This window comes from Hibiscus syriacus, unplaced genomic scaffold (genome assembly GCF_006381635.1).
Source record: "Hibiscus syriacus cultivar Baekdansim isolate YM2019G1 unplaced genomic scaffold, ASM638163v2 tig00002840_pilon, whole genome shotgun sequence".
Taxonomy (NCBI): domain Eukaryota; kingdom Viridiplantae; phylum Streptophyta; class Magnoliopsida; order Malvales; family Malvaceae; genus Hibiscus; species Hibiscus syriacus.
Window position 1 is genome coordinate 400,622 of NW_024061947.1, and position 72,089 is coordinate 472,710.

A 72,089-nucleotide genomic window follows, 5' to 3' on the forward strand; every position below is an offset into this window, starting at 1 on the left:
TTATTTGGGCCTATATATCCCTTTCTTTCACAACCATGAGCCATAGCCTACGTTACGTGCCTGAAAAATCCCTTCTAATCATATATAGATTTCTAAGTGGAGAGACTATCTTTATATTTCATTCCTCCCCTTAGGGTTAATTTTATTTCAAAAAATAGTTTTCTAAAATCTTTAATGCATGATAGGGAAAAATAATAAAAGGAGGGTTCAAGACATAAAATTTTAAATGACGTCTTGAAACCAAAGGAGAATTCGAGTTAAAAACCTAAAAAGACAGCTCGAACATGAAGATTGTCAACCACTGCACAGAAGGAAAATCTTATATATCTCTTAATAAAGCATTACACAGTCTAAAGGCGCTCAGGAGGGCTGAGAACCAGTGAACATTTCTAGAAGAGAAGCATGACAGTTGCTTCATCAGATCAATGAACGCCATAATCAAGAACACAAAAAGCCAACCTGAAACACATTACCTCCCCAAATTAACCTGAGCCTTTTATCATCATTAATCTTTACACTTTTCAAATGTATATAATTTTTTAATGATTAAAAGAAATTTGATTTATTTGATATTCAATGAACTCTTGTTTTACAATTTGTTTTGATTGTGAGCCAGAAGAAAATGAAGACATATTTGAATTTTATTCAACATTTTTTCACATTTCCAAAATAAAAGAAAATAGAAACATTTTCAAACAGGACAATCTCAAGTGAAAAAGGTCCTTGAAGTTGACGAGGCTCATTCTGCCTCTAGCAAAGAAAAGAGCAAACGATGCCAGAACAATGAAGCATTTCTTGAAAGAATATAGTCTGAGAGATCATAAGGACTAGATGATGAAACTTCTAGCACTTCATCGTGACATTATCAGAAGCAGATGATCGCCTTAGTTGGAGATGACACATATCCCAACTCATAGAAAAATGAAAGACAATTATGATCACTTCTTAAGTGTCCATATGGTTGTGGCATTGTGAAGAGAAGCCCTCAAGCTATTCGATAACATTGTTGATTAGTGACATTAGAGTGAAAGATATGGTTAAGATGTCATTAATAGTTATGATTTTGGCATAAAAAGAGCCACGAGTACCCGCATTGGGGCATTACCTAAACAAGATGTCGTTAAGATCACAAGATTCAAACCAAACAGACATGGTGAATGACCCTCATCGCTTGGAGTGTCAGGGTCGAAAGATGAACACATGCAGAGCTTACCCGGAGAAATGAATCATTCACGCTACAGTTAGCCAAGAACTCTAGAGAAACAATTCTGATTAAAAGGTCAAGTCAAAGACGTGTAAGGTGCCCAATCATCTACCTGATCACAATGAGAATTCAAATGAGGAAGCACTTCTTCTAGAATAATGTTGAAGAAACAAGACAAAATATAGAAGATGAGAGGGACATGATTGTTTCAGAGGATTAGTTTGACCATGCTGATGTTAGGGGTAAACTCCATACAAGAGTAAAGGAAAACCGAAATCTCTATTTTGAAGTCAAAAAGATGATTATTGATAGATATTTCTGCACATAAGAAAGTCATGCATTACATTTAGATACATGTTGCATTCACATTTCATGCATCAAAGCATATTTTTACATATTTTCCAAGAAAAGAAGAGAAGAAAAAGACATAATTCAAGCCTTGAATGAAGGGAATTATATTCCGATTAGCAGAACCTCAAGAATTGAGGAGCTCAATCCAAGAATAATCATTACTTTGATGTGGGGGCACGTTACCCAAACAACATGATATTTTCAAAAGATTTTTTAAAGAAACTAAACTGGATTTTCAGGGGTTTCTTGATGACGATTTTTAATGAATTTTTATAAGTAGCTTGAGGAACCAACGTGATATGTAGGGGTTCCTTGATGAGAAGCTTGAGAGACCAACGTGATATGTAGGGGTTCCTTGATGAGAAGCTTGAGGGACCAATATGATATGTAGGGGTTCCTTGATGAGAAGCTTGAGGGACTAACGTGATATGTAGGGGTTCCTTGATGAGACATTCGAGGGACCAACGTGATATGTAGGGGTTCCTTGATGAAAACTAAGAAACTGAGCTTGATTTTCAAGGGTTTCTTGATGAGTTTGAAAATCTTCAAAGAGAAGATAAACCAATCAACATTGCCAGTAGAGAATTCATAATGAAGATATTGTTCAATTTTTTGCTTGATTCTATCACAGAATAAGGTAGATCAACACTAACATTTCAAATCCATCATAGAAGGAGGTGGATCAACATTTCAAATCCATCACAGAAGGAGATGGATCGACATTTTAATCCAGCACAGAAGGAGTTGGATCAACATCAATTTTTTGCTTGATTCTATCACAGAAGGAGGTTTTCTATCACAGAAGGAGGTAGATCAGCACTGGTATCTCGTTTGATTCCATCACAGAATGAGGTGGATCGACATTTTTATTTCGCTCAAATCCATTGCAGAAGGAGTTGGATCAGCGTCAACTTTTTGCTCGATTCTATCACAGAATGAGATAGATCAGCACCGACATCTCATTCGATTTCATCACAGAATGAGGTGAATCAACATTTTTTCACTCGATTCCATCACATACTGAGCTGGAACAACACCAATACTTAGCTCATCCATCACATACATAGTTGGATCAACATCCTCAACATTGTCATTCTTGCTCGATTAATCACATATGGAGTTGAACCAGCAACACCTCGCTTGAGGGATCAATATTTCCAGAAAAATATCACAATGAGAAAAAACATGCGACTTGAAGAACTGAAGATGAAGACTCAAGAAAGAGAACGAAACAAAGATGACATCATTTGCAGTAAAGACTCGAAGATTTCACAGAAGAAGAAGAATTGACATTCCCTAGTGAAGAGTTCACATCTTGACAAGAAGAGACCGAGATGAAAAATGGTGTTTTATTATCTTTGCTTCATTTCCGTTCCACAACAATGAGTAAAGAGGGGCAACTGTAATCACCATTTTTCAAAAATTAATATTTACAACAAAAGCCCAATACCGACCCAAGGCCCAACCGACTCGACCCTAGTCACCTAACCCTAGGCAACTTGTTACCTCAACTTGCTGTCGCCTAGCATGTCTACCACCACCGCCCCTGCCAGCTACTCCTGCAAAAGAACAAAAACATCATCACACACACAGCAAGTGGTATTTTTATATATGTAAAATTCAATGTAAAATGGCTATAAAAGTCGAATCATAATGTAAGGAAAGAGGGAACTTTTCCTATTAATAAGAACCAAAATATTCAAGTTCTCAGCAATAAACCATTTTATCAGCAATCAAAAGACGTTTCTCCAGTAACAAGGTATTACTGAGTTGTGTTTTATTTTCATGGTTGATGAATCCTTAGACGACAATGAAAATAAATTTTAATTTCTAAGTATGTTCTTGGTTCAATGCTAAAACAATGATAAGTTAAGGGGTGTAGTTTACCTTGCTACCGTGGGTTTGTCGGGGTAGCAGTGTCATCAGAGAGGGTAGAATAATTGGTGGTGGCTTGTGATCGAAGGACCACCGTGTATGGTGGTCGGTCCTCGGGTTGGTTCTCGCTTGAGGAGAGACATGACGTGGGTCGTGATGCTATCCTCGTGTGTTCCATACGCTTTGTATGTCACCTATTGGAGGAGAATGACCGCCTATATAGGGTGGCCGGGGCGCTGTCGGCTCCGGCTAGTCGGAGGGTCGGCTACCGCGGGGTGGTGAGCAAGGAGAAAAAGGACGAGGAAGCTAGGGATTTTAGAGGATCGCGCGAATTGAAAATCATGGAGAGGGATTATCTTTTATTTTGGTATTTGAGGCAAATCACGCAAAGGTCTTCATACCTCCAGCGTGTTTTGTGTTAAAGTCACTGAGTCATGGGTTAATTATCCATAAGTCCTTAAACTTTAGGAATCTATTTATATTATGGTCACCAATTTATGGGTAAACTCTTGTTTGGTCCTTGTCCATAGCAGATGTAGCGTTTTAGTCAAACTTTCGTGGGTAAATACCTTATAGGTCCCTGTTATTTTTGTCATGTTTTATTTAGATCACTAGGTTGGCCGTTTGTTTGTTTATTTCAATTCGGGCTGCATGTTTTGTTTTGTTTTATTTTAGTCATTTTGATATTTATTTTATTTTATTTATGACACTCTGTTTGCATTTATTTTAATTTAACCACTATTTCCTCATCTATTTTATTATTTGATTATGATATTCTGTTTTTTACATTAGTTTCAATTTAGTAACTTTTTAATTTTTTATTTAAATAATAAATTTTATTTTCTTGTATTTTAGTAATTTTACATATTTTAATTATATTTAATATTTATATTCTTTTAACTTAATCATTGATAGATCATTTTTCAAATTTAGTCCATAACCTTTTAATTATTCGAATCTTAAAATTAATTTAGGTTAATAATAGAGCCTCCGTTTTAGCTTAGATTTCAACTAGTCTTTTAATTTAGGAGATAATTCGAGTCGGCCCTCGCGTGAACGCTCGAGGGACTACTTTGGTTATTCGATTCAATAATTAATTAAAATCAAATAGGATTAATATTAGAGCCTACATTCTTAGGCTTGACCCCTAGGTTCTTTAATTTTCACAATTTAACACTGCATGTTAGAAAAATCCTTAATTTATTTTTAGTATAATTAAAATTAGATAAAATTTTGCTTGATTGCATTGTTTTTAAAACTTAAGGCACTGTTCACTTATTAAGGAGTTAATAGTATATCCTCCGCGATCGTGCTCAGGGGGTGACTACTGGTAATTCCCTAAATAAGTCGACATCCTTTTCAAAATCGCATAATGTTTTTCTAAAAACGAGACAATGTTCGGTTATTAGGCACAATAGCTGATTTTTCACATTTACGCTCGGGAGTGAATGCTATCGGCCTTAATAAACGAATAACATTTTAAAATTTGCATTCATAATGATTTTCAAATTAAATAAAGATCAAACTCAAAATTTTCACTTTTAAATATAGGTTAACCAACTAGGTACCAATTTTTGGGCGCTTATGAGGGTGTTAATCCTTCCCCACATGTAATTGACTTCCGAACCTGATTTATGGATTTTCATAGACCCCAAAACTCGATATTTTGATAAAAATAAAATGTTTTATTAAAATCACCCGATTTTTATGGTGTCCCAAATCTCACCTTAAATTATTGGTGGTGGCTCTTCACATTTCAAAACGATTTTCAAAGAGAAAACCCCCGAGTCGGTATCGGTCTTTCCCCGCCCGGGCGAAAAACGGTGTCGACAATATAATTTATTTTTCTAGTACCTTTATATTTTTGGTAAAATATTTTACCATCTGATTTTCGGTAAAATATTTTTTTAGTTTTTCACTTCAAAATATAAGCCCTCAAAATTTTATTTTATTTATTTAATATTAATATAATATTTTAATATCTTTTTAATGGAAATATTAATTATTAAAATATTTAATATATATAATAATTTTAATAATATTTATATTATATGTAATCAGTTATATTATAAAAAACAATTATATTATGTTTTTAATTTAACGATCTATAATAAATTGTTAATATTATCTATTATTTTTATAAATATAATATTATTAAATTATTAATAATGAATAATATTAATTTATACATTTAACATTAATATAATTATTTAGTATTATGTTAATAAAATACTAATAATTAAAATTACGGGTGTTTAAAAAGTTATTTCGACCACCGATCGAATTGAATTACCTTTAATCGAATTAGTCAAACTTTTTCTTTAATCGTTAATCGAACCGATATTTTTTTTCTAAATATTAACTGAACCAAACTTTATTCAATTTATGTAAATCAATTTCTATAAAATTAATTATAGTGTATCAAACAATTACTGAAAATGGTTTATACAATATCATCAAAAGACTATAAAATAATTTTCAAAACTATTTTTCAGAAATGTAATTTATTTTACGTAAAACAGTTTAATGTATTCATTTTACGTAATTTTCATGTAATTTATTTTACGTAAACTAGTTTTAGATAAGTTATTTTACGTAAATTATTTTTCAGAAAATCAATTATATTACAGTACAAAGTTCATTTTTATAATTATGTCAAACCAACATATTAAAAACAAAGATCAAAGTTTGACAACTCCAATCCCTAAAAGCATGATGTAAATTTGATGAATTAATGTATTTTATGAGACTGAGTTTAGTTGAATCATAACGATATTCTTTCGTACAAAACAAAACTTCAAAGACGTCATTGTTTGGTAGTTGAAGGGCGATTTTCACGACAACCACAGATTTTAAGTTGATTGATCTGTGGTCCGCTGTCTTGAAAATAAGATGGTTGATCATTGATACCGACACTTTTCTGGTAAATATTTATATGATTTGTTGCCACAAAAGGTTATGCTGTCTATAAATTAAGGGCGAAGTAAGAATTTGCTTAGGGATATAAGTATGATTATAAATAAGTGGAATCGAGTTCGAATATTATTGAATTTAATTAAGTATCAAACTTGACTTAATTTTAAAATAAAAAATTAAAGTTTGACTTAAGCTCTAAAAGTCTTGAACTCAAAATACTTGTTGACTTAGTTCAATTGAATCTCGAATTCGAACATGAATTTTAAGTACATGAAAGAGTCATACTACATTTTAAAAACAAAATATAAATATTAATATTATTAATCATTTAATTTAAAAAATCAAAAATTTAATACTTTTTTTTGAATTACTGAAGAGCTTTTCGAGTTAAGTATTAAACAGCTCGCTTCAACTCGTTAAAATCTCGATTCAAATTCATTTAAATCTAGTATTGACCTAACTTTAACTAAATAAAACTTTAATAATTTGTAATCTATTTTGTCTCGTTTATTGTCCTTACTGGAAGTAATTACAAATTTTTAAAAGATTATAATATAATTTTAATATAATAACTTGATAGTTTTAAAAGTATTAAATTGAATTTCATCATTTAAGAAGAGTTATTATACATATTGCTTATTGGGTAGAGAACTCTTGCGTTTGTGAATAGAGCAAAATGGGTTGAGAAGATCTCCCTCGCCTCTGCAATACTCGATCTGGATTAGTCGGTCAATACATCGCATACCAATGATTAATTTAAAAAAAAAAAGCTAAAAATGATCCATCATTTTATACTACCCTCTCCCTTACCCGTGCTCTGTCTTTTTCTTGCTTCCATCTTTCTTTGGCAATTCTTGAAATTTCTTTGAAAGTTTCATTCTTTTCGTTTATCATTTATGAAAAGCTAAGTTTATACACAACTTTTTTCTTTCTTTCTTTGATTCAAATCCAAAAATCAAGACCTGTTCTATTCTTTCATGAATACCCGAATATTGTGCCTCAAATGAACATGCGTGTTCATATTTTGATTACCTTGTGCTGATGTCTGGGTTTCGGTAACTTCTACAAGACCCCCGACTTTTCTTTTTTTCTATTTTCATCCAAAACTTTTACCTAAAATCAACATGCATTTTCATATTTTGATTACTTTGTATTGATTTCTGGGTTATATTTGGTAGGGTTCTGGGTAATATATAGGATAAATTACGTATTTAATACATAAACTATCAGTTTTAACCCGCTATAGTACCTAAACTTTTATTTTTTTTAAATAATACTTAATGTTTAGTTTTGGCTTTTATTACTCTGGCAATAAAAACTTAATATGTTTAGTGCCTAAACTATCAGTTGGACCGTTTTAAATACTTAAACTTTCAAAAACAACTTCAAAATTTAACGTCAAGTTTTAAACATGTATTAAAATGAAATAAAAATTAAACTTTATGTATGATTTTAAAAATTAAAAGTTTATGTACTAAAATAAATTAAAACTGATAATTTAGATACTAAACTCGTAGTTTAGCCTAATATATATTTGCTTTTTTTTTTCTCGGTTGGTTTGATTTTCAATGTAAAACCATAAATCGACCGTCCAAATCGACTAAACTGAAAGATAAATCGATAAGCTCATATTAACCGACTAAACTGCCATGGTGAAACCAGATCGGACGGATTTATGCTAGCATATTACAAATTATAAATTATGTCTCTCCCCTAAATGAATTTATGCTAGCATATGACAACCAATTCATAATAAATATAAATTATAAAAATATATATGAGATTAAAAATAATAAAAATAAATATATATTTTTGAAATCATTATATCTCTACATGAATTAAATATTAAATTAATTTATAAATATTTATAATTATGTATCTCATTAAATTATAAACACAACTTATAGTATCTATATTTTTATTTTCATACTATTTTAATACATGTGATATGTATGACATAATTGATCACTTAATTTTCGTATCACACTCTATAACAACATCACAATTATACATATGTTTCCATAATTACATATTTTATTCCAACAATCTCCCACTCATACAACATAAGTTTTCTCACAAATATACAATCTTATGAGTTGAAAATTTGTTATTATATAAACAATTTTGTTCATCAACTATATCTATATAAGATTAAAGCTAAAATGATTAGACATATTAATTGTCACTTATACAAACATAATCAAATGACATAGATCAACCATGGATATGTAGTATAAAAATTACATGTAATGTGAAGTTAACATGTCTATTTTCGACTAATCCTCTTTAAACCTAAGTAATTTTCGAATAGGAAAGAGAGAGTGAATGAACTAATCTGATTTATTATCACAAAAATAATTTAACTAATCTTTTTACATTCTTCAAAATACGTGTTTTGATAACAAAGTTTTACAATCATATTTGATGGTTTAATGCCTCATAGCATGCTATAAATTTTGTTGTCATAATGAAAAAAAAAAGCTACAAATGTTTGCTTGTTTGTTTGTTTGTTTTGTACAATAAAATAGGTCAATGGTGGTTTTTTCGGTCTAAGGTCAACGCATGCTTAAGACTCAATTGAGATTTACAGATTGCTCTCTAAGAGTGACTGCAGTAGGATTCAAACTTGACCTTACAAGCTCAAATTCCTGAATCTCAATCACTTGTGCCAACACTTATTGGTATTTTTTGGTATAACCACCAGTATTCGATCTTTTGATCAACTAATCTGAATCGAGTACTGTATGTATGCAAGGACGACTCTCACTACAAACGAATTGTTTTTTTTTTCTACTTCTGAATTCTGATTGTTCCTTAATTAATCTAATGTATTTATCCTTCTTTTATTTTCTAAATAATATAAATATAAATTATAATAATAATTTCAGTAAAGACCAACAAAATAAATCTAGAAACCATTATACATGTGTGTAAAGTTAATCAAAATTCCTACGCTTACGGTTAATTTGAATCTAGAACCCAATATATTTATATATTCAAATCCTTTTCAAGGTTCTTTAATTTTAACACTAATTAAGAAGCAATTTACGACCGGATTTTATTTTTACAGGAATTCGACGGTCTTGATCATGTAGTAATTATTTTATTTCATTTCTAGAGGCATTTCATCTCTAAGTAAATTTGTAGTTACGCTGATGATTTAAAAATAATATAATTAGATTGATCGATTTCGAATTTGATTAATATAATTATCCTTATTAATACAATATTCGAGGTGATACGAATCTAAGTGTATATTTTTTTACAGGAATTTGACGGTCTTCATTTAGTAATTATTTTATTTCATTTCTAGAGGCATTTCACCTCTAAGTAAATATATATATATTTTTTTTAGTTTTAAGTGATTACAAACTAATATCTGTCCACACGACACGCAACTTCAGGATTTTAACAAAAAAAAATAGCACCTCATGCCACTAAATGAATTCTTTTATTATTTTTTTAATTTAGATATTTTGAAGGATTTAAATAATTCATAAATAGTAGCATATCAAAATTATAACTATAATATAAATATTAAAAAAACTGCTTAAATGGTCACCCAAAATTTTTAGGGCGTTTGTAATTTTGTTACTCAAGCAAAAATTCTTACAATTGAGTCACTTCTATCAATTTGATCATCACAGTTAGAAAACCGTTGAACATTTAACAGTATCTTGAGAATTATAAAATAAAGGCTTAAACTAAAAGTAGGTACTCAAGCTATGTATTTTCTTTTGTTTTAAGTACCTAAATTAAGTACCTAATTTTGTGTGATGTGTAAACATGGTCAAAAAAATATTTTTCTAACCGAAAAAATGATATGACTTACAATGTTTAAATATAATAGTTTAAGGACTTAGTTTGACCAAAAAATAATTTATGTACTTAAAGCCAAAAAGAATACATAGTTTGAGTACCTATTTTTACTTTAAGCCGAAAATAATTTTTAATTAATATATTAATTCTACAATTTTAATTTAATATATATATAACATAAACTATTATGTTAATTAATATTATAAATGATAAAATTATAATCAATTAGTTAATGTTTTTAACTTACCTTTAAAATTAAATGAAAGCATAAGTGGCGGATGAGGAGGAAAAAATCATAAGGGTAAAAATAGAATTTCAATTGTCGAGCATTAAACGAATATGTTTGTGAACATTAAATCAACATGTAAAATGTTCACGAACGTTAAACGAATATTTTCACAAACGAATATGAATACCTTCAAAAATAAATAAACGAATACGAACATGATACCGAAAATTTAAATGAACACTAACCAAACCTAAACACATTCAAAAATAAATAAACGAACATGTTCATTTAACCTAAGTTGTTATATTACAATAAAATTCACTGCTATTTATTTCCGCCCCCTAATAGTCGGATTGCATGACTTCAAAACAATTTTACATTATCATAAGTTGTTATATTACAACAAAATTAACTGCTATCAGATAAATAAAATTACAATAAAATAAAACCACATGCATCATAATGTGTATGGTTACAAAGTGATGTATGAAGTCAGTGGCTGGTTTTTTCGGTTAGATTTTTTTAACATTTTTCTTATTTGATCTTTATGTGATTTAGGTGGCTAGTTTTTTTTTTGTTAGATTTTTTAACATTTTCTTTCTTTGGTCTTTATGTGATCTAGATGACAGTTTTTTGTCAATAGTAATAGAAAAATATCATAATTTTTATTTTAAGTTTATGATTATATTTGTAAATTTTCATTGTAATTTTTTAATAAAACTAACCACTTTCTATTAAAAAAAATCTAAAAGATTTGCTTTAGATAAGAAGATTGACCACTTATTACGGCCTTAAAAAAATGAGAGCTCTATATCATTCTAAGCGATGAACATGATTTTTTTATGATACTTCAAATTTTCTAAAATTCAATTAATATATTTCCTTTTTTATTTGGATCGATGCATTCCCTAATTTTATAATGGGAGGCTTTAATGATTGGGGTATTTAGCAATTTTAAACCACATTTTTAATGCACTAAATTAAAGAGTGGACGGCGTTTTAAAAAATAAAAATGAGTGTACGGATGTATTGCATGCATAATGTATTTGTAACAAGATTATTATATAACCCTATAATTGCAGGCATAACGAAAATATGATTCAACTTGTATCGGTAATCTATAATTCAAGCAATATTATTTTCTTAAGCTTGTTAATATTTGACTTTGATGTAAAAATAATTAGCGCCGTTCGTGTGATACATAGTTTGAATATATATATATATATATATATATATATATAAAACCACTATGTATAATGATCTCAGCTTTGGTCAAAGTTTCAAACTTCAAGAATTGTTATACGACTATAATATAAACCTAAATTTTAATTAAAGTTGTGATCTTGGTCATTAACAAGAAATTATTAAATGGATCCGGCTCACCATGTTATCCGTGGTTCCAACTAATAAAGTTTATTCATCTCAATGTAACTTTCAAATAACTACCCACTCTTTTTTTTTTACTGTCGGAACCGCCTTTCGGTTGGGCCCCGGAATTGAGCTTCGATTTGTATTAATGTGGTTAGAGTCGCCACCGATCATTTATTTTAAAACAAATGGGTTGATCGGATATCCTATTTCTTACATGATCTGCGTTGTACCATAAACGTGTCAGGTTCGGGAGTCGGTTACGGTCAAGGAATGATTAGCACCCTTGAACCGCCCTTTCGGCACCAATTAATTTATCGGTTGTCTTAATTGCAAAAATTAAAAAATTTAAATTTAAAAACTCGATTCAAATTACTTACCTTTGATTGGTTGAAGTTTTTCTAAAAAAGTCAAAAATGTTAGAAAATATAATAATAAACAAATGTTAGATAAATCAAAGAAAAACATAAAAAATAAAGAATAAAATAAAATAAATCAAAAGGAAAAATAAAATTTAAAAAAACATTATTAAATCTAGGTGAAAATAAAATAAATAAAAATGAAAGTAAAAGTAAAAGTAAAAAGGAAAAGAAAAAAAATACAAACTAAAAAATAAAAAACATATATATTTATATAAAATAATATTTAATAAATAAAAGAAAAAAAGAAAAGAAAACGTATATACATATGAAACAAAAAACGAACAGAAAGATAAAACAAATAAAAAAAGATGAAAAAAATATATATAAAAATAATGAAAATAAAAAAAATAAAAATTAAATAAAGAAAAGAAAAAGAAAAATGAGAGAGAGAAAAAGTCAAAGGAAAAATAAATAAATAAAAAAAGAAATCAAAGAAAACGAAAAAAATGAAAAAAATAAGAAAAATAAAATAAAATGGAAAATAATTAAATAATATTAAAAAAGGTTAAATTTTAAAAAGCAATAAAATAAAGAAAAATCAAAAATAAAATAAAGTAACAACTTAGAGGATCAAATTGAGACAAATTGAAATTAATGGACTAGATTGGTATTAAAATGAACTGCAAAAGAAAAAAGAAAACGTTAGGTGCCAATTCACAAAATATAAAAAATATAAGCAGGGATTAAATTGATTAAATTGGAAATTCGGAGGCAACTTTACAGGTAATGACCAAACTGAACTGCGACTCAAAGTACCAGGGACGACGGAAGGAATTTAAGAATCTTGTATTTGCAGTATGGTCCTTGGTATATAAATAAGCTAAAACTCCTCATTTCATTTCATTTTCACATTTTCTCTCAAATCCTTTCTCCCTCAGCCGAGAGAATGCTCTCAATTCTCCCAGAAAACGGCTAAAATCCGGCCACCACTCTGGTGGCTACCCACCGCGCCGGCTGTCACTGTCGGCGGCCGAAAAAACCCAAACCTCTCCAAAATAACCTCCTCTACCTCCTCAACACTAATCCGTAAACAAAATCCCACAGAACGGCCCCAAAAAACGTAGATCTACGTTTTTAGTTACAGTTTTTACCTCACCGACGATGACTCTTCGGCTCCCGATGTGTTTGGCTTTGAATGGTTTGTGGTTCACTGTTGTTTTTTGTTGTTTGTGATGTTAGCTTGATGGTTTTTGGTTATTTGATATGGGTTTGTGGTTTAATATGACGCCTCGGTTTACTATTTTTCGATGATCTTGTGTGTACCGTCATTTCTGTGATGGACTCTCGCTGTTCTATTTCGACTGTGTTTGGTGTTGTTGGTACTATTTTCTCTCGGGTTCTTTCGATGATGTACTGTTGTTGTTCAGTTTGCTCGGTTTCTGTTGTGTTTGGTTTTCTGGCATTGTACTGTGTTGGTTTGGTACCGTGGTTCCGTGTGGGTTTCCCTCGGTTCTGTGTTCTGCCCCCGTACTGTGTTGGCCGTGGGTTTTTATAACCCCCACCGGTCGTTATGAGTCCCGACGATCTCGGGATCGTGGCTGTTAGTTGACCGAGATATTTGTGCACGTTACACCGGTTACCTCGGGATGGTTCAATCCCGTAGGTGCGGCCGGATTTGTCGCCTGGCCGTTGGCTTGACCGTTCGGTTACCTCTGACTCATGCGGCGCTGATTGCTTGGCATCATTTTAGGATTTCTAACCCTAAACATTATTATTGGACCGTTTCATTGGGCTGGTTCAGACCCGTTTCTTTGATTATTTAGACCCCATTTTAGACCTGAAATAAACAATAATAAAATAAATAAATAAATAATAAATGAAATAAAATAAATAAATAGATAAATAAATTAAAAACATTTTTTAAAACTATACAATATATGTTTTAAAAAATAATTTTCAACACCATATAATATATATTTTTAAAAAATAATTTTCAAAACTATATAATATATTTTTTTTAAAACTAATTTTCAAAACTATATAATATATATATTTTAAAAACTAATTTTCAAAACTATATAATATATATATTTTAAAAACTAATTTTCAAAACTATATAATATATATTTTTAAAAACTAATTTTCAAAACTATATAATATATATGTTTTTCAAAAATGTTTTTAAAAACTATATATTATATATATATATATATATTTTTTAAAGTTTTCAAAACAATATAATATATATTTTCAAAAATGTTTTCAAAAACTATATATTATTTATTTTCAAAATATTTAAAAAAACCCATATATTATATAATTTTCAAAATGATTTCAGGATCGTGGTTGTTGGTTGACCGAGATATTTGTGCACGTTACACTGGCCGCCTCGGGATGGTTCAGTCCCGTAGGTGCGGCCGAATTTGTCGCCTGGCCGTTGGCTTGATCGTTCAGTTACCTCTGACTCATGCGACGTTGATTGCTTGGCACCAATTTAGGGTTTCTAACCCTAAACATTATTACTAGACCGTTTCATTGGGCTGGTTCAGGCCCGTTTCATTGGGCTGGTTCAGGCCCGTTTCATTGGGCTGGTTCAGGCCCGTTTCTTTGATTGTTTGGACCCCGTTTTAGACCTAAAACAAACAATAATAAAATAAATAAATAAATAATAAATGAAATAAAATAAATAAATAGATAAATAAATTAAAAACATTTTTTTAAAAAACTATACAATATATGTTTTAAAAAATAATTTTCAACACCATATAATATATATTTTTAAAAAATAATTTACAAACTATATAATATATATTTTAAAAACTAATTTTCAAAACTATATAATATATATATTTTAAAAACTAATTTTCAAAACTATATAATATATATATTTTAAAAACTAATTTTCAAAACTATATAATATATATATTTTAAAAACTAATTTTCAAAACTATATGATATATATTTTTTAAAACTAATTTTAAAAACTATATAATATATATATTTTTCAAAAATGTTTTTAAAAACTATATATTATATATATATTTTTAAAAAAAATCAAAACATTATAATATATATTTTCAAAACTGTTTTCAAAAACTATATATTATTTATTTTCAAAATATTTAAAAAATCTATATATTATATAATTTTCAAAATGATTTCAAACTATATAATATATATATACAAATAAAAAAATGGACGAAAATTGGTGTCTACATATATATGTAAGAAAAAGGTGAAAATTCATCTTGTAAAAAAATGAGGTGGATGAATCTTATTGATTGGGACCACAGATGACATGGTATGCCGAGTCCATGTAATAATTTTTTGTCATTAACATATCAACAGATTTTAGAAGAAAAAAACTGTGATTTAACAATTTCAAATGTTTAAAAATTAAGGCTTAACTGCATCATTGCTCCCTAAAGTATACTATTTATATTGAGTTGTCCCCTAATATATTTTTCAGGACGTTTTGCCTCTAAAATTTAAATCATTATCATGATTGATTCGAATCGTTAACTTCGGTAAAAAACCAAGGGCAAATTATATAATTAATCAATCAATTATTCATGAAGTTTAGTTTTGGTTATCCAACTTTTTTTTTTCTCTTTTCGAAATCATCGCTAAAAGTATATGACTTCTTTACAAGCTTCTAGAATTCTTATTCTTCAAAGCAAATCCATGCCGCCATGTCCGTCTTAAAGCTTCCATCGATCAGGCTTCGCGCAAGTTAAAGAAACCACCGTTGTTCCCATACATCTCGAACACCATATCCACTTGTCCAATGTGCTCGAACACATTAACTGTTGAAGCTAAAGCTTCTGCAACAGTCGCCATTACTGCTGTCCAAGCTCCATTGGAAGACCTCATGGCTAAAGCTGCATGTTGGAAAACGTCTGTATGTTTTATTTTTCACACTATAGCATACGTGGTCTTCTTGGTTGTCCTGCCTTTTAGTTTTTATCTACCAGTTTTTTTAGGTAAGCTTTTATTCATCTTTTTCTTTATGTTTCCTTGCATAAATAAAATAATATTTTTGGTCATAAACAATAAAACTAGAAACAGGAACTTATTCTATTTGCAGCTTTGGTTACCTATATATTTCATTGATTTATTGGATATTCAAGCAACACTAATTCATCTAAGTTAATTTAAATCTCTTGATAGTTGATGTTTTACAAGCTTCAAAAATATGAGTTTAATATTATTTTATAGAAATAAAGAATATGAGTTAGTTTTTCTGTTATTATATTATTGGAAGAACCTACAACACACGTCGCATACCGCAACGTATAACTAAAGCGACATACCAAAACATACCACAAGTAAATTTATCTTTATTAAGTAAATATTAAAAAATATAAGATTTTATCTAAAATTAACTATTAATTAAAATTTAGTTTTACTTTTAATAGAATTATATTTAAATTATGATTTTTATCAAAATAATAATTAATTAATTAATTTAATTTCCTTATAATTAAGATTTGTAAATTATTTATGTTAAAAACGGTCATCAGAGTCACCGTCGGAGACTTTGATTTGTCAAAAAACTCGGTGAAAAACTCGTCGAAAAAATATTATATTATAAATCCAGCATTCCCGTTTGCTTTTGCCCTATTCACCGTCACCCATTAATCACTCAGCAATCGCCCGGCATTCGATCGCCCAGGAAAAGCTCAACAGAAAAGTTTCCGGTGTCCCTCTGTTTCCAGTGAATTGCTTCTCTGATTGGTACTCTCTATCATCCATAACCATATCCATAAGAGCAAAAATATTGGCCTTTGAGTAACGAACAAACCCTCACCTGTGGCCTCAACCAGCAACAAGATCACTTTGCTCCGATGGACAAAATATTCCATGAAAGACGACACAATAGAAGTGCAGCCCTGCATATCATAAGTGCATTTAAGATAACAGATTAATGCAATGTAATAAGCCACCTCATCTAACAAGTGGTACATGGAATAAAGCATGATATATTATGTTTTCTCCAGAACATATTATCAGCTTTTTGTATTATTACATAATGTTTAGAATCTCAGAGCCTCATGTGCATGTAAACAATATTACATCCATGAAACCAAATCTTGAAGCCGATTAAGAGAAGAAGATTACCAATTAAACATGATAAGAGAAACTCAAGTACCTTGATGAAACAAAGGATTGATCCTGTTAAAGACCCAAAAACAGCTAGAAGAGTCATAAACCAACATCGATAAACGACCTGTAAAAATTAAAATTACATCCAAAGACGGAGTTAAGTCCGAGAAACCATATACTATCTAAAGAATCATATATATAACATCAGACCTTCTCTATTCGCTCTTCTGTAGCTTCCAGGTTACTGGATGTGGTCTGGGTGTCCAAATCGGAATTGGCTGCAGCAAAGGCCAACGAAGACATGTTCCGGAGAGTAAGAATTTAGCGGCTGCACAAGGAGGGTGATGTACAGAAACACAAATAGAGGGGGTTGGAATGTAAATTTACCATTCACGTGCAATCCAATGGAAAGGGGCGCCGGCAGAAGCAATTCACTGGAAACAGAGGGGCGCCGGCCGCTTTTCTATCGAGTTTTTCCTGGGCGATCGATTGTTGGGCGATTACTGATTGATTAATGCGTGACAGTAAATCGGACGAAGGCAAACGACAGCGTTGGATTTGTAATATATTATTTTTCGACTAGTTTTTCAGCGAGTTTTCTGGCGAATAAAAGTCTCCGACAGTGACTACTTATGGTCGTTCTTAACTTAAATAATTTACAAATCTTAATTTTAAACAAATTAATTAATTAATTATTATTATTATTTTGATTAAAAAATCCTAATTTAAATATATTTCTATTAAAAAATAAAACTAAATTTCAATTAATAGTTAATTTTAGATAAATCCATATATTTTTAAATATTTACATAATGACAAATTTACTGATATATTTTGGTACGTCACTCTAATAGTACATTACGGTATGTGACATACGCTATAGAATTTTCCTTATTTGTTTAATTTTCCATTTTTCTATTTCTTAATGATTTTTTATAGAAATAAAGTTGGAAATAGAAATGAGGGATCTGGAATTGTAGCTTTAGCCATGGGGTCTTTCAATGGAGCTTGGACAGCAGTAATGGTGACTGTTGCAGAAGCTTTAGCTTCAACCGTCAATACGTTCGAGCACGGTAGACAAGTGGGTATAGTGTTCCATATGTATAGAAACAACGTTGGGTTCTTTAAACTTCTGCAAAGCCTGATCGATGGAATTTTTGGGATGAACATGGCGGCATGGATTTGCTTTGAAGAAGATACAATAAAGTCAGAAGCTTGTAAAGAAGCCATATACGTTTAGTGATGATTGTGAAAAGAAAAAATGTTGGATGATCAAAATGAAATTACATGAATAATTAAGTGACTAAATTATAATTTATCTTTTTTATGGAGTTAATAATTTAGAGCAATCAGAGTAACGATTTAAAATTTGAAAGGTAAAGCATCCTGATACTTTAGTGAACAACTCAATACAAGTTTATATACTTTAAGAAACAATAGTACATTTAATCTTAAAATTAATTTTTTTTAACATAAAAACTGATAGATATTTTTTAAAACATAAGAACTTTAATAACAAAAAATTTATTTAAAATAAAAACTGATGGAGTTATTTTCTAACATATTTTCTATTTTATACTCTGATCGTTTGACAGATACAAAGCAGTGATTTTGTTGATTCATAAGCCGTACAGGGTGTCAAATTTTCCCACCCTTTCACACTCGATTTCCATCATTATTTTCATTATTTTCACCCTTTCACTTTTTCATATGCTGGTAGCTAGATTATTTATTATATTTTAAATTTGTTTTTTAATAAAAAATATTAACGGTCATTTTAGTTAGACGTTAACATACTAATTGAGATATAACAGTCGTATAAGATTATAAGATTAAATTTTATCATATCTTAGTTAGTAGATTAACGTACAATTTAGATTACAGTCAAATTTTTAATAAAAAATGATCAATTTTAAAATATAATGAATAGTTAAATTACTATTTTATAAATTTTAATAATTTAATAATTTAATAAAAAATATTCAATAATTAAAAAATTATTTTATAATTTTTAATATTTAAATAATAAAATAATATACTATAATCAGGTAACTATTAATAGTCAAAAGGGACTCAACAAATTTTTGCGTAAGAGCAAATTGTCTACTAAAAAAAGTCAGAAATCTCACCATGTTCTACCTCCCCACGTAACGACGTCGTTCATGGAGAACATCTATATATCCGTTTCCCCACGGTTTTTTGAAACTCATATACTCCGCAAACAAGACGCACTCAAATAAAAATTCCATTTTCTTTCTTTTATTATCTGCCGCCAATCAGAAAAGTATGGGGATGTCTCTGGAAAGGCGGGTTAATATACGGCTAATATATAGCATAGCATTACCGGATACATTAAAATGTATTTAATAAATTCGGTTTAGCGGTACCTATTATGTTGACAACTAATAATGTTTTAGGTAGAAAATATGAAAAACTATTAAAAAATTTGGTAACCGGTAAACTTTGGTTATCGGTAAGTATCTATCCTTTTTATAAAAGTGTCCATACGTTTAACATATCAAGTAAATTTTACCGGTTTTGTCATAATGAATCTGGTTTTGTCATATTTTTACCTGTTATATTGTAAATTATCTATCCTTTTTATAAAAGTGTCCATACTTATTTCACTGTGAAAATATATTTATTATTATCTTTAGTTAATATTGTTAAATTTAAAATCTAAATAATATTTTATAAAATATCAAAACAATCAAATAATTTTTTGTGTAAATGAAATTATTAAATTAATATTGTAGGTGGAAAACATGAAACACTATTAAATAAATTGAAACATAAATTACATAACTTTAAAAGCAGTTTTAAATCCTAAAAGTGTCGATACTTTTAAAAAATATATCGATCCAAAACGATATACCAGGTAAAAATATGATAAAACCGGTAACAAAATGATAAAACCGGTAAATTTAAAAGTGTCGATACGTTATATAAGGATCGACACTTTGTGAATTTAAAAGAGAAGCAGTTATAGCGCCTATAATGTGTCGATACTTTAAAAAAAATATCGATCCACAACGATATAACAGGTAAAAATATGATAAAACCGGTATCAAAATGATAAAAACGGTAAAATGATACCGGATATATTGAAAGTGTCGATACTTTCGTAAGTACGTGTAATAAATTATCGACACTTTCAAAGAAATAGGTAATTATCCTTTCGAAAGTATCGACACCTGACATAAAAGTATCGACACTTTTGTATTTGTATCGATTAAATATAAATAACATATCCGATGAAAATATAAAGGCCATAGCTAAATATCCTCTGAAAAAAGATAGAACGGACGAGTTTTTGAAATCGAAGAGTAATTGTTGCTGCATTTCAGAAGGCGTTTCTAAAGCGAAGTTTGTTTGTTTGTTGCTGCAGTCGAATCGAAAAGTATGTTGTCGAAACCCTAATTTTTTATTATTACAGTAATCGCGATAGGGTTTTTTTATGTGTTGTTTGGGGTTTTGGAGTAAGGAAGCATTTGGGACCGATTGCAGGTAGAAATAGATATTCAAGGAAAAATATAAATGTCGATACTTTTATTAAATATTATAGGTAGAAAATGATATTATAGGTTGTATAAATGTGCCGACACATTTTGGTGTGGCCATTCAAATTCTTTTGAAGAAAACCGTTTTACACAAGAGTAATTATCTATATTGTATATTGAAAAGTGTATGTAACAAAATAATTTGATTTGCGTAAACTGATATATGAAGGAAAAATGGAGTCAATGGGTTGGAAAATTGTTGGTGGAGCAGATGACTTTGAAATTGAGGCCGAGACTCGAAAGCAACCAAAGGGTGGATATATGTACTTCTAGTAAGTATCAATGTCTTTTTGTTATTATTGTTGAAATGGTAATTGGATTAAAGTATCGATAAACTTTAAATTGATTACAAATTTTAAATGTTAACAGTATGGCCGAATGCAAAAGGATGAAGGGAGATGGCACACAGAGCGGTTCGGTATGTAAAATGAAATTGACATTGAGTAGTATTAGTATTTAGTGTTAATGTATTGATTAAGAAACGTTTATGTTTAATATTAGGTGAAAAAAGATGTGAGGTCCAAATGGAATTCAATGAGTGATGCTGAAAAGGAACCTTACATCACACAGTCAAGGAATGATAGTAGAGAATACAAAGAACGGAGGAAAGCACATGAAAATAAGGTATTCATTAAACTTGTAAATACGTTGATACAAAATATATAAGAACTATAACATTATATTGTTAAAAAATGTAGGAAGTGTCGACAAGATGCAGCATTAAAAGGGTGAATTTATTAATTAAACACCTTAAGGAGAAGGGTCAGTTGAATGTGCTGGGAGAAATAGGTTTTGGATCGTTGATCGGAGTAAGGGATCGACCTATTCGGAGGGAATTGTGTCGATCCTTGATGGCACAATTTGACGTCAGTCAATGTATGGCTAAGTATGGTGATTATTCATTCCTCTGGGGGTATCGACTGCTGCAGCCGTATTGGGGGTACAAAACAAAGGCAAAAGTGTTATAGAAGTCTGTAGGAGTAAGAACTGGAAAGCACTTGCCTCCAAATATGGTTTGAATCATAAGGTGACATATACTGAAGTTGAAGAGGATATCAAAAGTGGATCTTACTTGGGGGATGAGCTGAAGGCCCGAGTTCTATTGTACCTTGTCGGTATTTTCTTTGTCCAACGGGTGATACGTCAACGAACAAGGAATATATGAAGCTCATTTGCGATGAAGGCTTGAAGGCTGAATTCAATTGGGCTGAATATATCCATTCGAGATTGATTGAATCAATTATCACCTTTAAAAAGGGCAGCCAGAGATACCTCAAAGGGTGCATAGCAATCTTAGAGGTAATGAGTTGAATCACTTTTTTGTGTTTTTATATAAAAATTCTAATTTTATTATAAATGCAGGTTGCACTGTTCGATTTTTGGTCGGGCTGTGAGGCAGTGCCGGCTTATGAAAGAACCGGAGTGGCACGCATCCGTGCATGGGGGAAGGAAGAGGTGGTTAGAGTGATGGTGAAGTTGAAGTTGGATAGAGGGAAGAAGCAAGAAATGGTAATAAATGTAATTAAATAATATTAAGAATATAATCAATGTCTTAATATTGTAATTTAATTTTTGAAGGTTATTGGCAAGGATGTAGAGGAGGCAGTGGAGGAGGAGAAGAAAGGAGGGATGGTTGTATTGGGGGATGAAGGTGAGTGGGACGACGGTGAAGCAAAACAGAGTAACTTCGACATTTTGATGTCTGAATTGGCTGATATCAAAAAAATCCAATTTGAAATCATGCAAAGACAATCAAGAGTCGAAGAGAAACTTGATCAAGTCGTAGAGAAACTCGAGAGACATAAGGGGGTAGTGGAAGGAAAAATAGATGGAGTGGTGAAAGAAGTAGAGGTGTTGAGGGGTGAAGTGGTGAAAGAAGTTTCGGTGTTAAGGGGTGATATTAAGATGGTGACGGGAGAAAAATTTGAGGGAGTGGTGAAGGAGGTTGTTGATTTGAGGAGTGAACTTACGGGGGTGAAGGGGGTGGTTGATAAATACTCGGATGAAGGAGCTCAATTGAAGGGTGAAATAAAAGATATGAAGAGCTATGTAGAAAAAAAGTACGATGAACTGAAAAAATATGAAGAAGAAAAGAGGGAGGAGGAAGAAGAAGAGATGGAAGAAATGAGGAGGAAGGAAGTCGATGTCATTTATACACCGGAGAGTGTTATAGCAGCAGTTTTGGATTCGGAATGTCCTGCACCCCAGAAGAAGAAGCAGAAGGTAAGTTTAATAAAAGAATACTTAATTTGATTTTTATTATGTTGTTGTGACAAAATTTGTATGCAAAATTGTAGGTTGAAAAAGCGGACATTCCAACCGGAATTGATGACATCGAAGCTGCAATTTGTGATTATTTATGGAATAGCGAGTTAGAATCGGGGTAAGTGAAATATATGTTTTGTGAGTGATATTTAAATATTTCATGACAAGATATTAATCCTAATGATTCATACAGATATTCTGTAATATCAATGGGAAATCAATTCGCTACTGTATACGACGTTGCAACGTTGAAGCCTACGGAATGGGTTGGCGGTGTGGTAAGTAGAAAGTAGAAAATAAATAAAACTTATTGAATATGTTCTGATTGTGTAATTAATTTTGTTAGGTTATCGATTTGCTCGCCTGGACCATATGCTACGATTCTCAAAGTCACACCGGAGGATTGGCTACCTTCCATACCTCTTAGTGGTGAGTTAAATTAATAAATATTGAAAAGTAGTGTTATAGACGGTAAATTAATAATGTTTGTTGCGTAATTACAGCAACAGGCGTTGGAAGGCAACAACAAAGAAAGTGTTGAGGGTATTTCTACCTTCTGGGGTGTCATATTGGATAACTATGTGAAATTGACCGACTGTGAGAAGGTAAGACACCATACCAATTGCAAATGATGTTTTCGGATATAGAATGTTGAATTTTGTCAAATTGGGTGTGAAATTTGTTGCAGATAATGATCACAATAAACTACCATAATTCACATTGGTATCTGTTGGTGTTGGATATGGTAGATCATGTTGTAACAATATATGATAGTATGTTTACAACTGAAGCAGCTAAACAGAGAGTGAAGGATGCTAAGAGATTGGTATGTATGTATGAAAGGACATTATGTAAATTATAATGCATAATTTTTTTGGTGCATAACTTCTTCTATTTTAATGCAGATTAAAATATTAGATTCTTATAATAAGAAACGCATTTGGGTTGAGTCATGTGGATCTCTAGGAAAGTATCCCTTGAAAAATTTCAAATTTGTGGAGCATAAGAAGAATAAGCAATTGAATGGGTATGAGATGTTATCACAAATAGAAAGCTTAATTTATGCAGTATTCATCATATTGACATGTGTGGTTTTCAAATTTTGTAACAGATATGATTGCGGCATGTATGTGATGATGTGGATGGAATCGATCGGTTCTACAGGGGCAACTGGTGATTTTGTAAGTGGATAGAAAAAATTGTTTGTGGTAAAATTGTTAAAAGTCGTAGATTGAATGTTGTAGTTGACAATACTTAACGTTCTGACAATTTGAATATAGGTTTGGAGACTGGGATCGATCGCGAGTATTAAACGATCTCGTAAGCCACAATCAAAATGAACGAAGACAGGAGATAACAAAAGCTGCAATATTACATAGGAATAACAAAAGGATGCAATGATGTAAATGTCGAGTTAATTTTGTATAAGATTTATAATTTTGTATACGATTTATATTTTTGTATGTGAATATAATTATGAATGAGATGAGAAAAGTTAGCAGTATGTTGTTGTACATGTTTCTTATACACATTAAGGGTCATGTCGATACTTGGAAGTAAAAGGCAAATTTACAATATGGCCAACAGGGTGCACCCATAAAGTGTCGATCCATATATAAAAAAGTGTCGATCCCAAAATCATCGAACCCAAAAGTATAATGTAATATGTAATTTTTTAATCTAACCGGTACAATTATACCGGTTTTATGAGAGAATATGTCTAAATAATGTGTCGACACTAATATAGTTTGTGTCGATATTTTTTTCCAGAATGAATGGAAAACATGGTGCACCCATAAAGTGTCGATCCATATATAAAAAGTGTCGATCCCAAAATCATCGAAACCCAAAAGTATAATGTAATATGTAATTTTTCAATCTAACCGGTACAATTATACCGGTTTTATGAGAGAATATGTCTAAATAATGTGTCGACACTAATATAGTTTGTGTCGATATTTTTTTCCAGAATGAATGGAAAACAGGGTGCACCCATAAAGTGTCGATCCATATATAAAAAGTGTCGATCCCAAAATCATCGAACCCAAAAGTATAATGTAATATGTAATTTTTCAATCTAACCGGTACAATTATACCGGTTTTATGAGAGGATATGTCTAAATAATGTGTCGACACTAATATAGTTTGTGTCGATATTTTTTTCCAGAATGAATGGAAACATGGTGCACCCATAAAGTGTCGATCCATATATAAAAAGTGTCGATCCCAAATCATCGAACCCAAAAGTATAATGTAATATGTAATTTTTCAATCTAACCGGTACAATTATACCGGTTTTATGAGAGAATATGTCTAAATAATGTGTCGACACTAATATAGTTTGTGTCGATATTTTTTTCCAGAATGAATGGAAAACAGGGTGCACCCATAAAGTGTCGATCCATATATAAAAAGTGTCGATCCCAAAATCATCGAACCCAAAAGTATAATGTAATATGTAATTTTTCAATCTAACCGGTACAATTATACCGGTTTTATGAGAGGATATGTCTAAATAATGTGTCGACACTAATATAGTTTGTGTCGATATTTTTTTCCAGAATGAATGGAAAACATGGTGCACCCATAAAGTGTCGATCCATATAAAAAGTGTCGATCCCAAAATCATCGAACCCAAAAGTATAATGTAATATGTAATTTTCAATCTAACCGGTACAATTATACCGGTTTTATGAGAGAATATGTCTAAATAATGTGTCGACACTAATATAGTTTGTGTCGATATTTTTTTCCAGAATGAATGGAAAACAGGGTGCACCCATAAAGTGTCGATCCATATATAAAAGTGTCGATCCCAAAATCATCGAACCCAAAAGTATAATGTAATATGTAATTTTTCAATCTAACCGGTACAATTATACCGGTTTTATGAGAGAATATGTCTAAATAATGTGTCGACACTAATATAGTTTGTGTCGATATTTTTTTCCAGAATGAATGGAAAACATGGTGCACCCATAAAGTGTCGATCCATATATAAAAAGTGTCGATCCCAAAATCATCGAAACCCAAAAGTATAATGTAATATGTAATTTTTCAATCTAACTGGTACAATTATACCGGTTTTATGAGAGGATATGTCTAAATAATGTGTCGACACTAATATAGTTTGTGTCGATATTTTTTTCCCAGAATGAATGGAAAACAGGGTGCACCCATAAAGTGTCGATCCATATATAAGAAGTGTCGATCCCAAAATCATCGAACCCAAAAGTATAATGTAATATGTAATTTTTCAATATAACCGGTACAATTATACCGGTTTTATGAGAGGATATGTCTAAATAATGTGTCGACACTAATATAGTTTGTGTCGATATTTTTTTCCAGAATGAATGGAAAACATGGTGCACCCATAAAGTGTCGATCCATATATAAAAAGTGTCGATCCCAAAATCATCGAACCCAAAAGTATAATGTAATATGTAATTTTTCAATCTAACCGGTACAATTATACCGGTTTTATGAGAGAATATGTCTAATAATGTGTCGACACTAATATAGTTTGTGTCGATATTTTTTCCAGAATGAATGGAAAACAGGGTGCACCCATAAAGTGTCGATCCATATATAAAAAGTGTCGATCCCAAAATCATCGAACCCAAAAGTATAATGTAATATGTAATTTTTCAATCTAACCGGTACAATTATACCGGCTTTATGAGAGAATATGTCTAAATAATGTGTCGACACTAATATAGTTTGTGTCGATATTTTTTTCCCAGAATGAATGGAAAACAAGGTGCACCCATAAAGTGTCGATCCATATATAAAAAGTGTCGATCCCAAAATCATCGAACCCAAAAGTATAATGTAATATGTAATTTTTCAATCTAACCGGTACAATTATACCGGTTTTATGAGAGAATATATCTAAATAATGTGTCGACACTAATATAGTTTGTGTCGATACTAATTTAAATATCAAGTGTTTTCCACCGTTTATAGACGGTAAATTAATAATGTTAAAAAAATTGAAACATAAATTACATAAGTTTTAAAAAAAGTATCGATCCTTTTTATAAAAAGTATGTACACTTTCAATATAATAGGTAAACATATGATGTAATAGGTAGCCCTTATATAATGTAATATGTATCGTTTATATAATGTAATAGGTAGTGGTTATATTGTAAAGTGTCTATCCTTTTTATAAAAGTGTCCATACTTTTTTCACTGTGGAAAACATTAATTTAAGGTTATCTTTTGAGTGAGTTTTAAGATATTAATTTAGTAATTATAGGCGTCTAATGATTTATTTTTTACGTTACGGTATATATTATTATTAAATTAAAAATTCTAAATAATATTTTATAAAATATAAAAACAATCAAATAATTTTTTGTGCAAATGAAATTATTAAATCAATATTGTAGGTGGAAAACACGAAACACTGTTAAAAAAATTGAAACATAAATTACATAAGTTTTAAAAAAAGTATCGATCCTTTTTATAAAAAGTATGGACACTTTCAATATAATAGGTAAACATATGATGTAATAGGTAGCCCTTATATAATGTAATAGGTATCGTTTATATAATGTAATAGGTAGTGGTTATATTGTAAAGTGTCTATCCTTTTTATAAAAGTGTCCATACTTTTTTCACTGTGGAAAACATTAATTTAAGGTTATCTTTTAAGTGAGTTTTAAGATATTAATTTAGTAATTATAGGCGTCTAATGATTTATTTTTTACGTTACGGTATATATTATTATTAAATTAAAAATTCTAAATAATATTTTATAAAATATAAAAACAATCAAATAATTTTTTGTGCAAATGAAATTATTAAATCAATATTGTAGGTGGAAAACATGAAACACTGTTAAAAAAATTGAAACATAAATTACATAAGTTTTAAAAAAAGTATCGATCCTTTTTATAAAAAGTATGGACACTTTCAATATAATAGGTAAACATATGATGTAATAGGTAGCCCTTATATAATGTAATAGGTATCGTTTATATAATGTAATAGGTAGTGGTTATATTGTAAAGTGTCTATCCTTTTTATAAAAGTGTCCATACTTTTTTCACTGTGGAAAACATTAATTTAAGGTTATCTTTTGAGTGAGTTTTAAGATATTAATTTAGTAATTATAGGCGTATAATGATTTATTTTTTACGTTACGATATATATTATTAAATTAAAAATTCTAAATATTATTTTAAAATATCAAAACAATCAAATTTTTTTGTGCAAATGAAATTATTAAATCAAATAATTCAAATTGAAAATTAAACAACAAATCAATTAAACATTGTTGTGGGTACATTAATTGAACATTGTTATGGGTACATTATTTGGATTAATTTCGTTGAGATGGGTTATGTATAACAAAACAATCTATCTCGCATGTGAGTACTTTATTCCAACCATGTGACAAGTGTGACAACTCCATCAACTCACAACTCAGCTTTGAACTCAATCAATATTGTCTTTTAGCTTGATGGTTCATAAAGCATGTTACTTGAACAGTATGAATCAATTATGCAATTTTCATGTTCAATTTAACACTGCATTTCAAATTCATTTCATATGTAATTGGAGTTTGAATTTAAATTTCAATTTGAGTTTGAATTTCAATATATATTTCGGCTCCACTATAAATATTAGCCCAAGCCAATATGCATGTTATCATTGATTATTCCTAATTTCCATTGTTTTTTTTCCAACGTATAAACGCGAGGGAAATCCCGACCATTTTATTTTTTGGTCAACTTTAAAGCGTCAGAAACGTTTCGGGCGTATGATCTGGGTGGTATACAAGAAATGTAACAAATAGCAACTAAAATCATAAGTTGAGTACCACCCAAATCATAAGTCTGAAATACTTCCGATGCTCATCAAAATCCAAAGCTCATATGGTGCCAAGCAAAAGGAAATCAAAATCCAAATCTCATATGATGCCAAGCAAAAGGAAATCAAAATCTACAACTTGAGTTTGAACATTGATATGATATGTTCAGTTGTTATCATGTTGGGATTTTCTCGTTTTTGATTGCTTGGATAGTTGTTCTCTTGCTTCTTCAAGTGTTCTTAAGGTTATCCTTTGAGTGAGTTTTAAGATATTAATTTAGTAATTATAGGCGTCTAATGATTTATTTCTTACGTTACGATATATATTATTATTAAATTAAAAATTCTAAATATTATTTTATAAAATATAAAAACAATCAAATAATTTTTTGTGCAAATGAAATTATTAAATTAATATTGTAGGTGGAAAACATGAAACACTGTTAAAAAAATTGAAACATAAATTACATAAGTTTTAAAAAAAGTATCGATCCTTTTTATAGAAAGTATGGACACTTTCAATATAATAGGTAAACATATGATGTAATAGGTAGCCCTTATATAATGTAATAGGTATCGTTTATATAATGTAATAGGTAGTGGTTATATTGTAAAGTGTCTATCCTTTTAATAAAAGTGTCCATACTTTTTTCACTGTGGAAAACATTAATTTAAGGTTATCTTTTGAGTGAGTTTTAAGATATTAATTTAGTAATTATAGGCGTCTAATGATTTATTTTTTACGTTATGATATATATTATTATTAAATTAAAAATTCTAAATATTATTTTATAAAATATCAAAACAATCAAATAATTTTTTGTGCAAATGAAATTATTAAATTAATATTGTAGGTAGAAAACATGAAATACTGTTAAAGTATCGATCCTTTTTATAAAAAGTATGGACACTTTCAATATAATATAATGTAATAGGTAAATTTGCAATGCTATCGGTATAAATATACCGGTTTACTTATAAAATAGGTAAATATAAGCGCTACCTATTACATTATATAAGCGCTACCTAGTATGTTATTGTACTTTATAATATTTCCAGTTAAATAATATAACATAACCGGTCTAAATTTTAACCGGTCACTTGTTTAACCGGTCACGCCGTATATTAGCCGTTTTTTAGGCGCCGCACCGCAGAACCACCCGAAAAGTATTCAAAGCACTTAAACTCTTTTATCATCATCTCAGAAAATGCCGACAAAAGGAATGAGGAGCCTTTGCTTTAGCCCCAGGACGCCGTCCTTTTCCATCTCTAGCCAATCAACCTCACAGTCTTCCTCCAGTACTCCTCGCCGGAGATTCACCGATTCCATGATCGACCGAACCATCGACGCCGCCGCTTCAATCATCATGAAATGGGACGCTGAAACCTCGGCTTACGCTAAAGTGACCTCTCTTTTCTACGAAAGTAAAAGAGAAGCCCTGCGGTTCATAAGATCTGTCAACGACCTACAGAAAACCATGCATTTGCTAGTTTCCGATCAAGAATCCAGTTCAGATAAGCTAATTCGAGCTAAAAATTTGATGCAAATAGCAATGAAGAGGCTTCAGAAAGAGTTCTACCAGATTTTGTCGATGAATCGGGCTCATTTGGATCCGGAATCGGTTTCGACCCGATCGTCGTTGACATCGGCAAGATCCAGCATGTTGGATTTCGTTGATGACAGTTTACCGGACGATAAGATCCGCGAGGCAGGAGATTCCATCACTGAAATAGAAGAAGTTTCTTCCATGGCTATGTCGGATCTGAAATTGATAGCCGATTGCATGATCGCTTCAGGCTACGCCAAAGAATGCATTCACATTTATAAAACTATTCGAAAATCGATCATCGATGAAGGTATCTATAAGCTTGGAATCGAGAAGATGAGCTCATCTCAGGCTAATAAAATGGATTGGGATGCACTGGATTTGAAAATCAAAAACTGGTTAGAAGCGGAGAAGATTTCGATGAGAACGCTTTTCACCGGAGAAAGAATCCTCTGCAATCAGGTCTTTGCTACGTCCGATTCCATTAAAGAATCTTGTTTTACGGATATCTCAAAAGAAGCAGCCACGCTCCTGTTTGGATTTCCCGAGCTCGTCGCAAAGACCAAAAAGTCCCCGCCGGAGAAAGTATTCCGAGTTCTCGACATGTACTCCTCCATTTCAGAAGATTGGCAAGAGATCGAAACGATCTTCTCTTTCGAATCGACTTCATCCGTCCGAGAACAAGCTCTCAACTCCCTGGTTCGACTCAGCGAGTCTGTTCGTGGGTTGTTGATGGACTTTGAGTCAACAATCCAAAAGGATTCATCCAAAACGATGGTTCCCGGCGGCGGGTTGCATCCTCTTACAATCTCCTCCATGAATTACCTCACTCTCCTCGCCGATTACAGCAACATTCTCGCTGACATAATCGCAGACTGGCCACCGCCGGTAAAATCATCATTACCAGCATCATTCTTATACAGTCCAGAGTCCGACGATTCTTCGGCCCCGGCGATTTCAGCCCGTATTGGCTGGCTCATCCTCGTCCTACTCTGCAAGCTCGACGGCAAAGCAAAGCATTACAAAGACATCTCATTAGCATACCTATTCTTAGCCAACAATCTTCAACACGTGATCTCCAAAGTCCGTACATCCAATCTCCAGTACATACTCGGCGAGGAATGGATCACGAAACACGAAGCTAAGGTGAAACAATTCGCAGCGAATTACGAGCAGTTAGCGTGGGGCGAAGTGTTCGCTTCATTGCCGGAGAATCCAAAAGCCCCGATTGCACCTGGAAAAGCTAAAGACTATTTCAGGAAATTCAATTCAAGCTTTGAAGTAGCGTACTGGAGGCAAAGTTCTTGCGTCATACTCGATTCAAAATTGCGAGATGAGATTAAGGTTTCGATCGGGAAAAAACTCGTTGCATTATATCGGGAATTTTCTAATACGCATAGATCAACGGTCGGAGATGAAAGGATGATGAGATTATTTGTTAGATTTTCACCTGAAGATATCGGGAATTACTTGTCGGATCTGTTTTTCGGGACAGTGAGTTCTGGAAGTTCGTCGACGTCAACGTCGTCTTGGGTATCGTATCATCATCGCCGGCAAATGCGGTCGCTGTTAAGAGTGTAAAGCTTTTATTTTTAATTTAAATAAAAGATACAATCATAAAATACTTGGGGCGAGTTTTTTGTAATCCCTAAAACTGGCCATCTTTTTAAGTTTAAACGGCTTATTCATGTGTGATAGTTCAAATCTGTTGAGTCTGCTAATTAATTACAGTATGTATATACTTGAGATTTATCTCTTTCTACTCACTGCTGATTTTACGTGATCTTCAGAATATTCAAATATCATGTACATATGTCACGGGTAGGGGTGGAGTTAGAATTTATTAAAACGGGGTAAGAGTATTTTTATATTTTTCATTAAATATAATTATTTAATCTACGGAGTTTGATTAATTATTTATTTTTTTAAAAAAATATATTTTCTAATATTAATTAATACTTAAAAATATTGACATGGCCAAGTGTTGAAAGTGGACAAATCCACCGAATGTTGAAAACAAAATCAACAAGTTGGCAAAACATTTCGGTGCCAACCAACATGATATTGTTGAGAAAAAAAAAATTAGGCACCGAATAGTGCAGCTTTTGTTGAATTTTGGTGATGATAAAATTAAACTTTTAGTCATTATAATTTAGGGTATTTATAAATTAGTCCTTAAGATTCAACTATAAATACCCTAGTTCATTTAGCTTCAAAATCATCCCAAAGCATTCTAGCTTTCTTCCAATACTAGAGAGAATTTAGAGAGTTTCTTGAGAGTTTTTTTCTCCTTTTTATCGAGAGATAATTATCATTGTTTTCTCCTTGGTAGATCGAGAGAGGTTGTAATTCCTATTTTCTCATAGTGAAATTCTTCTACCGTTGCCCATGGTTTTTACCCTATTTTATTTAGGGGTTTTCCACGTAAATTTTGTCTCTTTTTATCTTCATTTTTATTTTCTCAAATTATCAGTTGCGATTTTGCTCTATCCGATAGCCGTCTTCCGTAACAATTGGTATCCGAGCTAGATTAGAGTGTGTAATATATGCTTATTGTCTTTGTGGTTGCCACCAAAAGGTGGATCATCCAACATAAGAAAGTAAGAAGTTATTACTCTTTCTTTGAAGGTTCCAGAGTACTATTCACGATAGTGAAATAGTGGGAGCTATCCGTAAACGAAGCAATGGCAACGAAATTTGATATTGAAAAGTTCAATGGGAGAAATTTCTCATTGTGGAAATTGAAGATGAAAGCCATCCTAAGGAAAAACGGGTGTCTAGCGGCTATCAATGAAAGGACGGTGGATTTCACAGATGACATCAAATGGAATGAGATGGACATGAATGTTATGGCAAACTTTCATCTAGCATTAGCAGATGAAGTATTGTCAAGCATCGAGGAGAAGAAGACAGCTAAGGAGATATGAGATCATCTCATCAAATTGTACGAGGCCACATCGCTGCACAATAAAATTTTCCTTAAGAGGAAATTGTACACTCTCCGTATGCCAGAATCTACTTCAGTGACGGAGCACTTAAATACACTGAACACCTTATTTTCTCAGCTTACATCCTTAAGCTGTAAAATAGGAGAACATGAACGTGCTAAACTTCTACTTCAAAGTCTACCGGATTCGTACGATCAACTCATCATCAACTTGACAAACAGTAATGTCACCAGTCTAGTCTTCGATGACGTTGCAGCTGCTATTCTACAAGAAGAAAATCAGCGCAAGAACAAGGAAGACAGACAAGTAAATCTGCAACAAGCAGAAGCGTTGACAACGATGAGGGGGAGATCAACAGAACGTGGCCAAAGCAGCAGTCATAAACATGGTAGATCGAAGTCGAGGAACAAGAAGAATTTAAAGTGCTACCACTGTGGAAAGAAGGGTCACTTGAAGAAGGATTGTTGGAGTCTAAATAAAAACTCTAATCCACAAGGCAATACCGCAAACACTTCAGATGATGGAGATGCTCTATGCTGTGAAGCGTCAACCACCGTAGAAGGCAGAAAAAGATTTGCAGATATATGGCTCATTGATTCGGGAGCGACATATCACATGACCTCAAGAAGAGAATGGTTCCATCATTATGAACCTGTCTAAGGAGGATCTCTGTATAGTTGCAATGATCATGCCTTAGAGATCGTTGGTGTGGGAACCATCAAATTGAAGATGTATGATGGAACAATTAAAGTTATTTGAGATGTGCGGCACGTGAAAGGTCTGAAGAAAATTTTATTATCCTATGGATTGTTGGATAATAATGCAAGCAAGATTGAAACACGGAAAGGAATCATGAAAGTGTTCCGTGGAGCGCTTGTGGTACTGAAAGGCGAAAAAATAGCTGCAAACTTGTACATGCTGAAGGGAGAGACTTTGGTAGAAGCAGAAGCCTCTGTTGCCTCATGTAGTTCAGATTCTGCAATGCTATGGCATAAGAAACTTGGACACATGTCAGAACAAGGAATGAAAGTCCTTATGGAGAAAAAGCTACTTCCAGGCTTAACAAAGGTATCACTTACTTTATGTGAGCATTGCATAACAAGCAAGCAGCACCGGTTAAAATTCAACACATCAAATTCTAGAGGCAAAAGTGTTCTAGAACTGGTTCACTTTGACGTATGGCAAGCACCAGTTACATCCCTAGGCGGAGCAAAATATTTTGTCTCATTTATTGATGACTACTCCAGGAGATGTTGGGTGTACCCTATTAAGAAGAAGTCCGATGTGTTTTCAACTTTCAAAAACTTCAAAGCGCGGGTGGAACTTGATTCTGGAAATAAAATCAAGTGTTTCAGAACAGATAATGGAGGAGAATACACAAGTGAAGAATTTGATGACTTTTGCAGGAAAGAAGGCATCAAAAGATAGTTCACAGTGGCGAACACTCCTCAACAAAATAGAGTGGCAGAGTGGATGAACAAAACCTTGTTAGAAAGAACAAGAGCAATGTTAAGGGATGTAGGCCTAGAAAAATCATTCTGGGCAGAAGCAGTCAATACCGCCTGTTATTTGGTGAATCGAGCTCCATCAACTGCAATAGAGCTGAAGACACCAACGGAGATGTGAACTGCTAAACCAGTTGATTATTCAAACCTACATGTATTTGGAAGTATTGTGTACGTGATGTACAACGCCCAAGAAATTTCAAAGCTGGATCCAAAATCCAAGAAATGCAAATTCTTGGGGTATGCTGATGGAGTAAAGGGGTATCGCTTGTGGGATCTCACTGCCCGCAAAGTGATCATTAGCAGGGATGTTATCTTTGTAGAAGATAAACTACAAAGAAAAGAAGACGATGATATCGCTGAAAAGTCAGAGACTACTCAGATACATGTGGAAAAAGAGTTTGAAGAAGGAGATTCTTCTGAAGCAGAACCAGCACATGATGAACAAGAACTAGAGAGTTCTGAAGCTCCAACAACTCGTCAATCAGATCGTGTGAGAAGACGTCCCAATTGGCACTCAGATTATGTTATAGAAGGTAATATTGAATACTGCCTTTTAACAGAGGACGGTGAGCCATCAACATACCAGGAGGCAATAAACAGCTCAGATGTTTTACTGTGGATGATGGCGATGCAAGAAGAAATCGAAGCCCTTCATAAAAATAATACATGGGACCTTGTGCCACTACCACAAGGAAGGAAGCCAATTGGTAACATATGGGTTTTCAAAATCAAGCGAAATGGTGACGATCAAGTGGAGAGGTATCGTGCAAGACTGGTGGTCAAAAGATATGCTCAAAAAGAAGGTATTGATTTCAATGAAATATTTTCTCCTGTGGTTCGACTAACAACAGTTCGAGTAGTTTTGGCAATGTGTGCTACATTGGACTTACATCTAGAGCAGCTAGATGTTAAAACAGCTTTTCTTCATGGAAATCTTGAAGAAGAAATTTATATGCTCCAGCCTGAAGGTTTTGAAGAAAAAGAAAAGAAGAACTTGGTTTGCAGGTTGAACAAATCTCTGTACGGTCTAAAGCAGGCACCGAGGTGTTGGTATAAGAGATTTGATTCCTTCATTATGTTCCTTGGATACAACAGACTTAATGCAGACCCTTGTGCTTATTTCAAGAGGTCTGGTGATAACGATTTTATTATATTGCTGTTGTATGTGGATGACATGTTGGTTGCAGGACCCAACAAAGATCATATTGAAAAATTGAAGGCACAACTGGCTACGGAATTTGAAATGAAGGACTTGGGATCAGCAAACAAGATTCTAGGGATACAAATTCACCGAGACAGAAGTAATAGGAAGATTTGGCTTTCACAAAAGAATTACTTGAAGAAAATCTTGTCACGATTTAGCATGCAAGATTGTAAGCCAATTTCTACCCCTATTCCTATTAACTTCAAATTATCCTCCAGTATGAGTCCTAGCAGTGAAGAAGAGAGGATGGAGATGTCTCGAGTACCGTATGCATCAGCAGTGGGAAGTTTAATGTTCGCTATGATATGCACAAGACCAGACATTGCACAAGCAGTGGGAGTGGTTAGTCGGTACATGGCGAATCCATGCAAAGAGCATTGAAATATTGGAATATTCGTGAAAAGGTGGAAGAAGGGACAATAGATATGCAGAAGATCCATACCAAAGACAACATAGCAGATTTCATGACAAAGGCGATCAATGCTGATAAATTTTCTTGGTGTCGATCCTCTTGTGGCCTGTCAGAGACGTAAGCAACATGAAGGTACAAGGTAGAAGGAATGGTGTGAAAATATGATTGTTACAATCAAATCTTCAAGTGGGAGATTGTTGAAAGTGGACAAATCCACCGAATGTTGAAGACAAAATCAACAAGTTGGCAAAACATTTCGGTGCCAACCAACATGATATTGTTGAGAAAAAAAAATTAGGCACCGAATAGTGCAGCTTTTGTTGAATTTTGGTGATGATAAAATTATACTTTTAGTCATTATAATTTAGGGTATTTATAAATTAGTCCTTAAGATTCAACTATAAATACCCTAGCTCATTTAGCTTCAAAATCATCCTAAAGCATTCTAGCTTTCTTCCAATACTAGAGAGAATTTAAAGAGTTTCTTGAGAGTTTTTTTCTCCTTTTTATCGAGAGAGAATTATCATTGTTTTCTCCTTGGTAGATCGAGAGAGGTTGTAATTCCTATTTTCTCATAGTGAAATTCTTCTACCGTTGCCCGTGGTTTTTACCCTATTTTATTTAGGGGTTTTCCACGTAAATTTTGTGTCTCTTTTTATCTTCATTTTTATTTTCTCAAATTATCAGTTGCGATTTTGCTCTATCCGATAGCCGTCTTCCGCAACACCAAGACCCGTTAGTCTCATGAATTTCCGCCCCTGGTTATGAGGTACGTATAAGATACATATTCAAAAAGATAATACGAGGTCTATAAGAATATAAACCAATTAAAATTAATATTATATTGTTATAATTTAAATTAAAAGTATACTTATAACATAAATTATAATATTAATTATCGTTAATATGTAAAATTAATTAAAATAAATCAATATATTAATTAATGTTATAAATGATAAAATCATAGTCAATCGATTAGTATTTAGCCTTTTTTTTTAATGAGTGAAGAAATCAAAACACTAAAGCTTCAAAGGCATTATGAGGCTAGCTCCTCAGCACTGGTTGGCGTCTCTGCAATGAACAAAGGTTGAAGCTCAGTCGGTGCACTGTCAAAATAATGGACTCAAAAAGGCAGTCTTCAAGCTATCTTAGTTAAGCCATCTGCTAGTTTATTTGCTTCCCTTGGCACATAACTAAAAATTATTCTCCACTCACGTCGGACAAGCTCAGCAATGCGAGGTATCATCGACGAGCCTACCAAAAAAAATTAAATTAAATTTCCGAGAGAAAAATTCCGATGATTTTAAAATATATCATAATTTACCGATAAAAATAAAATATTCAGTCACAAAATTTTGATTTTAGTTTTAATTTTCGACGGAATTAATTTTTTCCATCAGAAATTCTTTTCTTTTCAATAAAAATAATACAAATTTATTTTGTGATGATGATTCCATCATAAACCAATAAAATAAAATATAAAAAACAAGTACATGACACCTTTAATATCAAACTTCTCTTTGAACCCCAATACAAACATTAATTATATCTAATTAAAATTTTATTAATTATTCCAACATCCCAAACCAACTACTCTTACAACAATTTCATTTTATTTTAGTTTCTGCATTCTCCCCCGTTGATAGGAGGTGGCATCCCGTGATCACTTGGCCATTTCACTAATCTACTGTTTACAATTCCTCTTGTTTAAGTTTAGAGCTGTGGCACCCATGTTAGTGTTTCTTCAACACTTTCCTATTTCTTATACTTTTTTATTTTATTTTCAAAATTTTAATATTTTATGATAAATATATTTTAGAGTGTAAACTAATATGTGTAAGTATTTTAATTTTAATTTTATATTATATTAAGCATTTATATACATTTTTCTCTTATTTTTTTCTTTTTGTTGATTTATATGCATATATTTTCCCCTTTTTTGTTGATTGTTATATTGTATTTCTAGACTGAAAGCTGCTATTTATATAAATGGTTTAATTACTTACTTTCATGATTTATATATAACATACTCGATAATATGTTCGTTTTGTCGATATATTTATATTAATTTTAGGAGTTTTCATGTCCGTGTTGTTTGTGTAAAATCTTTCCTTATTGATCGTTGTATTATGGTGAGCTTTACCCTTATCTTTGTTTGGTCTCTTAATTGTTAAATTTATGACAACTTTGTTAGGTCAAAGTTTAAATTTGGGTTAATGGCATAAAGGATGTACTTGAAATTAATTTTTTTATTATTAAATATTTAATTTTTTATTATGTAAGTATGTTATTATATTCTTATCTGTATAATGTTACTTAGTTGTGGTTTTTGGTTATACTAATAAATGTTTTATTGCTTATAAAAATATTAGATGCGGTTTTTTGTTATCATACTATCATTCAAATGTTTTTTAAATTTTGTTTTTGATGCTTTTTTTTCTTTTGCAGAATTCTAAATTTTTTTAGTGAATTTGTTAATTGAGAAAAGTTTAAATTTTATTTTTTTGAAATATAATACTATCAATTTATTAGTATTATCCTTTTCAATTAAAAATACAAAATATTTAAAGTAAAGAAAATTAATTTTTCTTATAACATAATTTAATAATGCCATAAGGGTTTGTTTGTTTGCCTGTAATTGGTTTTTCGGAAAATGAATTACTGGAATTTGAATTACTGGAATTTGAATTCTGGAAAATGAATTACATTTCTGGAAAACATCTGGAAAACGTTTTATGATGTTTGGAAGATGTTATTTAAACATTTTTTACACTAGTTGAAGAGTTTTTTAAAAATTATTTATTACAAATATTAAATATAATAAATAATATTATTTCTCATAAAACTTAATATTATTATTTTAAAATATTAAAATAATTTATTTATTATTAATTTTTTTATAATTTTATTAATAAAAATATTAATATTGGTATATTTTAGTGAAATAAAATAATATAAATTATATTAATTATTTATTAAAGTAATAGTGTTATATTATATTTTAAAAATATTAATTAGTATATTTTAAATATCTTTACTAGTATATGTTTTAAATATATAAATAAATAATATTATTCATTATTAAATATATATAAAATATTATTATATATTATTAAAATAAAAATATAATATCTTATATTATTATAATATAATTGATTATATTATTAAACTAAAAATATAATATTATATTATTATAAATATTAATAAATATATTTTAAATATTTTAATAATTAATATTTGATGAAAATTATATTAAAATATTTTATTAATATTAAATTCATAAAATAAAATTATTTTGAGTATTTTTGCTTTGAAGTGAAAAGTTCGGAAAATGACTTACGGAAAATGAATCCGTAAGTCATTTTACAGAAAACACAAAGGAAATTCTGTTACTAGGAAAATGAATTACGTTCCGAATAACGAATTACGTGAAACAAACACGGGAAAACATTTTCCGGAAAACGAATTACATGAAACAAACACGAGATTTCGGGGAAAATCAATTCCGTAATTGGTTTTACGGCAAACAAACACACCCTAAGTGTTACTTCTTATTTTATTTAGAAATAAATAAAATAATAATATATATATTAAGAGTAAATAAAATATTTTTACATGTAATTTAAAATAATAATATCATGAGTTATAGTTCTTGTTCTTTTAGAAAATTTTAAAAAATAGTAATTAAAAGTTATTATTTAAAAGTTTACTAATTTAAGTATCTTAATTTAATAGTATACATCATAAAAATAAGTTTTGGTATTCAATATGGATCGATCTTGGATGTACAATATTGATAGGCTAATAAATGGTCACATTGTTAATCCTGATTTTGAACAACCACGGTCGAAATTTATCACATTTGCATTAAATATGCCTATATTTGCAGCAACCACAATAGCAACCGCAACAACAAGGATACTCTGCAATGCTTTTCGAAAAAAAACTATAATGGATAACCAGATCTTAAAAACACTCTTTCAATTAAATATTATATATCATTATAATTATTATTTGCGAGTTCATTTTCAACTAATGATTTCTTTTTAGGTTTCTATGCTATGATGCATCATCTTACACTTTATATGGGATTCAGTGGCATGCAACCTCCTATGCGTCTAACTTTCATAGGCTCGGTTAGCTCTTCGAGGCCTTTGCACCCACATCCGACATATCCATTGAGAGGTAGCACACCTTTGGCACCTTTTGTCCAGCCATCCAACAATCAAGAAGAAGCTTATTATCCAATTCCTCCATTACCATAACAACACAATGGAGAAAATGTGTCTTGAATATCGGATGATATTTGCTTTTAGATTTTCGATTCTACTTTAAGTTTTTAAATATTATCTTATGTTTTATTGAACTGTAATGCTTCAATATTTTTATTTGCTCATCAATGAAAAAATAACATGGTTAGTGCGCTTTTCCTCCCTTAAGATTTAGAGGGAGATTTTTAGAGACGACTATCTTATTTATTTAAAAAAAAATAAAATTACAATTATATTTGTACTTTTCTTTAAAATTACACACAATATAACTACCTAGATAGATTACAAAAGAAAAAAAAAGAATTATTATTCTATTTTTATTTTATTTGATAATTTTAAAAGTATTTTAATTTTGTGACGGAACATGTGGGTCCGTCACAAAATTTAGAGTTTTTTAATTACCCACTCATTTCTTCCAATTTCCCACTCATTTCTTCTTCTTCCAATTTCCTTGCACTGAATCATAAAATTTGTGACAGGTTCAAATGTTCCGTCACAAAATTTAGATGTTTTTTACGTACCCGCTTATTTCCTCTAATTTCCCTCATTGAAACATAAAATTTCAAACATATCCGTTTTGTACCCTAATTTTTTTTTCTATTTAAACCTTTCTAAACTCATTTTTCTCTCACTTCTTTCATTTCTTTTCTTCTCTTCTTAGTATCTCATTTTTTTCATCAAAAAGTTCATCTCTTAATTTCATATTCTTTTTTTTATCGTCTTCTTTTTTTATTATCACTTATTAATGTTGATATAAGTTTTAATTTTTGTTCAATGTATTGTTTTAATATTTACTTTGTTTATTATACTATTTTTAGTTAATCACTAACATCTTTCATTATATTTTTTAGGTTGCTTGAAATTTTTTAAATGATAACAATTCTTTAATATGCAAATTTGATAATTTACTCTTTTTATTATTGAACATTGTATTATTTTTTATGTATAGTGTATAACTAAATATTCATTTTGTAGTAAACCCATATTTAGTCTTGGCTAATATGGTGAATTTAATTTTTTACAATATATTTATTTCTTATTAAGTGATTATGATATACAATTTGCACTTGTTAGAAGTACTATTATTATCCATTTTTTAAAATTAATGTAATTATTTGAACTATATTAATTATTAATTGTTGGTACATTAATTAATTAAATAAAAATAGATTTATAATATTTTGGAGGGAATAAAAATTTTCCGGGTACTCCTTTTTCTAAAAAAAAGATTTAATTTTTTCGATAAAAGAGACTTAATCCATCTGGAGTTAAAAAAATTCAGTTTTTTATTTTTTTAATATCCTGATGGAAAAGAATCATTCCGTTGGAAACATAAAATATAATATTTTATGTATATAATTTTCTGACAGATTTTAAATGTTTCGTCAATAAATTTATTGACGGATTTCTATCAGTACATTTCTGACGAATTACTTTATTTTGTCAGAAATTTTTGTTTCGACCAACGTTTTACACACACTGTAGTGGACCTCGACCAAACAGATTTGCAAAATCTCTGCTATCAGTTCCGACATAAATATCCCTGGCATCAGGGTCCCAAGCCGTTAGTAATCCCTCATATACTCTCCACAATTCGGCATCAAGGATTGAGCAGAACCAATAGCCTTCTTGAATCCCATATTACAATGTCCCTGGTAGTTCCTCAATGTACCCCGCATACAGCTATACCAGAGTTTTGTGGATGGGCTCCATCCGTGGTTAATTTCCACCTCTCTTGAGGGTGATCGCCAAGATATACATTGGTTGACTCGTGCCAATCTGCTATCCTGCCATGTTTTACATGTTTCTAGTGCATGACTAGCCTCCATTTTAAGTCGATAACTATCTTTCAACACATTCTCACTATCCCTATAGTCCGAATAAAAAATTAGTCTATTACGTCTTATTCACATACACCAAAGGATTGATTCAAATAGTGAATCCCAATCTTCTGCGACAATTGGACAAAGGCTCGGTTGTTGGATATTTAACACAATTCATTCACCAAATTTCATATTCATGAACTGTCCGAATAAGTGTGGTTTAATCGGGGAGGAGCTAGAAAATTTATCTTGGAGTTTAAAATTTAGAGAAAATTTATTTTGGGGCATCAATTAAAAAATTACATGATTTTTTTTTGAATTGATAAAAATGAATAATGGGTGTCAATTTATGTTTAAAGGTGCCAATATTCTTTTAAAAATATATTAATTTTATTTATTTATTTTTAAAAAAATCCCAAAAATTTTTAGGGTGTCTTATTAGACATGTCAAACTTGACCCGAACCCGATTACCCGGACTGATTTACCCGACCAATACCTGATATTAACCCAAATATGATAATCAAATTTGATCTGATACCCGACCCAAAATTAGCGAAACCGAAAGTAACCTGAATCGAAATTAACCCGAACCGAAACCAAAATTAATCAGAACCGAAAGAAAACCGAACCGAACTTAACCCGACCCAAAAGCAACCCGAACAGAAATTAATCCGAACCGAATAATAAATTAATTTAAATAAAATTGATAATTTATTAAAAATATTAGATTTATAATAAAAATAATAGAAAATTTGCTTATGTTTTTACATAAGAGGAATATAAAAGTAAGAATCTAATTGTAAGATTGAAAACATTAATAAATAAAGTTTAATTATCCTACTTGTAATAAAAATATTAGATTTATAATAAAAATAATAGAAAAAAACTAAAAACAAATGAATTAATATTAGATTTATAATTAGAAATATTTTTTTAATAAAAATTAGTTCTTTGTCAAATAGTTTTCATTATAAGTTTTTCATACAATATCAATATAAAATTTTGATAATAAATTTTAACACGCGTTATAAGATCGTATTTGTGTCAAATTATTGACTTATCATCTCTAAATATTGGTTTAATTCAAAATATTGAACAATTGAAAATTGAAATTAGGCCTAAATGATAAGATTAACAAACAAGAAAACTTTTTTTTACAAGAATATGTCAATAATTATATATATACTTGATTAAACTTATAATCAATTCAACCAGAATTGACCTGATCTAAAGGTTGATCTGAACCGAAAATCAACAAATCCAATATTGACTCGACCCGATATTGACTCAACCCAAAATCTAACTGATCTGATATTGATCAGAACCGAAAAATAACCAATCTGATAATCACCTAACCCGATACCCGACATGATCCAATTTATCGTACACCCGAACCAGATCCGATTTGAACAAAATTAAACCTAATATAATCTAAATCTGAAATAACTCGACCCTAACCCAATTCAAATGATCTACTTGCCACCTCTATTTCTTATGTAGAGGCGTAAACGAGCCGAGTTGAGCTCGAGTATCGCTGAGCTCGACTCGACTCGAAAACTCTGAAATGCAACTCGACTAGACTCGAAAACTCGTGAGTTTAAAATTTTTAAGCTTTACTCGAACTCGAAATCATGAATTGAAGCTCGTAAACAGATCGAAAAGGCTCGAAATGAAAAAAAATTCTTAAACTTAACTAGATTGAAGCCTCAAACTCAAACTCGAACCTGAACCTTAAATACATTAAATCATTTCTGTATTTTAAAAAAAAATCAACACATAAATGTTAATATTATTAATAATTTATTTAAAAAAAATAAAATCTTACTATATTATATTTCCGAGCTGCTCATGAGCTTTTTGAGTCGAGTATCAAGTAGCTCGTTTCTCGTTTCAACTCGTTAAGAATTCCGAATCTATTCAATCCGAATATTTATCGAGCTTTAACTGAATAAATTTCGAATAGCTCGCGATCTGTCTCGTCTCACTTACAGTCCTAATTTTATGGTCTGGCTCGCCACTCCGCCAGCGGGCTTAACAAGTACTCTCCACGTCGATCGAGCAACTAAATATTCTCATAAGCTATGAAAAGTCGATTCCACCCTTGCACTACACCCAATACAATTCGCGTTTTCTACTATATGGTGACGTACTCGCTCCGCGTTCGTTTGGAGGCAATCTTTACAACTCTGCCATAGTAACATGCGTACCCTTGGCAATCCTCTATACCTCAAAATTAATTGGCAAAGATCGTAGAGGGTTTTGGTTAGACATGTAAATTAACTAAACGTTCATCGAACATTTGTGAACCATTATGTGTGGATTTCATTTATGTTCATTTTTATTAAACGAATAAACATGAACAAAATTTTATATTCGCTTAATTAAATGAACGAATATGAATAAAAGGTTCGTTTGTTCATTTACGTTCGTGAATGTTTAATAATCTATTCGTTTATATTTGTTTATTTATATTCAATCCAATCTTCATATATGTTTAAAATATTAATACCTAATAAATTTTAACATTAAACTCATTAATATTTAAATCCTAATTAACTCTTCCTAAATATAAGCTCAATTAATTTTATGTTCGTTCGTTTGTGTTCGCTTCTCATTTTAATAAACGAACATGAACGAACAAGAACAAGCTACATTCCTTAATGAACGAACACGAAGAAAAAATACTCGTTTAGTTATTCGCATTCGTTCATTTGTTCGGTTAAAGTTAAACGAACAAATGTGAACATTCTTCCATTTGTTTTCGTTTTATTCATTTACAGACCTAGTGTCGGTTATATACGTGCTTGCCTTTGGTACGTAGTCTTCATAGTAAATATTCTATAGTTATCCCAACACCACCCAGGCATGTCTAGTCCACTCAGCGGTGGATCCATAAATATTTTTTAGGGTGGACACATGTATGTTATATTAATAACATAGATTTTTCGCATAGAGTAAACAAATAAAATTTCAGGGTGAGCCCTTAAATAAAATGAACTACTAACATAAAGAAATTTAGATTTCAAGATGTGCACATATCGAGGCTAGGCAAAGCCTACATACGCTACTGAGTCCTCCCAACCACATTGGCTATCTCACTACAACAAAACAGGTTTTTAGCGGCGTTTTAGTCATATAGCGGCGCTTTTAAACACCGTTAAAAACCTTTGTGGCGCAAAAATAAATGCCGCAAAAAAGTGTCGCTAAAACAAACGCCGTAAAAGGTTATATTTTTAGTGACATTTTTTACAAATGTCGCTAAAAGTAACGATATTTAGTAGCATTTATTTTACAAACGTCGCTAAAGGTTATGATATTTAGCGGCATTTTCCAAACGCCACTATTTATCTTTTCTTTTGTGGCGTTTTGTCCCAAAAACGCCGCTAAATGTTCTGAAATATAGTGGCATTTGTGAATGTAAAACGCCGCTAAATGTTTTGAAATATAGTGGCATTTGTGAATGTAAAACGTCGCTATTGACTACGTATATAGTGGCGTTTTCTATATAAATACCGCAAAAGATCTAGAACTTCAGTGGCGTGTTCCAAAAACGCCGGTATTAACTATGTATTTAGTGGCATTTTTTATACAAACGTCGCGAGTTAAAACTATTTTTTCAAATGTTTTTTTACTCTTTTATACCCAAATTTAAAATTTTAACCTATAGCATTATCCAATAAACTTGAAAATCATAACAACAAACTTGAAATCCATAACAAGAAACTTGAAATCCACAATAATAAATCAAAATTTACATTAACGTAAAAATATAATGCAGTTCAACATTGTTAATTAGAATAAACAATAATAACACCTAAGATGGGAAAGAACAATTTGTAGTCCATACCACATCATGGTGAATAAGTAAGAACAATTTGTAGGCAAACCACACAAACATACCATTTACAACCAACACTAGAAGTGAACTAGTGATAAAACTCTAAGTTCATGTCATACAGAAAATGGGAAAGAAGAAATGTGTTACATTTAGAGGTAGCCCACTGTTGTACTCCTCAAGCTTCATCTCCAATTCATGACCTATCAACCCCGCCAGGTCCTAGAACAGGAAGTTTGACAAAAGCTAGTTGAATCAAATTGTATAATTTACATAGTTAGTCGAAAGCCTAAAATGATCAGTCATAGAAAACCTATGGACATTAAATAAACCATTTAAGTAGACAAAAATGAGCACTTTGAAAGCAATGTTTTAAAGAAAGGAGCATATAATTCATGGAACTGTTATGAACCTAGAAAAGGGTTGTACTTGTTCCTAATTAAGATAAACAACAAATACAAAGGTTTGCTACATTTGTTAATGGTGAATCTTTCAAAAGAAGATAAAAGAAATCTTACAATTTCCTTGTTTTAATATAATATCAAATGGAAATTATGAAATACAAGCTACTTGCCAAAATTAACTATAATTAACTATGATTATGAAAGATTAGGAAGAAAATAAAAAGTCAATGCTTCTCACTTGAAGCACTGATTTCCATCTAGATTTCGCTGCACCATTTTGTTATTGATGCACATATGTTTATTAATAAGAGAGATGGACAGAATGTATACACATTCTCTCCTATTTTGACATGCATATTTCTTTATTTTAATGAACCAGAACACTAGAAAATACCTGAACAGTGGCTTTCAATCCAAAAGCTTTAACTGTGACAATAATGTTAGGATTCCCTGCCCACTTTAATGATGGTTCTATGATAATTTCCTTCTCATCAGTGACATAGAAATTCATTCCTAGTATATGATAAAATCAACAATGAGTATAACTCTATCGAATTTGTGCTGGAATTACGCAGGGGGTGTTGGTGGTTGAAACAAATGAATAAAACACAATGCATGCAAATAAGCTAGAAACTCATAACCACCACCAGCTTGCAAGTATGTTAAATTAAATGTTCTTAAATAAATTAAATGTTCTTAAATGGGCTACTTTCCAATACTTTTCTTGAATAATTGCGCAACAAAGCATAGCCAAGACATCTAGCATGTACTTTTTTCAATACAATCAAGTTACGCAGTAATAACAAAATTTTTTTTTTTAGAATTACAATGCCTTGCACAATGAATGTTGTGGTACTCAGATTCTCCTTGGAATACAAAAAAGAATTTAGATCAATCAATGATACAATGTGAACACATTTCATATGTCAGGAGAAGCTGTGATTATGTGAGTAGAATGTATTTGAGAAAGAGAAGTCAACCTTGGAATGTCGGTGGTAGGGTTCCTAAAGTAAGTGTTTCAAATTCAACTAACTGGATTTTGTATTTTGGAATATGCTTGGCAATGATAGGCTTTGCTATATTCTTGGCAGTTGCACAAATTGCCTCGAAAATGAATATTAAGGTGTTCAATAAAACATGACCAAACAAATATATAAGAGGCCATAATAGGTCAAAGATCATTGCAATTACACATACCGTGTCTAGATAAGGCCACATGTTCTCGATAAATTTGTTAAAGCCAATCAACCTTGAGAGAAATAGACAATTATTACCTTGGTGCATAACTTAGGACCAGACATACAGAAATGACATAACATAGAAGAACATACACGGTCGAAATCCAGATTCTTGACCCACAAGGGGATCTCTGGAAGCATCCGCTGCAAAGTTTTTGAGTCTTCCTCAACCAAAAGACGGATTTTAGGATCCTGAACACAGTGAATGTTAATAAGGAAAAGAAACAACATGACCAACTTATCAATGGTTCAAAGGTTGAATTAAGACAATGGAGACAATTCGTGTTATTCAGCCATTTACATACATCAAAACAACCCAAATTGTTTGGTAAATGCCTCTACTACAATAAGTAAAATCCCAGAAAAACAGGGGTGGGACAGGAGCAACAAGAATAGAAATAACTCTGGTGAATGTTAAAATGTTTTCTTAATCCTAGAACTTAAAAATTTCTTAGAAAAACATAAGCTATCAATTTGATCACTTCAAAACCATAGATACACATCTTTCAAAGCGAGAACACTACAAAATACAGTCTTAGCACACTAAAACTCGAACTGTATTAAGAAGACAGATTGAGTGAACCATAAATATGAGTAAAAACGAAATATTTGATCAGAGTAGAGTAAAGTTATCATTTTTATAGTACATATTCATTCTTTAAACTAATAGATCTGCTTGCGAAAGTAATCAAAAGAAAAAAGAAGAAGAAGCAAAACATAAGGAAAATTCAACGGAGAGAAAAACAAACCTTAACATCAGTGGAAATGAAGTAAATTAACATGTAATACCCAATGAAGATCCCAACATAAGTTCCAATTCCGAAGCCAAAAACACCCAATATAAAGCACAATATACCCATCCTTCTACTGGGAAGATATTTCAGGAAGTTAAATTGAAGATGCAGAAAAAATATTTTTTTTCTGTTCAGTTCAAGGAGAAGAAAAAAAGCCCAGAAATGGAATAAGACTAAGATTCTTGTCTAAAGGAAAATTTAAAAAATAAAGAAATACAAAGAGATATTAGAGTTCTAAAAATAACGAACCATCAGTTTCACAGAAACTTTCATCTACGATCTGCTCCTCCATTTTTCATTGCACTCATCGACATCTAGCATTATTAATTATAATTAACTAAAAGTACCATTAGTTTCACGTTTCTTAAAGTGAGATCGGCGAAGAAGAAACAAATTCGATGGAGAGAAAGTGAGATCTGTGAAGAAGCATCATATGGGTTTGGGTAAACAGCGAGAATGAAAAAAATAGGTGAAGGGGAAAAAATGAAAAAGGGTTAAAGGAGCGGGACTTAGAAACTGTAAACTTGCGGCGTTTGTAAATACAAATGCCACTAATTTACGACGTTTATTCAAAAAACACCATTACAGTATGAATCTCTTACGGTGTTTTTCAAAAACGCCATTATATATATGTCCTATTACAGTGTTTATATAAAAACACCACTAAAGTACGAGTCTTTACCACCATTTGTCTAAAAATGCCACTAAAGTACGAGTCTATAACAGCGTTTGTATAAAAATGCCACTAAAATACATTCTTTGGCGGTGTTTTATATAAAAATGCCACTAAATTACGAGTATTTAGCGGCACTTTTGCTTAAAATGCCACTAAAGTACTAGGTTTTAGTGGCGTTTGTCTAAAAACATCACGATATATGTACCCTTTTGTGGCATTTGTTTAAAAATGCCACTAAAGAACGATTCAATGGTGGCGTTTGTTTACAAATACCACTAAAGAACGATTCTATGGTGGCGTTTGTTTACAAACGCCACTACAGTACGAGTTTTAGCAGTGTTTGTTAAAAAATGCCTTTAATGTTACCATTTATTGGCGTTTTGGATATAAATGCCCTGATATGTACAGATTTATTGGTGTTTGCTTTGAAAAGGCTACTAACGCAGCAAATGCTCCAGGATTCACTCTGTCATATCTAGCAAAAGGAGGTTCTGCATGCCTTCACGAGGCCTTAACATGATGCAGCTTTCAAATTGGTCGTTCTATCCCAGTTAAGCCATGACATCGGCTACACTGTTAGCTTCCCTATGAATATGGAAATCTTGATTTTCCATTGGCGTCGAATTAAGTTTTGAATTATTCGAGTAAGCGTCGGCTCTTGCGATGCTTGATTCTCATTCAACATGTCCACCGCCTCCTTATTATCAAGTCCGACCTCGATATCTTTGAATCCATGATTCCATGCAATGATTATTCCGTCCAGAAGTGCCCATAGCTCGGCGTGGAACGCTGAACAACTGCCATTTTTCTGATAAAAGCCAATCATCCATATTTCTTCGCTATCACGAATAATCCCCCCACCAGTTGCCTCTGTCGTTTTCTGGTCTCTTATTTTATCTTATCTTTAATAATAAACGGAAGCATAAGTGACGGAAAATTTGTAAGGATAAAAAGAGAGTTTTAGTTGTTGAACATTAAACGAATATGTTTACGAATTTGTGAACGTTAAATAAACGAAGATAAATACTTTCAAATATAAATAAATGAACACAAACACGATATTAAAAATTTAAATGATCACAAACACCTTAAAAAAGAATAAAAAAACACACACAAACAAAACTTTTTTTTCACTCAATTTAATAACTCCTTTGATGATCAAATTGCATGACTTGAAAGCAATTAGATTATCTTAATGGTGCGTTTGGTTCACAGAATGTAAGATTACCAGTGGGAATAAAAGATTACCAGTGAATAGGATTACTGGAATGTTGTATTTTGTGTTTGGATTACTGTCCCTACAATACCCTTTAAGTACCGAAAGATCCACTTGACTGCTTCCCAATATTTCTTACCAGGTTTAGACATGTACTTACAAACTTGACTAACAACATGAGCTAAATCAGGACGAGTACATACCATTGCATACATCAAGTAGCCAATATCATTAGAATACGGAACCTTTGACATATATTCATCTTCCTTATCTGTCTTAGGACACTGTTCTGATGAGAGTTTAAAGTGATTCGCCAATGGAGTGCTGACTGGTTTTGCGCTACTCATCGTAAACCTTTTTATCATTTTCTTAACATAACCCTGTTGAGATAACCATAGTTTCCTTGAGTCTCTGTCCCTGCAAATTTCCATTACAAGAATTTTCTTTGTAGCACCTAAATCTTTCATATCAAATTCCTGACTCAATAAAGTTTTCAAACCGATAACATCATCCATGTTCTTCACAACAATTAACATATCATCAACATACAATAAAAAAATAAATAAAAGAACCATCATCAAGGCTCTTAACATAGACACAACAATCATACTCACATCGATTGTAGCTAATCCTGATCATATAGGAGTCAAACTGTTTATACCACTGTCTCGGAGACTATTTCAACCTGTATAAAGATTTCTTCAATCTGTAAACTAAATGCTCGTTTCCAGGTTGAATGAAACCTTCAGGCTGCCGCATGTAGATCTGCTCCTCTAAATCACCATGCAAAAAGCAGTTTTAACATCCATCTTGTCTAAATATAAATCCCAACTAGCCACCAATGCAATTACTACTCGGATTGAAGTGTGCCTGACCACAAGAGTAATATTTTTATCATATTCAACTCCTTTCTGCTGTGAAAAACCCTTTGCTACCAAACGAGCCTTGAACTTCTCCCCATTTTTTTCTTTTACTGTTGGTTTCTTCTTATACACCCATTTGCAACCAATCAGCTTCTTACCCTCAGGAAGATGAACCCACTCCCATGTACGATTATGATTCAAAGACTCCATCTCCTCAACCATGGCAGCCATCCACTTATCATTTTCCTAACTAGTAATGGCATCATGAAAAGTAACCGGATCATCACTGCTAACAGTAAGTGCAAAAGAGACCAAGTCTTCAAAACCCAATCTGTTCGGAGGCTTTATATTCGTCCATCTCACCCTGTCTCTAGCGAGACTATAATCCTGTAAATCATCCATAGCGGAACCACCAGAAGTCGGTTAAGAAGTTTCTGGTTTCTCAACTGGAAACTACTCGAAATCCACCACTGTCGTGTCTTTCTTTTGGTGCAACATGGATTGTTCATAAAAAACAACATCTCTAATGATCACAATTTTCTTCGCAACTGGATCCCAGAAATTGAATCCCTTGACACCTTTCTTTTAACCCAGAAAAATGCACTCCTTCGATTTTTGCATCAAGTTTGGATCTCTCATCAGCAGGTACATACACATAAACAGGACAACCAAAAATCCGTAATTGATCAAAACTAACATCATGACTAGTCTATACCTCTTCTGTAACTTTCCTAGCCAATGATGCCCTTGGCGATCTGTTGATAAGATAACATGCCATGTTAACAGCCTCAGCCCAGAAGTGTTTGGGAAGCTCTGCATTTAACCGCAAACATCTGGCTTTTTCATTCAACGACCTGTTCATCCATTCCGCAACACCATTTTGTTGAGGTGTCTTGCGCACTGTAAAATGTCTCTTAATCCCATGCTCCTTACAAAAGTGTAAAACTGTGAATATGTGTTCTCTGCATCATTTTCAGACCGCAAACACTTGATTTTTCGTCCTGTTTGGTTTTCTACCTCAGCTTTCCACAGCTTGAACTTCTAAAAAACGTCAGACTTTTGTTTCAAAAAATACACCGAAACTTTTCGTGAAAATTGTCAATAAAAGTAACATAATACCTAGATCCACCCAAAGATGATGTCGTCAAAGGTCCCCATACATCAGAAGGCACATAATCAATAATCCATTGAGTTGTGTGCTTCGCAGTCTTGAAACGAACTTTAGTCTGTTTACCAATAACACAATACTTGCAAAAATTGAGTTTACAGGACTCAACAGAATGAACTCCACCTACAACGTTCACTAAGATGAGCAAGATGCATATGCCACAGTTTTGTAGTATCATCACAGGACTCAACATAATGAACTCCACCTACAACGGTACTCCCTAACAATATGTAAATATTCCCTGCAGTCATCTTTCCTTTCATCACAGCCAAAGCTCCTTTAACAATCCAAATGGTTTCCCTATCCTCATCAGCCTTAGGGATAAAACCATTCTTGTGCAAAGTGCCCAAAGAAATCAAATTCTTCTTCAAATCTGGATATGTCGAACACCACTCAACGTCCGAAAAGAGCTATCATACATCTTAATTCTGACATCACCAATACCAAAAATATTGCAACATCGATCATCACCCAAATAAACAGAACCAAAATTAACCGACCTGTATGTCGAAAACCATTACCTATTTGGCGTGATGTGATAAGAACATCCAGAATCAAGAATCCAAATATCCGTCAATTGAGTCATTGAAATAGAGAGCATATCACCCTCACTGCAATCAGAGTTGTCATCCTCGACCACATTCACAGACTTGGATGAAACATCACGCTTCTCATCAGTATGCCTTTTCAACTTCGGATAATCTCGCTTCATATATCCCGCCTCCTTGCACTTGTAACAGTGAATTGACTTCTTATCCCTAGATTTTGATATGGAATTCCTTTTGCCAGACCCTGCCTTCTCTGGCTTCTGTCCACGGTCTCGATTACCCTTGACATATAAGCTATCGGCTTGAGAGCTTTCCCTTGCATTCTGCTTCGGCTGGTTGTGAGCCAACAAGGCTGCAGTAATCTCCTCAACGTTGATAGTCTCTTTCCCATATGTAAGAGTAGTCACCATGTGTTCGCAAGAGGGAGGTAACGAACACAACAGAATCACCGTTCTGTCTTCATACTCAATTTTCATATCAAGCTGAGCCAAATCAGAAACGATTTGATTGAAGACATTCACGTGTTGCGCCAAATCATGATCGTCCTGCATCTTCATCCCATACAGCCGCTGCTTTAGATATAGTTTTGTCGTTAAGGATTTGGACATATACTGACTTTTCAACTTCCTCCAAATTTCGTCTGGAGATGACAGATGCATGACGTGATACAAGACCTCGTCTGCCAAGCATAATCGTATGGTTCCTACCGCTCGCTGTTGTAATTCTTCCCAATCTTCCTCCTCCATCGACGCCAGTTTTGTAGGTCTCAAAGCCTTCAGGATCCCTTGCTACGCCAACAGATCCTTCACCCTTAGTTGCCATAATCCGAAGTTACCCTGACCATCAAATTTCGCAACTTCAAATTTTTTGCTCCTGACATCTGATACCAATTGTTGAAGAACCGGGTAAAGAAAACAAAAGAACACAAGAATTTTAACGAGGTTCGGCAATGTGCTTACGTCCTCAGTGCCTAGATAGCGCTAGAAGTTTTATTCAATATATCATAGGTATAGGTTACATCTCTATTTATAATAAAAAACCTAGTACTTAATTACATAATCGTAACCCCCTCTACGAGACTTTCTTTGTAAGGATAGTTGATGTTCGCTACGTTCGCTTCGCTCACTCCGCTCCATCCCCTGTCCTCTTTACCGATATATTTATAAGCCATACCTAACAATTATAAAAAATTTAACGAAGTACATTTACTTTAGAGAAAATTAACAATATCCCTATAGTTGCTTTGCTTATGTTTTCATATCTACATGAGATGTCATTGAAATAACTTACTATGATATACATTAATTTGAAGATTTGTGGAAGAGAGATTTTTTTTATGGTTTTGTCTTTTTTTTATTAGTTTGATGAATATATAAGGTAATATTTGTTTCAAAGATTTTTTAGCTATTTAATAATAAACATGTATACATATTTATAAATGTCGTGTTCGAACCTGATACTTTAAAAGATAACAATAATTTATTAATTACTGTAATTTTTTAATTCATACTAAAGATTTACGTTTAAATGAGAATGTTGAGCACTTATTACGGCCTTAAAAAAATGAGAGTTCCACTAACTACCAATTGGTCTAGTGGGATGAGGTACTAGATCTCTTAAGTATGCTCAAGGTTCGAATCCTGATGATTGTGAATGGAGTAAATTGTGTTGGGAAGGTCACCCTTACTTCTGCAGTATCTGATCCGAATTAATCGATCAATATATTGAATATCGGTGTTACAAAAAGAAAAAAAAACAAAAGGAAATGAGAGCTCCATATCATTCTAAGCGATGAACATATTTTTAATGATACATTGATTTAGAGTACGCTTTGTTCCATATCCACCAAACCCCTTATTAATTAACACTCAAATGATTGCATTAAAAAACCAGAACAAAACAAAGGGACATTCCCTTTAATAATCAAAATTTTCTAAAATTTAATCAATATATATCCTTTTTCTTTGGATCAGTAATTTCCTAATTTTATAACGCGATAAGACCTTTTTTTTTTAAAAAAAAAAAGAAGCTATTGTGATATACTGGCAATTTGAACATTATCAACGACCTGTTTTTAATTCAATAAACTAATGAGTGTACGGCATTTGAAAAAAAATAAAGAGTGTACGGCTGTACTGCATACATAACGTATGGGATCAATATTATTTTATCACCCTATAATTACAGGCATAACGAAAACATGATTAACTTGGATTGGTAATGTATAATTCAAGCAATATTATTTTCCCAAGGGTGTTAATATTTGACTTTGTTACAAAAGAATTAACACCGTACATGTGATTTATAGTTTGAACTTTGAAATAATAAAATTATGAGAAAATAATCTCAGTGACTGAAAATGTCTTATAATATATGATTTTAACTAATTTTTTTTTGGATTTGCCAAAACGACCAAAAAATTCGCAATGCGATCTCTAATTTTGCAACCAAGTTTCCAATTTCGCAACGCGAATATGTAAATCGCATTGCGATTTTCCAAATTTACAACACTGAATTTCAAATTCGCAACACTGAATTTCAAATTCGCAACGCGAAACACAATATTAATTTCGCAACATAAATGTAAACAATATTATCGTAAATCATAACCTAAAACCCTAAATCACAACTCAGTCTCATCTCCATCTCTCACTCTCTACGGCGACATCCGTCCCCATCTCCGACGAAATCCGTCTATCTCCATCTCTCAGAGCAACCATCACAATCATTCACGGTCAGAAATGAAAAATCAATCACCGATGGTTAGTTTTTTAATCTCTTATTTTTATTTTGAAATTTTTGTATTATTATTAGATTTTTCTTATATTGATGATAAATTTACTGGTAATTTCAATATATATAAAGATTAACTATTTCACTGAGATTGCTTAGTAAATTCATTCGGTTGCTGCCAATACTGCTAAACTGTTTAGTCTTTAACCCTGTGAAGTTAGTATTTGTCTTTGTTTTGTCTTTTTGTTGAAGAAATGCAATGAATTCAAGTTTCAATTTGCAGAAGAATAGTTTTTGAAACTTAAATTCGCAACACAAAAATGAAAATCGCAACACCAAAATCGCAACGCGATTTTTGTTTCGCGTTGCGATTTTCATTTTCGCGTTGCGAATTTAAGTTTCAGAAACTACTCTTATTCTGCAAATTGAAACTTGAATGAATTGCATTACTTCAACAAAACGACAAAACAAAGACAAATACTAACTTCACAGTGTTGCTAATTTAAGTTTCAAGAATAAACTACTACTCTTTATGTTGTCCTTGAACCTGCACTAAACCTATATGTTGTCCTTTTAAATGTTTATATAAGTGCTTACTTCTGGAATGTTATTTGATGCATTTTGTGAATTATGATGGAATAATGACTTGGGTGAATACCGTGCTAGTTTGAAATATATTTGGCTTTGTTTTCACTGTTTAATATCATGTCTGTTTATAGTGTATAATTTGTAGTTTTTGGTATATCTAACTTGGTATGTTTATTGTTTTTGTAGAAATATTTTTCGGCTGCATTGACCTTAAGGAATAAATTAAGCCTAGCCACTAAAATTGCGTCGACGCTTACACCTCTACAAAGAAAATTGTTTGAGGATACTTGCTTCGGGCCATGGCTGAAAGTACAACATACGGGTGGAGATGCTATGTTGACACATTTGTTTCTTCAGACCATGACTAACGATCTACCCGAGAGGATACAACGTGGTGATGAAGAGATATTGTTTCATTTTCCTCCGGCACCGGCGTATACTTGTTTTGGGTGGGAGGAGTTTTGCTTAATCACTGGTCTACGCTTCGGACACGATGAAGTAACCCGATACACTAGTCATATCTCCCGCCCATCATGGTTATCTTGAGTTTTTCTTGAGCTGGCAAAGTCGAAGCCGAGTTTACACGTCGACGACTTGAAGAGATTATTTGTTAAAGATGGTTTTACTCGGATGGATGACCTTGATGTTGTCCGAGTATGCCATTTATTACTTTTGCATGCCGACTTTTTAGGCAAAGAGAGTAGATAACCTATCTTTGAGGACCTAATATTATTGGTAGAGGACCTAAGTGCATGAAACCTGTTTCCGTAGGGTTCATATCTATGGAGAGCTACCTACAAGAAGTTGTCGTATGCCTTTGAGGACCGAAAAAGTTTGCGGGGCGATGGTTCTAAATACACTTTGATAGGCTTTACTTGGGCCTTTAAGGTAAGAATTTCTATTTAATGTTTCCAAAATTATAATTAATTATTTAACAATTACTAATGTTTGTGTATTATATTGTTTGTAGATTTGGATATTTAAGGCTTTCCCCAGCATGCAGACATATACGATAAAAAAATCAAATGATATTCCTAGGGCTATTACCTAGAAGAGGATTCACATGTTGGATTGGGAAGAGTTACTCCCATATACAACGATGAATGATGTAAGTTAACACACAAATAATACCATATATAAATAAGTTATTACTAGTACAAGTTTAACTTTGTTTGAGCTTTTATATAGTTAGGAGGCCAATTATCCATTACAGAGGCTGAGCTTGCCACTGATTGGTGGCAAGCTAGTAAGCGGTTTTTTGATGGGATGGATGATGAGCACCCCCGAATTCGAGAGCCATCACCTGATCGGGCTGATTCTACAGCTCGACACCCATAGCCATCACCTGATCGAGCGCTTCTCCACCTCCACCATCACTTATTTCATCACATCATCGAGCCTCTTCTCTATCATCACCTCATGATAGGCGACCGACAAAGAGGCCACGACATTTATCTCCCTGTTCTCCACCTCCACGGGATGAGTTAAGGGAGTTACGTGATAAGGTCGGTGCTTTGCGTCATGAGGTCAGTAATTTACGTGAAGATAATGGTGCATGGCGTAATGAGGTTTGGTCTTTACGTGGTGAGGTGGATTTTTACGCGATGACAATGGTGTGCTACGTGGTGAGGTATCTACTTTACGCGATGAGGTTGCCGCTCTACGCGAGATTGTTTCATCGTTGCAGAATGAGGTTCATACTCTACGCAACGAGGTAAATTTGTTTAATAATATACTAAAAATGCAAATAACATTTTTTCGGTATTATTTATTTATTTATTTATTGATTTATATATTAATTTATTTTCAGCGGCCCGATAAGGTAGATGTTTTACGTCGGGTTTTTCTTGCACGACGGGGTTCACGCATAAGACGTAGTGCACGTGTCATTACGTCTCCTTTCACCCCACTAGTGCCAAGACTCCGTAAGAAGAAGCCCGATGCACCTATCATCGTTCAAGAGGTGCCTTCTATCGTTCAAGAGGCCCCTCTCATCATCGAAGAGACCCCTCCCACCGTTCAAGAGGCCCATGTCGTCGTTCAAGAGCTCGATTCACATGGTGTCATATGTCGACATATTGATAAACCCCCTCCCGTGCCCGATATGATGGATGCGAGTTGGCTTTCGTATGTGTTACCGGCCAGTACCATTCCTCAGCAGGAGAGGGAAACACTACCGGACACAATTACGGATAATACCCTTTGGGCTAAGACCGCAGTTGAGTTTTATCTACATGAGCGGAGCAAGGGGTGTTATTCTGACCTATGCAAACTCGACGATGTTATGCATTTGTTTCTTGATCAGTCTTGGTGGGGTATTTTATTAGGGGTTGAAGATAATGGCTATCTTGAAGGGGTGGTAAGTCTTATATTCTTCTTATATTGCATTTTAATTAATTTTTTTTAAATTATTAATAAATTCACTAATATATATATTTTTTATAAAACAACATATTGATGCATGGGTGTCACGTCTTTTAATAATAAGGAAATTGAGGAAAATAAGAAATACTCGATGGACTATTATGCCGACGTCTTTTCACGTAGCTCACTTGAAGGATCCGAGAGATGCTTAAAATACGTTGGGTAATGGAAAAGCTAAACTTTATCCAGCGTGGTGGGAGGTCGATAAGGTTAGTATTTATTTTTTGAATATTTTAAAGGTTTTCATAAATTTTATTTGATGTGCGCAATTATTTATGATTGCAAGTGTTTATCCCTATTTTGGAACGTCGTCATTGGCTTCTCGTTGAGCTTCAGCTCCCATCCCTGAAGACAATGGTATATGACAGCTTGTTGAATTACATACCATTGTCTGATTTGAGAGATATTATTTGTAAGGGATGGAGCGCTCATTTGGCGAAATACTTGGACGCGATTGATTATTGGACTAATTCTGAAAACAAGAAGCAAAAAAAGTTCAAAGTTACAATGATCAGAGACGATACCGTGCCACAACAAACGGAGGAAGCCAGAGGGGATTATGGTCCTCTTGTATGCATATGCTTGGAGCGTTTGACGACAGGAAGTAAACACCTTCTACCTCCCACAAATAGAGATAGAGGTGCAGTAGACTTATGGTTTCGGCATTTTATGGCTCGAGCGATATATGCGAGACGTTGCCTACCTGCATCTGCGTGCTAAAAGTTTGCATAAACAATTGGAAAGTTTGAGCAAGTGTTGTTAACATATATACTCTTTGTTGGTTTGAAAATGTTTGGTTAAGTACCTAGAATTCAATAATTTGTTGTTTGTTGGTTTTAGATGTGTAGAAAGTGTTGTTTGAGCAAATGTTTGGTTTCTGTAGGTTATTCCTGACGTGAGCTGCGTGAAATTGATGTATTTGTACATAAACAATAGTTTGGGTTACACTTTTTTGCTTGTTTAATTGCATTTTACATTGAAAGTTGATTTGTTTAATTGATGAGGAAATAAGAATTATTTTTTGCTTGTTTAATTGATTTGTAAAAGTTGATTTGTTTAATTTGATGTGTAAATAAGAATTATTTTTTTCTTGTTTAATTAATTTGTAAAAGTTGATTTGTTGTTTTAAATTCAATATGCATTATGTTGAAGGCAAAAAAGACATGTTGAAGGTACAAATTCGCAACGCGAAAGTAAAATTCGTGTTGCGATTTTGTCAAATTCGCAACGCAAAATAAGCGTTGCGAAAGTCAAATTCGCGTTGATCGCAACATACAACATCAAGTTATATACAACATCAAACACATTCCAAGCTATAAATACAAGCTAAGGACACTTAAAGAAGCAAGAGACCAACTATCCAAGCAATCAAACACAAGAGAAAATCCTAACATGATAACAACTGAACAGATTATAGCAATGTTCGAACTCAAGTTACTAATGAATGTCTAACTGAAAATGTATGCATTCACACATAAAATACACATAATACAACGTTTGCATCCTAAGTTAATAAGTCCCAAAAGGTGAAGCCGGTTGTGATTGGGATTTTGATTTTGATTGCGATTTTGATTTCCTTTTGCTTGGCACCATATGAGCTTTGGATTTTAATGAGGATCCATTTTTTGGTAGAGGAAAAGATGATTGTGATGGCATTGGTGATCCACAGGTCAACCTTGTATGACCACACCGACTATATGTCAATATCCTCTTCTCTTCACCCTTAGACGGTATACGATTGTGATTTTTTGGTCGGCCAGTTAGCTTGCTGTCCATGACTGGTGGAAAAACTGTTTGTAAGTCATCTGGTATGTCCCACTCAGAAGGATGTGGACAGGGTAGACAATCTCGGTATAAGTCTGTCGATATACTTCAGTAGTGTAGCAATCCATAGCGTATGCGCTTGAATCATCTTGGTTTAGATGAAGAACAACTTTTATAACATGGTCACACAGATAACCAGATGTTTGCCATTTCTTACAACTACACGTCTTTGCATTTAGATCGACAAGCCCATTTAAGTTATTATCCAATACTTCAAACAAAGTGTTTGAACATGGTTCAACTCTCCATGACGTTGACTTCACAACACGTTTCGTTATCTTTTTTTCAGTCCATGGTGTAACACGACGTTCCAATGTTCCTGTAAATTTAAATAAATAATACTTAGTAAAATATATGATAAGTTACGAATTTAAAGAAATAGTACCTGCATGGTTTCTTTTCTTGTAGTACCACTGTTGAATAGAGGCTCAAAAAAACTCCATTAACATAGTAATGGGTAATTTCCGGGAATGACGACTTAGAGTGTTGATTGATTATGCACTATTAGACGTCATGAAACCATATCTTGCTCCAAGTTAGTGTACTCTTGACCATCTTTCAAACCCGACATCTTCTAGTGTTTGAGCACATTGAGGAAAAACACGTCTTAAATAATTTATATGCTTATTAAAATCCACTTCCCGATAAGCTTTTACAGCCTTCCAGTATATCCATTTGTGATTTTTTATACCAGCAAACCTTGATTTTAGATTTCAGTACAATTGAACACCACAAAGTCCATGAAAAGCATCTGGGAAACACCTTCTAACAGCGTTGTCAATTGAGTTTTCCCTATCAGATATGATTGTCAGATTGCTAATAGGACCTATGCAATCCCTATGATGCCCCATAAACCATGTCAATGAATCAGAGGTTTCAGATTTGCCAACCCCGTAAGCTCTTGACAGTATCCCATTGTTAGCATCCATGACTACTGCTAATAAGTTTACTCCAAGGTATCGACCTTTCAAATGTGCTCCGTCAACTATAATAACTGGGCGCATGCAAGTAATAAACGAACGAATCTACAAAATCATATACACAATAAATATAATCATTTAAATGTGAAATGCATGCAACTAACAAAAACGAGTCAATAAAATTATAATTATTTACTAACCGCAGCACCAATGGCGATAAACAGCAACTCAAAGCGTCCATCTCTATCTGTTTTGATATGAGTTACCGACCCATGATTTTTCAGCTTTAAATTGCGACAATAAGCCGGCAGTTGGGCAAACGATGCTTCTAGCGACCCCCTCAACAATTCCAAGGAATAACATTTAGCTCTCCAAGCTTGAGAATATGAGATACTAATCTTGAACCGAGCATTCATATCAGTCATAATTTCATATCCCCGATATACCCTTCCATTCAAAAACATTAACTCAGCCAGAAAACCACCCAACACCTTTTTGTTTGCCAGTCTATGGTGAGGAAAAACTTGGGTTCTTGAACATGTATGTTTATCAATAAAAGTCCTAACTTGAAACATTTCACAATCTTTTATCCTCTTTGCAATCATACGCCACGTACAGTTTTTGTCAATCATACACTTTGTTTCGAAACGATCTTTGCTTGATTTGTTAACTTTTAGTTGATAGCCATCTTCCACATATTTCGTATACAAAGCTATCTTCAAGTCTTCCTTTGTATCAAAACAATCATATTTCTTGATACGAATAACTTTTGTGTAATAATCAACTGCTATCTTTACCAACTCTTCTTCCGGTATCTGAAGTAATTCTGGCATATTCCAGTTATACTCCTGTGGCATTTTCTTCTTTTTCTTTTCTTCGGGGACTTATTCTTCTTCTTTTTCTTCTTCAGGGTTATATGAATTACAGAATGGATGTTCAACATGTTCATTCACAGTCGTAACTTCCTCCTCATTATCATCAACAACATATTCCTCGACAGCGGTTGTTTCATCATCAAAATTTGAGTATTGACCAATATCAAAATCATTACATGCAGGGTCTGTTTCTTCTTCCATCACATCATCAAAATCCGAGTATTGACTAAGATCAAAGTATGGGTATTGACCAAGATCAAATTTTGAATAATGACTAGTACTCACAATTTTTTCTATTGGCTCATAATGGTCTAACTGGTCAATACGAAAACTGGAATTTGGTGCTGAAAGTTGATTGAGATTTGGATTAGGAAAAGGTTGTGGGTTTTGATATTGTGTTTGGTATTGGAAATGTGGTGAAACAAAATTTTCTTGTTGATGAAATTGTGGTGGAACCATTAAATTTTGAGGTTGATAACAACGTTGTAAATTGTGAGCACCATAAACTGGGGTTGAAGAACTTAGTTGATTACTACCTGCTACTGACCCAACTTCACTACTTCTAGGTTTAACAACATACAATGTAACATCATCTTCTTGCGAAACACTAATGTAAGCAATGAATCATTCAACATCTTCATTGTCGGTTAACAAATAAACTTTACATTTTATCTGATAAGATAGCCTAAATCCATTTAGAGGCTCTAAATTCAATTTCTTTGCAACACGTAACATTAGAGTTTCATAAGTTAACTTTTTTAATGACAGTTTTAGTTGAAGATTCATGGGTAAAGGCACATATTGTAAAACACCATGAACATTCTCCCATGACCCTCCAAAACACAAATCTATCCAAACATGATAAACATTAGATGATTTCATTCTACAAATTGTAAATTAATTTACTAAACAAACGAGCTATAAACTACATATCATCACTAACTTAGAGAAAAACACACCTTTATTAAGTTGATAGTTGATAATTTGGGAGAGAAATCATTGAAAAATTATATACAAATAAAATTATGTAAAAAAAATTAGAGATGGGGAAAGATGTCGTTGGATATAGGAACGGATGTCGCCAGAGAGAGTGATAGATGAAGATGGAATGAGTTGCGATTTAGGGATTTAGGTTATGAGTTATTGCTGCTGCGTTGTTATATACCCAAAACATTTGTGTTGCGAAACTAAAACCTGTTGCGAAATTAAATTCGTGTTACAAATTCGAAAATCTAGTTGCGAATTTGAAATTCAGTTGCAAATTTGACTTTTGCGTTGCAAATTTGACTATCGCGTTGCGAATTTGACTTATGTGTTGCGATTTACAGATTCGCGTTGCGAATTTGACTATCGCGTTGCGAATTTGACTTCAGTGTTGCGATTTATAGATTCGCGTTGCGAATTTGACTTCTGTGTTGCGATTTATAGATTCGTGTTGCGAATTTAGAAAATCGCAATGCGATTTACATATTCGCGTTGCGAAATTGGAAACTGGGTTGCGAAATTGGAGTTCGCGTTGCGAATTTCTTGGTCATTTTGGCAAATCCAAAAAAAGTTGGTTAAAATTGTATATTATAAGGCATTTTCGGTCAATGAGGTTATTTTCTCTAAAAGTATTTCAGATAAAGTACTTTTTTAACATATTTTTGTAATTTGTACGCTGCTCATTTGACAGATTCAAAACAGTGATTTTGTTGATTATATAAGCTCATAGAGGGTGTCAAGTTTTCCCACCCTCTCACACTCAATTTTAATCTATATATATATTGTCGAAACTGTCTTTCAGTTGGATCCGAAATTGGGCTTCGACTTGAAATAATGGGTTAGAGTCGCCACCGACCACTTTAAAAACATTTAGGTGGATCGGACACTATCTTACCTGATCTGCGTTTTACCAGAAATATGTCGGGTTCAGGAGTTGGTTACGATAAAGGAAGGATTAGTACCCCTGAACCGCTCTTTCGGTACCAATTAATTTGTCTGTGTCTTTAATTGCGAAAATTAAAATTTAAGTTGAAATTTAAATCATTTGATTTGAATTACTTACCTTGGATTGTTTGGAATTCTTCTAAAAAAAAAGGATAAAAAATGTTAGACAAAAAACATAAGAATAAAAAAAATTATAATAACAATAAATCAAAGAAAAAAAACAATATATCAATAAAATCAATAAAAATAAAAAATAAAAAATAAAAATAAAATAAATAAAACAAAATAATAAATAACCTAGAAAAATAATACCAGAAAATATAATAAAAGAAATATATATAAAGAGTAAAATAAAATAAAGGGACAAAAAGGAAATAATAATGAACATAATATATATATATATACTAAATAAATAAATAAAAATAAGAACAAAACAGAGAAATTGAAATATGAACGGACCAAATTGAAATAAAAAAACTTGGACGATTGAGGCATGAAATCTCCCTTTTGAATCATAAAAACACGTGCAACATTAAAAAAACCAAAGTTTTGGTTTTTTAAAACCATGCCTCGTCTATCTCAAATTCAAAAGAATGAGAGGCTATGGAATTGCAGTGGTCGAGTGTCGTCTGCCGCTGGGCTCTGGTCTTCGTTCGATTCTATGTTTCACGGGGTGTTTTGTCTCGACGTTGGAAACACGAATCCAGCCTCCATTTTACACGAAATGGTTGATAAATGTTTTGGCTTTCCCTCCCTCAGTTTTTTCAAATCGTTGCCCCTTTCTCTGATTTTGGTTCCACAATTTTCTCCCTGTGCTTTCCTCTTGATGCTTGAGTCTATTTATAGTCTAAAGAAACCTATTTTTAGCTCAGATTTAGAGTCCTCCTTGGACTCAAAATGCTTCGGTTTTAGTGTTTCAATAGGACTCAAATACGTTGGTTTGTTTTTTGATTCTCATTAAATCGGGGTTGTTAAGTGTAGGGCCTACAAAAATAAAAAAAATAAAAAAATAAAAAAATATTAATAATAAGAATAATAATAATAATAAATAAATAAATAAATATATAATATAATATAATGTTTTTGTAGACCCGGACAAAAACGGATGTCTACAGCTACCCCTCTTTGCACATTTTTGTGTTAACAAGAATAGGACAAAGATGAAAAAGACAACCAGTTTTTGTTCGGTTCTCTTTTATTTGAGACTTGATAGTGTTTTTTGTGACACTAAGTCGATCCATTGGGCACGATATCCTTCTTCTTGAAGTTGAAATCGTGGGTGAATCGGAAAGTGACTCTTTGTTGCCAATCTTGGTCGACCTTGGTCTTCTTCTCGATTTAAAGACCTGGGTGTAAAAATTTGATTGGAAAGTAGTTCATTGCTGATGCAACGCGGTTGATACGCACTCGAGCTGAATGAAATTGAACTCGAGGGTCTTTGGCAGATAACCCTTTTTGCCTTGAGCTATGCTACAAATGATGGTGCCTTTGAGTTGAGTGGAGTCGAACTCGAAGGTCTTTGTTGACAGATAACCCTTCTAGCCTTGAGTTATGATGTAAATGATGTGCCTTGGAGCTGAGCGTAGTCGAAATCGAAGGTCTTTTGTTGGAAAATAACATTTCTTACCTTGAGCTATGTTACAAATGATGTGCCTTGGAGCTGAGCGTAATCGAACTCGAAGGTCTTCATTGACAGATAACCATTCTAGCCTTGAGTTATGCTGTAAATGATGTGAGTTGGAGCTGAGCGTAGTCGAACTCGAAGGTCTTTTGTGTTTCAAGAGAAACATTTTCAAAGGTTTTTTTTGTGTTTCAAGAGAAACGATTTCAAAGGTTTTTTGTGTTTCAAGAGAAATTGTCTCCAAGGAGGCAAAATTTTGTTTCAAGAGAAACATATTCAAAGGTTGGTGTTTCAAGAGAGACAAAACTTTTTTTTAAGGGAAACTGTCTCAAGGGAGACAAAATTTGTTTCAAGAGAAACTGTCTCAAGAGAGACAAAACTTAGTTCCAAAAGAAACTGTCTCAAGGGAGACGGAATTTGTTTCAAGGAAAACATATTCAAAGATTTTGTTTCAAGGGAAACTATCTCAAGAGAGACAAAATTTGTTTCAAGGGAAACTGTCTCAAGAGAGAAAAAACTTTGTTTTGAGTAAATAAGTCTCAAGCGAGAAGACCCCTTGTTTTGAGAGAAACAATCTCAAAGGTGATCGATAATTTGCTTGTTGCTGCATGTTAAAGAAATCCTTTCAGAAGATCTAATCGTTGACTTAAGGAAGTCAAATATGTGGATGACATGTTTGCTGTGACTCTAAATCACTTCATCGGGCACGATATCCTTCTTCGTGAAGTTAAAATCGTGGATGACCCCTTCGTCGTGAAGTTGAGCCTTAAATTGGATATCTTTCATCGTGAAGTTGAAATCCAATCTAAAGTTGACACGATATCCTTCGTCGTGAAGTTGAAATCGTGGATGTGTGGCCATGATATCCTCCGTCGTGGAGTTAAAATCATGGATTTGTGAGTATGATATCATCTGTCATGGAGTTGAAATCGTGGATGGCTCTTTCATTATGAAGTTGAGCCTTAACTTGAATATCCTTCGTCGTGAAGTTGAAATCCAAGCTTGTATTGCTTCGAGTCCAATATCATTCGCCGTGAAGTTGAAATTGGCTTTGAATGAAATTGGGAAGCCCCTTCATCGTGAAGTTGAGCTTTGAATTGGATATCCTTCGTCGTGAAGTTGAAATCCAATCAAGAGAAAGTTGGTGAAGTTAAAATACAATCTCGAGTAAATTGTGTCGCTTCAAGTTCAATATCTTTCGCTGTGAAGTTGAAATTGACTTTGAACGAGACTCGGAAAGTCGTTTAGTCGTCAAACAGTCGCCCCTTCACTGTGAAGTCGAGTAACCACCATCAACTTTTGAATGTTCTTTCGAATCGAGTATCTTTCTTCTTGAAGTTGAAACTTGACTCAAAAAGTTACAAAAAATTATGCATGCTAAAAATGATCAATGTGATGCTCTTAAGTATATCTAAGATGCATGCAACATGAATTAATCTTGGACGGAGTCTTGTGCTTTGTCTGTCGATCTTGATCTTTGGAATCGATCATGCCCTATTTTCTTTTCAGGATGTTGACGATGTCACAAGTTCTATCTGGTATCTCGAACTGATTGTTTTCAAGAGCATTGTTTGTTCTTTCTTTAATGTAGGCAAAATGAGCCTCAACAGCTTCCAAGACTTTTCACATTTGAGACAGTCCTGTTTGAAAATGTTTTTTTCCTCCTTTCTCTTATTTTAGAAGGGAAGAAAAAAGATATAAAAATGTAAGAATTTTGTAAAACGTTGCCGCTTAATCCATGCTTACAATCGAATCGAATCAAATTATAAACATGAATTCAAAAAATATCAAAGAAATCAATAGTTCTTTTAATGCTTCCAGAGTTATAGCTCTTTGACAAATGTTCAAATGGGTGAGTTGGCTTTAGGTAAACCTCATATTTTCTAAGGTTTCAGCAAAAAAAATGTCATTTTTCGGTTATTGCAACATGCTTTTTCTTTGGTTTGGCATTTTAATTGGATGCGGACAAAATGACACAACTAGCATTATCAATTACTAGACATTCTATTTCGGTTCTCTGAAATCTTCCATTTGTTCAAGTTTTTGTAAGCTCCTCTAACAAAGGTAGTGTATAAATATCGATCTAAAAATGAAATTCTTGAGTGCTCGTGTGAAGTTGACTATAACAGGTGTTCCTTAATTCCCTTAGTCCATTTTTACCGAAACACCTTATTTAGATTTAATTTTCCATTGTTTGACTAACTGAATCCATAAAGCCGGGGCGTTTAACCAATTGCTCTAGAGGGACAACTCAATATCATTGTATAGATATTATAATCACCTTTATCAGGCTAGTTGAATATTATCCATAAAACTGGGGCATTTAACCAATTGCTCTAGAGGGACAACTCAAGCTTTATTGTATATTATAATCGCCTTTATCAGGCTAGCTGATTCTTATCCATAAAGCCGGGGCGTTTAACCAATTTCTCTAGAGGGACAACTCAAGCTTTATTGTATATATATATAATTATAATTTGGGTATACGGATTCAACTTCTTAAGTTTGTCAAGAAGAACCTGTTATATTCTAGGTGCTTTTGAAAGTCAAAGAATTTTAAGTTGTAAATTTGATTCAATGCTCCACATAAATTTATTGAAACATCCAAAGAAAGTTCAAAAACAAGCTCCAAATATGAGAAAATTTAAAAAACAAATTCAAACAAGATGCCTCAAAATTGAATAAGGCCTCATCAGGATGCCCCACTTGCCCAAGGAGCATTCACTTTATTCAAGCCAAACAATCGTGAAATAATCTGGTCAACCAATAAGTCATGGTTCCTAGTGATGGAATCCAAGGTACTTTGTTGATTTCGATTTATTTTCTTCCAGTTTCTTCTGTAATCTTAGCATGTTCTCTTCAAGTTGAGCAATCTTGGCTTACATTTTTCTTTGCGCGAGTGTTGTGAGGATGGCATGTGTCCGAAGCTTGTGGTGGTATGTCCAGTGTTTGTACCTCTTTGTTTATGAAAATCTTTTGTTAGTTCGTGTGTAAGCAATGAAAAAAGAAAAATTATGCGAAATATGCAAGAATGCATGATGCATGCAATGTTTGAGGCATTTATCCAAAAATGTGTCTGTTATTATAAATAATCATCATTGGGAATAAAAGTGTTACGTCTTAGGAGACAAAAAACATTTTAAAGGTATAGACCCCGAACAACTTTGGACTGATTGATTCACCTTCAGCCTTTTTCTGTTGCTGGTTGAATGCCCTATCGAACTGTTCCGGCTTCTCTGGCTAAACTGTGCAAGTGAGGAGTTGCTTACTCCAAAAAGTCTCGAATGACTGTATCTTTGGCTTTCACTCTCTACTGAGCCCATTCCAAACGAAAGTGCCACTGGAGCCCTCAATTGATAGGAACTATTCAAAGTTTAGCTGCTTGTTTCTTGAATTTGTCAATAATGACCTGTTGTATGTGAAGGGACTCTCCAAGTCAATTTTTCTCGTCTTGCCTCTGCAACCTTTATCAGCTCGAAAAGTCAACTTTTGGTGTGCACAGTGTAAATCCCGGTCCATCATGAGTATTCTTCGACCATAGCTGGACTTCTGAGTTTTTCATCTATCGTATTATAACCCCTTTGTCCATTAATGCATATTATTTACGTTTAACAGACACATTTTTTATGGATAAACACCTCTTTTGAATGATGTAAATGATAAAAAAATGCAAGAGAACAAAAATGAAAAGAGTTAGTAAAGTAGATAAAAACAATAAAAAATAAAAAATCCTACCCCACATGATATCTACCCCCACATGCTTATTATTCCTTCTCAAACATGATCTCTATCCCACAAGTTGATTTTGAACAAGTCCTAACCGTATAAATTTCTAGTTCACATGCTTTAAACATGAAATAAAGCATGAAATAATATCAAAACAGCCTAGGGTTTGCAATTAGGTTTTGGGGTGGGCTCTAACTCCTTGTAGTCTCTTGGGTTAGGTTCTAAAAACGGTACTCGAGTTCTCCTTGCTGGTGCTCTCTTGAGCTTGCCAGACCCTCGGTCCTAAGCTCATTACAAGCTTATGTGGACTAAGTTAAACTCGAGATGATACATTCCCTTATGCCTATACGGAGAATAAATTCACACGAAGACATAAGGTATATGAATCTCGAAGGTTACTTGCTAGGCCCATACGGAGAACAAATTCTCACGAAGGCGTCACTTTCACCCCACTTAAGTAGCTTTCAAAACTCGGGTATAGAGCTTGAGACGAAAATTTTGAAAATCTGAAATCATTGAAAAAAACGTCAGTACAACTATTTATTTGAAAAATAATCAAATATAAATAATTAGAATCGAATAAATAAATTTAAATTTACTATTTTCGTATTAAAAGATAACCTAAAATTAATTATGGCCTGACTCACTTACATGTCCCCAGCGGAGTCGCCAAGCTGTCGGAACCGTCTTTCGGTTGGACCCGGAATTGGGCTTCGACTTGAAATAATGGGTTAGAGTCGTCACCGACCACTTTAAAAACATTTAGGTTGATCAGACACCATCTTACCTGATATGCGTTTTACCAGAAATGTATCAGGTTTGGGAGTCGGTTACGGTCAAGGAAGGATTAACACCCCTGAATCGCCATTTCGGTACCAATTAATTTGTCGGTGTCTTTAATTGCTAAAATTAAAATTTAATTTGAAATTTAAATCATTCGATTCAAATTACTTACCTTAGATTGTTTGGAATTCTTCTAAAAAAGATCGAAAATGTTAGACAAAAAACATAAGAATAAAAAAAATGATAATAACAATAAATCAAAGAAAAAAAACAATAAATCAATAAAATCAATAAAAAATAAAAATAAAAGTAAAAACAAAATAAATAAAACAAAATAATAAATAACCTAGAAAAATAATATCAGAAAATATAATAAAAGAAATATATAAAAAGAGTAAAATAAAATAAAGGGACAAAAAGAAAATAATAATGAACATAACATGCATATATACAAAATAAATAAATAAAAATAAGAACAAAATAGAGAAATTGAAATATGAACGGATCAAATTGAAATAAAAATAAACTTGGATGATTGAGGTATGAAATATCCCTTTTGAATCATAAAAACACGTGCAACATTAAAAAACCAAAGTTTTGATTTTTTAAAACCATGTCTCGTCTATCTCAAATTCAAAAGAGGGAGAGGCTCTGGAATTGCAGTGGTCGAGTGCCGTCTGCCGCTGGGCTCTGATCTTCGTTCAATTCTATGTTTCACGGGATGTTTTGTCTCAACGTTGGAAATACGAATTCAACCTCCATTTTACACGAAATGGTCGATAAATGTTTTGGCTTTCCCTCCCTCGATTTTTTCAAATCGTTGCCATTTCCTCTTATTTTGGTTCCACGTTTTTCTCTCTGTGCTTTCCTCTTGATGCTTGAGTCTATTTATAGTCTAATGAAACATATTTTTAGCTCAGATTTAGAGTCCTACTTGGACTCAAAATGCTTCGGTTTTAGTGTTTCAATAGGACTCAAATACGTTAGTTTGTTTTTTGAATCTCACTAAATCGAGGTTGTTGTGTGTGAGGCCTGCAAAATAAAATAATAAAATAATAATAATAAAAAATATATATAATATAATAAAATATTTTTGTAGATCTGGATAAAAACGGATATATATATATATATATATATATATATATATATATATATATAAAAGTCAACTTTTGTTTTTTTTAAAGAAAAGGTATAACAAGCACATGAAACTTTAAATTATTATTTGCAATGTTATAATTTACTTATCCAACTCAACTCATGCTTCACACTTATACAATTTGTATGAAGATAAATGTGTAAAAATAAGAAGAGAGGTGGAAAAAGAGTTTTACG

The 72,089-nt window shown here is 32.4% G+C and overlaps 1 protein-coding gene and 1 long non-coding RNA gene across 2 annotated transcripts; one reads left to right on the forward strand and one right to left on the reverse strand.

Moving 5' to 3' along the window:
• Nucleotides 1-16,929: 16,929 nt before the first annotated feature.
• Nucleotides 16,930-17,529, reverse strand: LOC120154134. Its single transcript, XR_005518852.1, has 3 exons — nucleotides 17,441-17,529; nucleotides 17,277-17,354; nucleotides 16,930-17,016 (listed from the first exon to the last, which is right to left on the reverse strand). It is a non-coding gene; the product is annotated as an uncharacterized LOC120154134 (long non-coding RNA).
• A 12,525-nt stretch (nucleotides 17,530-30,054) lies between these two features.
• On the forward strand, nucleotides 30,055-32,042 carry LOC120154613 (exocyst complex component EXO70H1-like). Its single transcript, XM_039166305.1, has one exon. The coding sequence runs from the start codon at nucleotides 30,087-30,089 to the stop codon at nucleotides 32,004-32,006; it is 1,920 nt and encodes a 639-aa protein (XP_039022236.1). The 5' UTR covers nucleotides 30,055-30,086; the 3' UTR covers nucleotides 32,007-32,042.
• Nucleotides 32,043-72,089: the final 40,047 nt, after the last annotated feature.

What these genes read in the sequence shown, in the direction of transcription:
- LOC120154613 (XM_039166305.1), top strand. Translation starts at nt 30,087, where the DNA reads ATGCCGACAAAAGGAATGAGGAGCCTTTGCTTTAGCCCCAGGACGCCG.